The 60,948-nt window shown below is 36.7% G+C and overlaps 1 long non-coding RNA gene across 1 annotated transcript; it reads left to right on the top strand.

Annotated features, from left to right (window-relative positions):
* The first annotated feature begins 6,784 nt into the window (after positions 1 to 6,784).
* LOC126355969 (uncharacterized) lies at positions 6,785 to 28,037 on the top strand. Its single transcript, XR_007565559.1, has 3 exons — positions 6,785 to 6,977; positions 27,723 to 27,782; positions 27,898 to 28,037. It is a non-coding gene; the product is annotated as an uncharacterized LOC126355969 (long non-coding RNA).
* Positions 28,038 to 60,948: the final 32,911 nt, after the last annotated feature.

Raw genomic sequence — 60,948 nt, 5'->3', positions numbered from 1 at the left:
TCAAAAAATTAAATTTGTTAAAAGAGTTCTTGAAGGCGAAGAAGCTCTGTCATTTAAATTTAAGTCAGTGGGAAACATATCAGAGTTCTGATAAAAGTTTTTAAAATAAATTTTGGTCGGAAGCAGAAGAGGAGAGAATCAAAATTGAATTTTTGAATGGTCTTAATTATAGGAATACGGACAGCACTTTGAAACAGTTTTATAAGAACCAAGTTAAAAAATTAGCACATCTTGACAAAACATTGGACAAAATGACTTTGATTGATACACTTAAAACGAGATTACTAGAAATATTGCTGTGGGATTTGGTAAACAGACCTGACGATTGACTTGAACAGTTTTTACTATATGTCGACAGGATGGATACTGCAGTAAAAAGAAGTATGTACCATAATAAAAGGAATGATAGAAATCACAATCAGAGTAATCATAGAAACAGAGATAATGGTAACTTCCATCAGGATCAAAGTGTCAATAGAGAGAGAAGTTCTAAATATCAGCAGGATAGAAATAATGGGAATAACCATGGGCATTTTAACAGAAGAAACAATCATGGACGTAACTATTTGGACAATGGCAGTGTGCCTCAATGAAGGTCCACAGTTTTGGGGTGAAGAAACGTAATAAGCAAGGATCCCTAAGTTACACTTGCAATAAGGCAATAATAACAGTGTTGATGCTATGGAATTTGTATCTGAAACCAAACAGAAGGAATATCAGATTTCTCATTTATGTTTTGATAAAAAGTTTTGAGATACTATGTTTAATTATGGTGATGTAAGTGCTAATCCAAAATCAGAATGTGAGCTTAGTGGGAATTTTGATGTAGTATGCACTAATTATTTCTTCTGTTGGGCGGAAAACAATGTTGTTGATGTATGTAAATCAAGTGATGACTGTATCGGATCTGAACTAGGTGGTATTTTTGATGTAGATGAGAATGAGAGCTGTGTAATAACTGACATTGGCAAGTCTGAGACTGGTGGCTTGTTGCAAATGAATGCAGGTGAGGTAAGTGACTTTGATGGAGATGAGATTTTTATTGTCAGTGATGTAGATAAAATAATTTTGGAGGAATAAGATGATGATAAGCATCAGGTGTTTGCGGAGTTTAAGAATAATGAAGTTTCAGAGTTATTTTTCAATGATGTTGACAATACAGGTAAGGTAAATGATATATGTGATGTTGTAAGTGAGGGTCATGGAATACCAATCCAGTTAAAACAGTTTTTCATTTATGTCATGCAGAGTAATGGTCCAAACAGTAAAGGTGAGGTATCTGTGAGCCTCTAGAATAAAGGTGAAAACTTTTTGAAGTTTATTTGGGACCAGATTGATGATAACTTGGATAAAGGTGCATTCTGGAATTTGTTAGCTGTGGTTAGTCAGAATTTGTATCCCAATTGGTGGAATGAAGTGAAAGAGGATCTAAGCAGGAAGTGTAATTTTGAAAGCTTTGAATGCTTCATGCCTGTGTGAACATTTGAAGAAGAATACTGCTTGGGATTGGAATCAGGAATGTCAGAATGTTTTCGATGAGATCAAAGGATAATTGTGTCAAAGTCAGACATTGTTCAGACTGAATTTGTCTCTTTCTTTTTGTATCATGCCAGGCAGTAGTGATGTTTGTTTGGGTGCTCGTTTATTTCAGGAGGTTGAAGTTGAAGGTGTTACTGAACATAGATCTCTTGCATTTGCTAGTAGAGTGTTGCACAAGTATGAAAATACATACACTGTAACTGAGAAAAAACTTTTGGTTTTAAATAGGGTGTTCAACAAGTTTAAAACTTATTTACTAGGTAACAGACAATGTTGTTGCTGATGCTTTTTCTAGGCTGCCTTTAGGGAGTGAATAATCTCATAACTTTGGAGCGAATGAGTTTAAAATTATGTACTTGAGAGGTGTGAAAGATGAAAAAGAGATCTTGAAAATTTGCAAAGACACCCAAAGGTATCAAAATTATGATCAAAATAGAAAATTTGTGAAGGACATGTTGGGTAAGAAAGGAAGAGAAAAGACTGAACAATATTATAAGGTACACAAGGGTATTTTATTCAGGAGACATAAGACTGACTCAAATGATTGGGAACTATGATGGCTGGAACATGCATTGACACTTCAATTACTTATACACATGAGAATTTTGGTCATTGTGGATGAACCAACAAAAGATCCAGGAAAACATCTATTTTTATAACATAGGAAGGAAAGTCAAGAAAAAGAATGCCAGCTGTGACAGATGTCAAAGAGTGAAGGTAAGTAACCAAACAAGTAGAGGACAAATACAAAACATACTGCCCAATTCTAACCTAGGCCTTGTGTCTGAGGACATCTGTGGACTTTTACCTAAGGCTAAGAATGGATTTTGTTATGTTTTTGTGGTAGTTAATATATTTTTGAAGTTCATAAAGCTGTTTTCTTTTAAGAAAGCTACCAGTAAATAAATCTTTTCTAAGTTTGAAAACACACATTTTCATCAGGTGAGTATGCCTAAAACAATTTTATCTTACATTGATTCTCAGTTTACATCACAAACATGGAAAGATTTTGTTGATTGTGCAAAAATTAAGCATATTATAACCTCTCTGTACCATCTGTCAATGCATGCAGAAAGATATATTAGAGAAATTGGAAGACTGTTTAGAACTTGTAGTAAGAATCATACCAGTTGGATAAATTATTTGAGTGGTATTGAAGATGTTTTGAAAAGCTTACAACATTCTTCAATAGGTTTTCACCATTTGAAATCTTGTTTACTCACAGACCAGCTAATTTTATTTCTTATTTCTGAGAATGTTGTGTTTCTACCTTGTAAAATTCTGTCACCACATCTACTTCTACATCTACATCTACATGTATACTCTGCAAATCACATTTAAGTGCCTGGCAGAGGGTTCATCGTACCACCTTCACAATTCTCTATTATTCCAATCTCGTATAGTGCGCGGAAAGAATGAACATCTATATCTTTCCATACAAGCTCAGATTTTCCTTATTTTACTGTTTTGATCATTTCTGCCTATGTAGGTTGGTGACAACAAAATATTTTTGCATTTCATGAGAAGATTCGGTCGCAATGAAAAATGCCTTTCTCTTAACGATGTCCAGCCCAAATCCTGTATCATTTCTGTGACACTCTCTCTCATATTTCGTGATAATACAAAACATGCTACTTTTCTTTGAACTTTTTTGATGTTCTCCATCAGTCCTATCTGGTAAGGATCCCCACACTGCACAACACTATTCTAAAAGAGGATGGACAAGTGTAATGTTGTCAGTCTCCTTAGTAGATCTGTTACATTTTCTAAGTGTCCTCCCAATAAAATGCAGTCTTTGATTAGCCTTCCTCACAACATTTTCTATTTGTTCCATCTAATTTAAGTTGTTCTTAATTGTAATACCTAGGTATTTAGTTGAATTTATGGCTTTTAGATTAGACTGATTTATTGTGAAACCAAAGTTTAATGAATTCCCTTTAGCACTCATGTGGATGACCTCACACTTTTCGATATTTAGGGTCAACTAGAGTCTCTTGCTACTAGTGGTGTAACAGAAGTAACAAAATACTTCAATGATCAGGGACTCAAGGTGAATGTCATCAAATCTCAACTACTGAGATTAAAACAGGCAGGTCTCACTACAACAATATGAATAGTGTGTGTAATATCTCTGCAACAGAAAATGGTAACTGTAAATTAATTATGATGACATTAATGATGTATGTGGAAAAGTCAGTAGTGCCATATATCTCCTCAGCCAGCTCGCAAAGATAGTTTCTAGCCAAGCACTGAAATTAGAGTATTATAGAACACTTTACCCCTTTCTCAATTACAGAATTGAACTATGGGGCTGTGTGGCTGATGTACATTTAAAAAGAATACTACTACTACCACTACTACAGAAACGAGCAATAAGACATATACATGGGACGGGACATAGAGATTCATGTCATGAAGTGTTTGTGCAGCACAAATACCTGACAATATATTCTCTGTACATCTTCAAAATAGTTGTATTTTTTATAAGTCAACCAACAGAAACTATCAAGGGCAGTGATGTACATGATCACAACACTAGAACAAAGTGTAACTATTTCCGTAAGAGAACAATATTAAAAATAACTGATAAAAGTCCATATGTCAGTGGTTTGATTTGGTAAAACAAGCTACCAAAAGCTCTAAGAACGTACACGAGAAATTTTTTTAAAACAAAATTAAAATCTCTTCTAATAGAAAAATGTTTATATTCTTTCAATGAATTTTAAGATAGTGATTGTAACATGAGGCATTAGCATATCAGTTGTAACGCAATAAATGTAAAAAATAGACATAAGAAGCTGTAACTACAGAATATAGTGTATTTTGTAAGTGTAAATATAACCATAGTATTAAGTCTGACATTTGAAAAAGCCATAATTATGATGGCTCCACACAAAGAAAATGTAAAGAAATAAATGAAGGTTTGTATATAATTTAGTAAGTATAAATATGTTTCGCTTTATACACTTCCTTTTGCAACAGTGTAAAAAGTTATCAGAATTCATTTCCTCCCACAAACAGCCAGAGGTTCCTGTTATTTGCCACAAAAAGGACAGATGGAGTGTCAACAGATGATTGTGCTTATTAGAATGCCATATAGCAATCACTGAAAATGGACAGATGCAGACAGTTACAAGCTAATACCATACTTGAGTAGAATCAGTAAGAGGAAACAGGTTGTGGCTCTGCAAGGTCTAACAAAATGGTACCAAAAAATTTCAGGGGATTGCAGAGGGAATTATGAGGAACAAAATTAAGGACAGGAATCCATGTCTGGAAACATCATCCAACAATTCTGCAAATGTCAAAGCTGTAAGGGCAACATCTACTGCTAAGCTAACTCTTTGATAGAAAAAAATGAGTTTATCTGCTCTACAGTGTTGATAAGCACTGACATGTGTGACACCATTTAAAGCCACAAATGGTGTTAAGCCTATTGTGAGATCTTCTTGTGGTCCAGATACCAAAGGAGTAGCCTCCTGGCAGGCACCTTTAACTTCAATTTCAACACTCTTTATTGTTGTAGGATGATTTTTCTGGACTGGGTTTCCCATCCTCAATTTGTTTCTCAAGACACTCTCTGCAACCTCTGGGAGTTAGTATCATTTTGTTACACTCTATTTACATAAAACTTTGAGTCATGTCCCAGGTCATGTGACTATTGTGATGAACAGCTCTTTCAATGCAGTGCCGCAACAGTGAAGCATGAAACACTAAGCTAGTAGCACTCACAATTTACAGGCTGCCAACAGGAAATATCCCAAACTTCAGAAAGAAATTAGAACCAGTTGTAATAAAGTTATATGAACTTAACAAGAGAATAACTGAGGCAATGAGAAGTGTAAGGGCTTAAAGCACAGACTCATCAATTTTGAGATTTTAGCATGTGAACATGCTTCTGACGTCTATTGATCTTATGGTGAACCAACTTAATCTATATCTGTTGGCATACACTGTATATATGAACATACATGAAAAGCTGCCTGGGATATTGATTTCCTTTTGGGCCGCTCAATCATTATCTGGGGTTTGAAATGTAATTTAGTGTCTACATAATGTACACAATAGTAGTACTTTGTGATCGGTGATATATTGGCAGTTTTATTTGAACCTCTAGTCACAGACTCTGCTTGACGAAAATCATGTTAACAAGGACCCCGAGGTGTCAGAATAGATCATAACTGTGTGTGTCATGCTGTTAGTGTTTGTTCTTTGTGTTCTGATTCTAGTTTCACATTAATTACAGTCTTAACAGCTGTCAAAAGTCATTATATCACTAGCCTATATAGTGAAATTTTGTAAAAAAAATTAATAATAAAATATAAACCTAAATATTAATTAATATTTCATAATATAAAGTGGGTACATTATTTTTTTGTAGGAAATATAGGATATTGAAACTTGGTTAAAAATTAAGACAGACCTAAGAGACTGGTGGTCTTTCTACAAATTTGTTTTTCACAAACAATTATTTTTTAAAAACTTTGTATCTGTGTTTTGAGAGCTTATAGTTCTCAATCTGTCAGTTATCTGTAAAGATTTTCTGTCAGATAGCACTGACCAAGGACAACATGAGCTTTTGTATTATTTGCTATGATAAAGTTGCCGATAAGGATTGAAGGATGTTATGCAAAAACCATCAAAAATTTGTTTTTAGAACCAGCAAGCTTACTTGGTAAGTGGTCTATCTCATGATGACCATGAGTTAATAATAAAATATGCTTATCAGTTAGGTTAACATTGTAGAAGAAAGGTATTTTTCAGAGCCTCAAAAATTAAAACTCAGTACTGGCGTTCAGAGACAAATTACAGGAAGAAATATATGAAGTGTACAGTGTACATGGAAAATACAACCTTTTCTTAATTGTTTTCCTAAGGCACTTTGAGTCTTGTTTTCCCCTACAAACAAGGCTAAAATAAAATAAATGCTGTAAATGAGTGAGTGAATTGTCTTATAAAGAATTTTTCTCTGACCGTTATCAAACACACATAATATTAGCTTCTTTCACTAATATTCAGCAATAACTATTCTTTAGTGTCATATTTAAGTGCTTATTGTACTGAGTAATTACACCGAGCCTCATTTTGTGTTTATAATTTGTATTAAAGATACAATAACATAGAAACTTCTATATTATTGTTACACAAACAATGTTTATTTTCCTGCAGCTTAGCAGTTAATTAATATATGAAGCAGAGTTCAGAGACTATGTGTAACTTAAAAGTAATATAATGCAATATTTAGGAAGCAGAGGAGAAACAAAAACAGCAGAAGCTACGACGAGTTCTACTACAAGATCTCAGCGCAAGACTAGCAGTGCGTCATCATAAGCCAATCATAGCCCAGGAGGCAAAGCAACACTTGAAAGCACTGTCACTGAAAATTCTACAAGAATTTCAAAGGAAAATGCTTGCAGAGTGTGAAGACCGATACAAGGGTGAGTAGTAAATATAGGCCATTTGCATTTCATTGTCTCTCATTATTCAGCAAGATTCAATGTGTGTTGTTCACCAGCAACAGTTAGCTGAAAGACATTGGACAGTCACAGATACTGGTGATCTGATGCTGATTTTTTTAAATGATTCTACATAACATTATTTCAGTCTCTCCACTGCTTTTGTTGCAGACAAAATTATGACATGATTAATTGTTGGCTCATTCATGCTCTGTAGCTCTACATGTTCCACACTTCTTATCAAGAAGAACCTCCAAATCTCTGGAACAAGTCAAAGCAATTCATAGAAACTTAATATGTACTCTGCGTAACCAATGAACTGTCATTGTACTGCTTGACACTATTTCTGCTTATGTCAGCTATATGTGACTTGGTAAACCAATAGGGAAGCCACTGGTTTCTCAGTTGTACCAAGATTTGATGCGGCAAGAAGTCTGAGAATATTTTATTCAACAGTGGCGTCGTGAAAGACTTCGTTCTCATATGGATGGCTACTATTAGCTTAATATTTACATGTACATTCTGGTATTTTTCAAAGAAAACAGTTACTTACACTTGTAACAACAGAGGCCTGTTTATAACATAATAGTAATTATCAAGCAGTATTCCAATGAACATTGCTACTTGCAATGCAGATACCAAGGACTTTCAATCTATGAATGTAGATAATCAGATAATTCATAGAAGGAGTGGTTCTTTTCAATTGGGAGTAATTCTCAATTTCGTTCTTTATGTTGGGTGGGAGTTTCTTGAAGAGCTCTTCACCAGGGTATGCAGACCCATGCTTAGCCCTAGAAAAGGAAGTAAAGTCTATATGAAAATTATTTTTGTGTCATGTTTTATGATTAGAAAAATCACTATTCAGCTGAAACTGTAGCCTAATGGGATCCCTTATGTTATATTCCCTCATTCTAGAGTTAGATTTATTTTTATGGCTGTGAATGTGATCTTCTGCTTTCAGTTGTAAATTGAAAACTATATGCATGCTAAAGGGATATTATGAATTCCATAACATTTTATTTTACCAGGGAGAATTTAGGAGTCCATACAATAACAGGTTATCTCAGAGTCAAAGAATATACAAAGAGAATCGTTTTTTTTGTTTAGTTCTCCCAACACTTTTAGGGGAGAATGCAATATGAGAGCCAAACTGAAAGGCAGTTAAAAAATTCTGCTCATATAAATGAGTCAGTAATCTTACATAGGCTACTTTCTCAAAAACTTTTGAAAAGACTGGATGGAGTGAAAGTCTGTAAACTGAAATGGCTTCCTTGTCTCCAGTTTCAAAGATGGATATTATTAGAGCTTATTTAAATCTGTCAGGAATTATGCCCTGGGCTGTTGACAGTTTGTAAAGATACTTCAAAGTTAGTCCTATCACATCTGCATAAGATTTTAATTCTGTGGTAGAAACACCATCACAGTGAAAAGTTTTTGGCTCAAGCCCATCAGTCCTTAGCTGTGGGAAGCAGTCCAAAGCTGCATTCTCAATTAGCACATCTGATGAAAACCTGACATTAAAGTCTCAACAAAAAATGATTTTCTAGTTATGTACACAAAAATTTGTTTCACTCCCTCTAAATGCTGCAATAAGTTTAAGATACCTCTTATTGGTAGACTGTAAACTGTCAGTACTACTATCTTGTGTATTTTTGATCCACTTCTGTATCTACATGTACAACCACACTCTGCAAATATGGGTTTTAAAATACCGAAACAGACTGATATAACTGATATAAGCCCATAGTTTTGTATTTTTCTTTGATGACCCTTCTTCAGTGTGGGAATGATGCACATTTTCTCTGATAGCTAAGAACACTTAATTCCTCCAGCAAGTGAGTTCTTCTGTACACTTGATGTAGAATTGTATAAGTACCACTCAAAGCCCTGTCACCTATCCTCTACCGAGCGAGGTGGCACAGTGGTTAGCACACTGGACTCGCATTCGGGAGGACGACGGTTCAATCCCGTCTCCGGCCATCCTGATTTAGGTTTTCCGTGATTTCCCTAAATTGTTTCAGGCAAATGCCAGGATGGTTCCTTTGAAAGGGCACGGCCGATTTCCTTCCCAATCCATTCCTAACCCGAGCTTGCGCTCCGTCTCTAATGACCTCGTTGTCGACGGGACGTTAAACACTAACCACCACCACCTATCCTCTGTTGAATGATTTCAGTTGATTTTCTATCCCACAGTCAATTATTTTTATCATTTTGATGTTCATGGAATGACAGGCATGGTTTCCTCCGTGAAACAATTCTAGAAAAAGTATTTTAGTATTTCACCTTTCTCACTGTCATTTTTTGTTTCAGTGCCATTATGGTCACTGAGAGTCTGAACAAATGGCTTTAATCTGTTGCCAGAGTGGTAAATGCACTTTCAGATTCACTGAATGCTTCAAACATAGCTCCTCTTACATTATTTGTGGCTTGATTCCACTTTTGTTTGACTGTGAGGTTTTGACTGAGTATTAAACCTATGGTGAAGCTCTCTTTATTTTTGGAGCAACATTTAACATAGCTGTTGAATCATGGTGAATCATTCCCATATCTAAAAACTTTGATCAGCATATACCTGTCAAAGGTGCACAGTATACTACTCTTGATTTTTGTCTATTGATTCTCAACATTTTCGGTTTCAGAGATGATGAATGTTTAATGTTGATTGCTCAGGTAGTCTGAAATATGTTCCTTGTTGCACTTACTAAGCAGATTTCTGCTTACCCTTCTTTACATACCTGTTTACACCTGTACTAACTGATGCTATAATAGCTTATGATCACAGATGCCCTTCTCTAAATTAATTGAGTCAAAAAGTTTGGGTCTGTTTATAACCAGGAACTCTAAGGTGTTACCCTCACAAGTCAGTTTTCTGATTAACTGTTCAAGGTAATTTTTTTTTTTAAAAAGCACTTAGAACAATTTTAGATAATTCCCTGTTCCTACTACCTGCTTTAATAACTTGAGTCTTTCAGTCTTGGTAATAAGTTGCAATGTTCATCTAATACTATAATATGATTGGTAAATTTACAGCCAACATCCTCAAATTTTTCTGTGAAATGTTCTCACTACTACCACTCCTGAAGCAAACAGTCTCTAAAAGCATCTAATTACCATATTTGACCCCAACACATATCTTCACCTTAGTTATTTTACGTTTGGGTTCTGTGCTAACCTCACTAAATATTATAGTATTTTTTACAGCTGTAAACATAACCTCATTACTGACATCCAGTTTGCATTTGTGATATGAATTCCACTTGTAATTTAATTGCTCTTAATATGTGATATCAACCAGCTTTCTGTCCGTAGAACTACGTGGACATTGTTACCGTTTACAAGTGAGATTAGTTCCATTTCCATGGATTCTCCTGGAGTTCTATATTGTCATTTCTTTCTCTCATATACCATGGTGGCACAACATAAATTAGTGGGCATGTGGAGTGAGTCCTCTATCCTAAGAAACTAACATGTGCATACATACTCTGTTACTCTTGTTGTTGCTTTCTGTGTACTGCAAGCCTGATCTATTAAGTGGGGTTTTAAAAGTTTTCATCTAGTAGCATAGCTCAGGAAATTTGTGTACAGGAGCTCATAAAATTATGTGAACCTCTCATTTAAGCCTTACACTTGGCTCCAAATCAGAGGACTTCTTTCAGTTTTGAGAATGTTGCTGTAAAATGCTTGTTTGTCTTCCACCTCAGGTACAAGATTAGCTGTCTTCAATGCAATCAGCCACCTGTGTGACAATATGAGCCACAGTTTACAGCTGGCTGCATACAGTGTGCTCTGTTGTCATTGGCAGAGTCTCCTCCACACCTCAGATGAGACCCTCTGGCAAGCATAGGTGTGGACACTGGTCTCCCTTCCCTACCTGCCTGCTGTTCTCCTTAGGATCTCAGTGTGAGTCAGCTTGAAGCAGCACAAGGAAAAACCCAATGTTGTCTGATGAGGCAGCTGGGTGGCAACACTGAACAGAGTGGATGGGCACCACCTGCCTAACCAGATAAGAACTAAACATTTTTTGCCCACTTTGGCACAGCAAGTGGCCAATGTGCTACACTGTGGGAGTGGAACTGCATGCATGCCAGCTACTTCTAAAATTATTTTATTTCATAAAAAAGTCTTATTCTCTCACATCTCATAATCTCATTTGTCAGCTTCATAGTGAATTGCCTGTCGTTCTGTTAATGGTCATAATTATTGAGACATTTCAAAATTAAATAGCCCACTAAACAAAATTCAAATAGTTTTCAATGGAAAATAGAAATCACTATGAGTTTACATTTAGTACATGTTAGATTATAATGTGAATGTGGACTGACAAGAATGAATATGATTTTATTCTTAGCTGTTATTTTCTCAGCAACTGTGATATAAATTTCAAAATAAAATTCATTTCTCAGCTGCAGAAATAGAAAATTTATTTTATTTTACTGGTTTCTGAAGAATAATCTGTTATCTTCAAAAGCCAACAAAATTTGGGATGAATTATAAGGCTTGGAAATATATGACTTATTTAGTTGCAGAAAGAAAAAAAGTTTTCACATACATACATTGATTAATACATAGTCTTGTGTTTGTAACCTCATTATGAAAATGTGTACACTCTTACCAAGGAAAGGAACATAGAACTCCTGAACAGTTTTAATATAAAAGATTTTGTCACTCAAGTGGGAATTACATTGCATATCAGTCTGTTTCATCTGCACATGACAGGGGTCCTCTACACTGAAACAACACAGTATCAAAAACAGCTCAAAAAAGATTGGCACTGCCCTTAAAACATTTAGAAAACTATTCTTTCAAGGCATTACAAAAACTTTCTTAATATTAGTTTAGTGGAGGTCAGTATCTTCTTCACTGAAGCATAATGGCATGACATGTCAAGAAATGTACATACCAGTATTGTATGTGATAATTATAGACACAGATCAATAATTTGCATTAAATGAATCGCCTTTATTTACTCGTACATAGTCAAGTTGTTGTGTTAGCAGCAAGGAACGTACATAAAGGCAGATAAAAAGTGTAACTAATATAGAAAGGATAGATTGCTACTAACCATATACAGTAGACTTTCAGTCAACTCAGTGCCTCCTCTATATGGTGAGTAACAATCTCTCCCTTCCGTACTGTTGTTATTCCATCCTGGACTTTACACTGCTTGAAAAATGGAACTAACGTATATGAAGGAAGTTGTATATAATGCATATGAAGAAGATACTGACATCTGCTAAACCAATATTACGTAATACACTTTTTATACATTGCATGCCGGGGCAGTCAAATTCTAATAACTTATAATATCCCAAATGTTTTAGGCTTCTGAAAGTGACAGATCAATAAATCGAAATACATTTTATTACTCAAAAATGCCATGGACAGTCACAATCAAAGAAACTTCTCTATTTTTTATGAGGTTACTGATTTCGGTCTGTTTTAGACCACCTTCAGTTCTACCACCATGATGGGAGATGGTGGCAGTAAACAAACCAGGCACTATGGCTCCAGAAACCCTAACTGCTTGGGCAATTAGCATTTGTGGAGATGTAGCGCCAGCTCTGTTTACTGCCACCATCTACCATCATGGTGGTAGAGCTGGAAATGGTTTAAAATAGACTGAAACCAGTAACCTCGTAAAAATAAGAAGTCTCTTGTGGTTGTTACTGTTCATGTGCAATTTTTTTTTTTTTTTCAAAAATGACCCTCTGTTCTCAAAAGAGAAATGTTCTCAAAAAATAATAAATTTTGTAGTGTGCAACTGATGACTGATTTGTATTCAAGATAGTTGAATGTATTGGAAGTTATCACAACATTGGGGTTCCAAGTGATGCTTTAGGCATTAGAGGTGCCACAACTTTCATCCATTGTGCCTAAACACCATCACGTCCCATGGCAGCAGCCTGAAGCCTGGTGACCGTGGCCAATGTAGCTTCCAATTTTTTTCTTAACTGTGTAAGATTCTCCTCACACTCTTACATGGCAGGAACAGTCCCTATCCATCTTTAACCCTTATCCATCTCTATAAAAAGGAGTTAATAGGAGTAAAAGCAGTGAACAGGTGTGATCTCATTTCAGCTGCTGTGCTGCTTCTCCCTATCACTATGCTATAAAGTCTCATCACATACTGAAAATTCTCCAAAAAAATGTAAACACTAAAAAGAAATAAACAGACAGTAATCAGTACAGATAAATACACAGATATTATGCTGTTCTTCATGGAAGCCCATGGGAAAAGACTAAACTAAATGTTGTGTGGAAACTACTATTGCTACTGGGGCTGGCATGTGCACTTGACTCCACATCTGGAACTTTACAGACTACAGTATTCAGCTACTGTTTGTAATGGTCATAAAATTCAGTCTGAAATAAGTAATAGTAGTGCTTACGTTAGTGTGAGGATGCACTATAAAATCATCTTATATAATGGAAACTCTGTAGAGTACAAAAACAGGTAGAAAATGTTAATAGACACTAGACAACACAGAAAAATACACACTTCTTCACTGAAACACTTAAAAACTACTAAACTAAATGTTGTATAGATACATACACCCGCAAACAGTGTGGGTTCCAAAAACATTGAGCATGTGAACTTAAAATGATTTCTTTTGGACAGCTCCTCCTATTCTGTTGACAAATTTCTGCTTAACAACTGGTAGCCAGAAAAGAGAGAGATAGACTTATTTTTAAGCATAGTTGCATGAGTAGGACTAAAATAATATTGTGTTATTAACATTAACATTAACACTAAACTAACTTATGCTAAGAACATCACACACACCCATGCCCAAGGGAGGACTCGAATCTCCGACGGGAGGGGCCGCACAGTCCGTGACATGAAGCCTCAAACTGCGCGACACTTGGTTTGCTTGTCAGGTACCAATAATTATTAACAGATTCATGTATAGGTTTAAGTTAAGTGGCCAGAATAAGAACTGAACCTAACTGATCTTCAAAAAGTGATTTTATGACTTACATGTTTTTGGTATCTGTATATATCATGGATAGCATTGTACACAAATCTTTTGAGGTGAGTAAATAATATTGTCTGGTACCAGAACTGTTGACATCATAATACCACTAGAATATTCTAAAAAAAGTAAATCTGCATCATAAACAATGAGTTGGTTACATCCATACAAATCAAAAGTGTATATAAAGTTCACAGTCAAATAGATATATGAACAGATAAGTCAGCAGGTATTCAAACTATGTGAGAAAAATATGTGACTACAGAGTTGAATATGTTTTCAGGATTGAATAAATGCTCCCATAATCTGATGGATAGACAGCTCTCTAAATTTATTGACCTATTTACTTAGTTTTCTTTTACAGTGCTTGTGATGTAATAATTTACCTTAGAGTGATGTAAATTTAATCCAGTATACATAAAAATCTAAAGATACAGCAGAGCGTTCTTCGGCTTTTTTGTTTGGTGAACTTTGTTTTGTTTATTATTGCATAGGTTGCTGTGTCCTTAAGTTATTTACATTGCATTAATAGGCACTGATTTTTGTTCCTGAATTTGTACTCTTGTAGTTACATCAGTTATTTCTTGTCACTTTGAGGAGCTGTAAGCTTTCTGGTGTTAATTTTTTTCTGTATGGGGTTTCTTGTGAAAAACTGTGATGTTATATTCATGTCATGTTAGAAGGCAAGTGTTTTTCTTTATTTGCTAGTTTTTGTTAGCTTATGAGTAATGATTGCATTTTCAAAGAAATAGAAGTTGTTGTTGTTGTTGTCTTCAGTCCAAATAATGGTTTGACGCAGCTCTCCATGCTACTGCATCCTGTGCGATCCTCTTCATCTCCGAATAACTACTGCAACCCACATCCTGCTGAATCTGCTTACTGTATTCATCTTTTGGTCTTCCTTACAATTTTCATCTCTGACACTTCTCTCTAAAACTAAATTGGTGAGCCCTTGTTATCATAGAATGTGTTCTGTCAATTCATACCATCTTTTGACCAAGTTGTGCTACAGCTTTCCTGTCTTCCCAATTCTATCCAGTACCTCCTCATTAGTTATGTATTCAACCCATCTAATCTTCAACATTCTTCTGTGGCACCACATTTTGAAAACTTCTATTCTCATTATGTTTAAATTGTTTATCATCCATGTTCCACTCCCACATTTGATAACACCCCAGATAAATACCTTCAGAAAAGACTTCCTAACACTTAAATCTATATTTGATGTTAACAAATGTCTCTTCTCCAGAAGTGCTTTTCTCCCCATTGCCAGTCTACATTTTATATCCTCTCTGCTTTGGCCATCATCAGTTATTTTGCTGCACGAATAGCAAAACTCCTCCATTACTTTAAGGGGAGCCGGAAAGATGAAAATGACAAAATTAACGTTTTTTGTTTTTTTGTTTGTTATAAAATTATTTGGAGTTTTCTGAATAAAACAAATCAAGTTTCACCCTTCTAAGTGAATTGTAAGTGTGTTTTTTATCACTGCAAAGTTGATGCACAGCATAAACGGTTGTAGCGACTTGGTGTGTCACCTCTGACGGTGCCGCTCGCTGGCTGAAAGCAGGGTATCTTTGCGGAATTAGACAGTGTTTTGTTTTTCCAACGTTGTATGGCTTTATCTCTGTGACAAGTGACTGTTCATATTGGTAAAAATAAACGCTATAATGTGTGTGTTGACTTGTGGAGTTGCCTTGTGTTGTTTAGCTGTTCAATTTTGTGTGTTTGATGAATTTTGCTCATACCCATTTTACGTATTTGGTTTTTGGATATCAATATGCCCCATTTCAGCAATCGATTGTTTAAGAAAAGGCACAATTAGTGGAAGAAGAAATCTTTTGTTGTTTTGAAGGGAGATGCTGCTCCGACTGATACACCGACTACTCCAAATGAATATGATAGAACTTCTCCCAGCAAGAAATTTTCTGACAGCAAAGAAAAATTTGAAAACTATGAAAGTGACAGTAATGATGTGAATGAAATAATTAACATTTCTTTGCTCTCTAATATTTTGAAACATAATGTATTATGCCAAGTTTGCAAAGAAACAGGACTGGAATTGAAAATAACTTCACACATTGGTTTGGCATGTAAAATGTTATTGAAGTGTAACAAATGTGCTGCAGAAGTTTTGTTTTCTAATTCTAACAGTATTCCTCATAGTGGTAATAGTGGAAAGAAGGTGTACAATATAAATGTTAGGCTAGTGTATGGCTTGCATTGCAGTGGCAAGGACAGTGCTGCAGGGACAATGTTACGTGGAAATATGAAGTTGCCAAAACCACCAACCAATTTTGGATTTTATAATTAATTGGTGGGATCTTCTGCTGAAGATATTTCCCAAGTAACAATGAAGAAAGCAGTTGAAGAAGCTGTGACAGATAATGGGAATTGTAGAGATTTAACTGTTGCTTTAGATGGATCATGGCAATGTAGAGGTCATAAATCTCTAAATGCGGTTGTGACAACTACCAGCAGAGACAGCTGCAAAGTAATTGATGTCACTATTTTCTAAAAACATTGCAGATGTAACAGCAATACCAAAGGCGGACATAGTGAAAGTTGTGAAGCAAATTTTCACAGCACGAGTGGAGCGATGGAAGTAGAGGGAATGAAAGCAATTTTTTCCAGATCACAGGAGTGGTACAATGTATGATACACTGACTATCTAGGAGATGGTGATTCTAAGGGATATAATGCTGGAGTGCATTGGACATATCCAGAAGTGCATGGTAACTCACTTGCGCAAACTAAAACAGACATTAGGATCCCAGAAACTTAGTGATGGTAAGACCCTTGGATGAAGAGGAAGATGACAGATGAAGCAATTGATAGATTTCAGAGGTATTATGGGTGTGCAATTAGGTAAAACACAAGAAGCATTGAGCATATGAGGAGAGCAGTACGGGCATTATTTTTTCATACTGCATCAACAAATGAGTGCTCACAACATGCACTGTGCCACACAGGTGATGACTAATAGTGTAAGTACCAATCAGGAAAGGAATATGCCCATGAAAACAGTTTGCCAAATGCTGTAATTGATGTAATTACGCCCATATTCAGAGATTTATCACAGCCAAGTTTATTGGAAAAGTGTTTACATGGGAAAACACAAAATCAAAATGAAAGTGTAAATAATTTAATTTGGATTAGGATTCCCAAAAGAGTGTTTGTACAGATAAAAACATTGCATTTTAAAGTGTACGATGCAGTGGCAACATACAATGAAGGAAACATTATCAAATGTGATGTGCTGAAACGTTTAGGTTTCCAACTGGGACACAACACCATTTCCACAATGCGAATAATTGATGAATGAAGACTAAGAAGAGACAGAAGCCTACAACATGCAGCAAAAGGGAAGAAAAGACCAGTGAAAAGGAAACTAACACTGGAAAAAGAAGAAGATGCTGATAATCCATCATATGGGGCAGGAATGGATTAAAAAAACTTTGGAAGCCATTTCCTGTAACTTTAAATTTTTCATCTTTGAGGAACATTTTCTCAAATACTGCTAACAATATATCAATGAAATTTATGCTCAATATTGTTTACTTCTTTTCCTTCATTTTTATAACAAATTGTAAAAAAATATTGTATAATTCAAGAGTCATAGAAGAAAAGTGCAAAATTTTAGAGAAAAAAATAAGCATCTGTTTAAAAAAATTTTAAAACAAAACCCAATAAATATTTCTTAAAATGGCATTATAACTTTGCAGAGAAATAAAATCACTGAACATGAATTCCAAATTTCAGAGCAATATGTTTAATGGTTTTAGAAAAAATGTTCCTTCTATTTGCTAAAATTAACATGGAGGAGACTGATTGTTCCGGCTCCCCTTAAGTATCTCGTTTCCTAATCTAATTCTCTTAGCATCACGGGATTTAATTTAACTGCATTCCATTATTCTTGTTTTGATTTTTCTGGAATTCATCTTATATCTTCCTTTCAAGACACCATTCATTCCATCCCATGTCCTTGGCTGTCTCTGACAGAATTACAATATCCTTGGCAGATCTCAAAGTTTCTATTTCTTCTCCCTGAACTTTTAATTCCTACTCCAGATTTTTCTTTGGTTCCTTTTTGCTTATTCAGTATATGGATTGAATAACATCTGGGACAGACTACAACCCTGCCTAACTCCCTTCTCAACCACTGCTTCCTTTTAATACCCCTTGACTCTTATAACTGTCATCTGGTTTCTGTACAAGTTGTAAGAAGCCTTTCTCTCCCTTCAGAATCTCAAAGAGAGTATTACAGTTAACACTGTCAATAGCTTTCTCTAAATCTGCAAATGTCATAAATATAGGTTTACCTTTCCTTAACCTAACGTGTAAGGTAAGTTACAGGGTCAGTATTGCCTTGTGTGTCCTTGCATTTCTCCAGAATCGAAAGTGATCTTCCCTGAGTTCAGTTTCTATCAGTTATTTCATTCTTCTGTAAAGAAGTCATGTTAGTAGCTTGCATCCATTACCTATTTTCACTCCTGTAAGCAACTGCTTTCTTTTGAGTAGGAATTGCTACATTCTTCTTGAAGTCTAAGGGAATTTCTTCTGTCTCATATATCTTGCACACCAGATGGAAGAGTTTTGTTGTGGCTGGCTCTCTCATGGCTATCAGTAGATCTGATGGAATAGTGTCTACTCCCGGGCCCTTGTTTCAACTTAGGTCTTTCAGTGTTCTGTCAAATTCTACTTTTAGTATCATATCTCTAATCTAATATTCCTCTATATCCTGTTTTATTTCTATAATAATGTAATGGATCATTTCAAGGCTGTAACAAATGCCTAATTTTGGCCACTTTTGTGGGTGATGCCATCTGTTCCCTGGCCTCAATGGGACAGGAACTGTTCTCACTCATGGAGTGAATTGGACAGTCTATCTGGCAAAGTTTTGCTCCAATATAAATTTGAAGTGTGCCATTTTCATGTATGTTCTTAATCTCTTTGACTCAAGACGGTGTTGCTGCATCATTTACAAAAGAGATGGGATAAATCTCTTGGTGGCAGTGTAGTGACAGACTGTGGTGTTTGTTGTTCAATCCAGTGGTCAGACTTGGAAGTTTTGAAGATTGTCAAATGGTTTCAACGCATTGAATAGTGGTCTTGAGGAAGTGACTGTTGTAATCCTGTCTCATGGGTTTAAGCAAGACACATGTTTTTGGGTTTATAGCCTAGGTGTAGCAGGGCCTAGATATTGTCCAACTCATCATCAAATGTTTGAGGGGAAGTCTATAGGACAAAACATCATGTGATTTGTCAATTAAATTTTCATCTCCTTTGACTATGTGAACAATTTCTTTTATCTCATCATACATTTCTTCATTATCTTCACAATCTGCAGTGCTGGTTGGCATATAAACATGTACTACTGTCATAGGTGTGCACTGTTGTGTCTTATCTTGGCACTGTGCAGTGCTGCACAGTGCTAAGAGTTCATGGGCTCTGGCTGCAGCCATCACAGGACTTATACCACCACTACCGAAGCTCCAAGATGACGAATGAGGAGTTATGTTTCAAAGTGTGTATGTCAGTGCTGCAGTTGCACCACTCAGCTGATGAACACCAAAGGAAGTTTTAAAAAAATTACGTAAACAGCTGTAAAGAGCTTCTTGTAACTCTTACATGTACTCTAAAAATAATACGCGGTATTGTGTTTTAAAATAATTGGATGTACCAGCACCACATTTGTCAAATCATACCACTCTTTGATTAGTAAATGCAAGTTTATCTATGTTGCTATGTTGGTTTTGCTTTTTGAGGGATCAGAAATTGCTTTTATGGTAATTACAAATCTCATACATCATGTCACCAACTTGAAAACTGGCAAAATTTTTGGCACTTGTGATTGTCCCCATCAGTAAATTTAGTAGAGCAAGCAATAAAGAAATGAAAAAATAACAAGGCTTTTGGTGAAGGCCGGATATACACTGATCTGTTAAAGAATGCAAGACCACAACTCGAATTGAAGCACAGTTTTTAATAGGAAAAATTTGGAAGATAGAAACCAGATCTGCAAAATAGAAAGACACAATTTTATGTCCCATGTTTAAGAAGAAGGATCCCCTTGTGTGCAATAACTACATAGGAATTGCTTTACTGGATGTCACTTACAAAATTCTATCTATCTATATGCCTATTAAACAGGCTAATCCCAGTAACTCACTAACTAACTTGGGCCTACCAGTTTGGCTTCCACAGAAATAGATCCACATTAAATCATTTATTTACTGTGAGACAAGTAATTGAGAAGGGGTGGGAATCCAGGGTAGGTGTCCTCATATTGTTTCTAGATTTTAAAAAGGCCTCTGATAGCAAATACTGACAGCCTTTGATAAATGTAAAGATGGAATTTGAAATATCCTTCAAGCTAATGAGATTAGTTAAAATGTGTACAGACAAAACTTCATGTTGTATGAAGATACACGTAGAAGAAACTGAAAATTTTGAAGTTTACACTGGACAGAGACAAGGAGACGCCATTTCACCTATTTTATTTAACCTTGTTTTACAGGAGATCAATGGAGAATTTAGTAAAACTAATCCACAAGATATCCAGCATTACTAGATTTGCCAGTGCAGACGATCTAGCATTAATAAATAGTTCCAAACAGAATTAATCAAAATGCTGAAAAATTATTACACAGTCATTGAGATAACACAGTATCAGATCACAAGTATGAAAGTCAAAATGATGCACCTCTTGCTGTAGATGGAGTCCCTTCTAAGAGAGTTGGCCACTTATAGTTCTTAGGTAGTCTCCTTAGTAACAACAATAACATGAATACAGAAATAGATGCCTGTCTAGCAACAGCAAACAAAATATATTTTAGTTTTATCTAAATCTTAAAGAAAAGATCACTCAGTACTAACTTCAAAATTCACTTGTATCAACTGGCTATTACACCAGTAACATTAAGCACATGTGAAGCATTAATATTTAGAAAGAAAGGTGAAGAAAAACTGTTACTTTAATATTTGGAAGAAAAATACTAAGAAAATTTTTTGGACTAGTATATCTTGAGAAAATAACATGGAATGGAAGATAAGATAAAAATAAAGAATGAAGAAAACTATACCAACACCATAATATTGTTGGAGTGATTGAGAAGAAAAAGTTTAACCAATGAAGCCACATTATGAGAATGATAGAGAATTAGACTACCTAAAAATAAAGAATGAAGAAAACTATACCAACACCATAATATAGTTGGAGTTTTTTTGAGAAAAGAAAGTTTAACCAATGAAGCCATATTCTGAGAATGATAGAGAGTTAGACTACCTAAATAACATTATGCACATCAATAGATGAAACGAGAGGAATGTGAAGGCCCAGAATTAGGTGCTGAGGTAACATGCATGAAGATACAGCCAGGATAAACATCAACATCAAATGGACAAATAGTGCATGTGATGGAAAGAAATGGAAAAGAATCATAGAGCAGGCATATGGTCGATATGGCCCTTGCAAAGTAACATAAAGTGATTGATCCTTTTCAAGAACTGTTCCATAGGTTGTTGTTGCTGCATTACAGGGCTATTCATAAGCACCTCAGGTGGTTCAGATGATGACTGTGCAAAAATTACAAGACAGAGAGAAAATGAAATGATCACATAAACTCAGTCATGGGTAAAGCATGTGGTAGAATTCAGTTTATTAGTAAAAGACTGAGGAAGTGTAATCAGTCTACAAAGGAGATTACTTTCAAACCACTCATGCGACAGGTTCTAGAATATTGCTCAAGTGTGTGGGACCAGTACCTGATAGGACTAACAGGATATATTGAATGAATACAGTGAAGGGCATAAGTTTGTTTGATCCATAGGAGAGTGTCACAGAGATACTGAAGGAAATGAACTGTAGGACATTTTTTCATTTTGTGAAGTGCAAAATTTTACATTTCAAACAAGTTGCCAATCTCTGCACCACTATGAAATCTTATCAAGATCTGACTGAATATTTGCAGCTTCTTTCAGATACTACTTCATCATAGATAACTGCATCATTTGTAACAAGCCTGGGGTTACTATTAATGTTATCTGCAAGGTCATTAACATACAACATGAACAACAACGATCCTGACACACTTCTCTTGGGCACACCTGAAGTTACTTCTCTATCTGACAATGACTCTGCATCCAAGATAACATGGTGTGTCTTCCCTATCAAGAAGTCATAAATCCAGTCCTAAATTCCACTTGATATGCCATATGATCTTACTTTTGACAATAAGTGTAGATATGACACCGAGTCAAGTGCTTTTTGGAAATCAAAAAGTACTACATGTACCTCACTGCCTTGGTCCGAAGCTTTCAGTATGTCATGTGAGAAAATTTTGAGTTGCATTTCACATGATCAGTATTTTCAGAATCCATGCTGGGTGGTATTGAGGAGGTCATTCTGTTCAAGATACCTCATTATGTGTGAGCTCAGAATATGTTCAAAGATTCTGCAACTAATTGATGTGTAGGATATTGGACGGTATTTTGTGAATCATTTCTACTACCCTTCTTGTAGACAGGTGTGACCTGCACTTTTTTCCAAGAACTGGGCATGGTTTTTATCGTTAGAAGAGGGGCTAACTCAGCCACAGATTCAGTATAGAATCTGACAGGGGTTCCCTCGGACCCTAGAGTTGTTCAATTTTAATGATTTCAGCTGTTTTTCAGTGGTATGAGGATCATGAACAAAAATTTACATCTACATACATTGTTCATTAGTGACATTTACATTTACAATGTTCAATAACAATGCAGCATAGACCACATATATATATTCTCAATTAGAGTCGTATCCCAGAATATTGTGCATAGTACCAGTTGTTCATAAAATGAGATGACTGACATTAATCCATCTACAAGTGCAAATGAAAATACTAATAAGCACACTCTGTTATTAATGACTGAAGGTTTAATAACTGTAATGACCCAATAAAGTCATGTTTCTTTTACAATAACCTAATGGCAATTAAATTAGATTTTACGTGTGCTTCCTTATAACTTTAGTGATTTTATTATGGGAAATTGAGAAAATAGCTTTCCAAACAGTTATTGGGAAGCAAGACTAAATACATATTATTATTATTATCTTTTCTTTCTACATTTAACAGTGGAAATTGAACTTCAAATATATCCTTTACATAAAGTGAAGATATCGTGACATTAGGAATTATTATTCTGAGATCATGGATATAGTATACTACTACAAAAAATTATCTCTGGTATGGACATTAAATTTCTAAAACAAAATAAATTGAAAATTCTTTTAATTCTGTCATATTACTTCACCAGGTTCAAGCCAAAGTTAATGCAAGTGTGGTTAATGCTAGTGTGGTTTTACATAAAGATAAATTTTCAACAGTCAAAGATAACCATGATGGGTTGATTGAAAATCAGACTTTGTAAATAACTTTAAAATGCAGGTTGTTCAGAATGTAGAGTGCAAGAAATAAAGGAAAACTAATTTTGAGCTACTTCTGGAATTAAATTAAAATATCATGCCATATTTACATAAATAGGAAGGAAAGAAAAAGGTTTCTGTTTCAAAGAAAGAACTTTTTTTTTAAATTCAACACTAATAATTATTATTTAATGGTAATTCAACTTACATGAATAGGCAGCAAGCCTCTATAAATTGAATGGCATACAGAGCCATGACGGGGTATATATGACCTGGGAGATCCGGGAAAAACCCAAGAATTTTTTCATCTGGTAGAAAACAGGGAAAAAACCGGGAATTTTTTAGAATTATGGGAATTTTTTGTTTTAGTTTTCTGTTAAATTTTTATAGTTTTGACTGGTAAGAAACAATACTCTAACAAAGGATGTTACTGTATCCTCCTACTGCAGCAATAAAACATGAATGAGAGGCAAAAAAATGAAAATAAAAACTTAAGTTGTAAAGGAAATGCGCCATATACAAGAAAACACAGAGCTCATACAAGTGTTTGCAAGCAGCAGAATGTTTCAAAGGCTTTAGGAAGACTATGCAATACTTCATAATAACAAATTGCCTCCGACGAGTGTGACGTCACAACCGTTTACATTAGATTCGTTTGAGCAGTTGCGAGTGGGCTCACGTGCATGTGTAGTTGAGTTGCGCATCTGTAGTACCTTCTCCTGCTTCTGGCTACAGAAGTGTGGCTGTTAGCCATGTAAGCAGTAGCAGCAAGTAGCAAGATGTTACCCAGAAAAATTTTACTGGCACGCGCAAGCTGCCATGTTCACATTGCGTAATTCAGGGTTTCTATTCCCAGGAGTGGGGTCACCAAATTCATATTCTTGAAGAAAAAAAACCTTATTTCACAAAGTGCCTAGTATCCATCTCATGTTGGTCTGTTGATTATTCATATGATTTTGAAACACATCCCTGTTGGTTTTTAAACAATTCTGAATCAATTCTAGGTTGATTTCTGAATGAATCATAAGTGATTTTTGAAAGCATGCATAGTGTATCTGATCTCTCTGCCAGAGGAGTCCCCGTCACATCTAGAAATAAAATTTTCCACAGACAAAAGGGGATGAGGATATACGCACTGATGGAGTAAAACTGAATGGATGAATGCCAATCACTGTCTGACTATGCGTCTGATTGGGTTTGTGAATGATCAGCATTGTTATAATAACTAGTGAAATGCATAGAGTCGGACTACCAGAGTGGAAATAAACGACTAGCAGGAATAACAGGCAAGAAAGATTACATATTATTTTCTTGGTGTATTCAAGAAAATGAATTGAAATAAGTTTTGACATGGCAGGAATAGTTACAGAATTAGTGATGACAAGATTTTTTGTTAGAATGAGGGAGGAGGAGAAGGAGGACATCACACAAATTATAGAAGAATATGATGATTCCAAATTTATACAAACATTTCTTACTACTATTCTTCGATCTCATACTTGAGAAACTGGAGTGTATGGATGAAATGTGAAACTATATCCTAACAAAAAGCTTTTTGCCTGTAGTAGGCCTCATAGGCATTTGATATTGGCACTTCATGAATTATACTCTGTTGTGTTATAAAAATGATCATTTGTGTCAAAAGAGTTTCATTTATTTGGTGTGTGTTACAATTGCTGCAATATTAGAAAGGCCTATTTTGTTTTATCTAGTGGACAGTGACAAAAGGACATAATCATATCAAGAAACTACACCAGTCTTGAGTACTATTTGTATTAACAGATTTTCGAGTGTTAGACAACGACATTTCGATTTTTCATGAAGAAAAATATTTGACAAAAGTTGATGAGGTAATAGATTGTTTCACAGAAAGTAAAGAATGCCATGTAAAGCTGTAGCAAGATTAGAGAGACAAAAATGCTAGGAGCTAAGTATTGAAAAGATGTGTACTGTATTGTTGCAAATAATCCGATCCAGTATTAATTGTGAGTATTTTTAAGAAAGACAGGATGTCAAACAAGCCGACTGGGAGCAAGAGAGGCACCACAGGACATTTTAATTTCCACTGCTCTGAATATAGTTTGATGGCAACCATTACAAAATATACATGCTTCAATTCCACAGAGCGAAATACAGTGACATGCGGTAGAAGAATGCTGTGTGAGGCATGGCACTGCACTTTGACACACTTAAGACCAAATAACATGTCTTACATTCCCTCAAACAGATCTGTTTTATGTGTCAGACTCTTCAGAAAGATGTCCCCTACAAAATGAACATATTTTTGAAAACTTGTTTTTTTTTTTTTTTTTTTTGTAAGTTTTTGATGTCCTATCTCAAATGCTTAAGGAAGGGGGAGGGGGCATGTCACTATCTACTATTTCCCCAGTTTGGGCAGTCAGAGTTGTAGTGGGGAGGTGGGTAGTCCCCACGTGACCCGTGTTCATGTTTAGTGATTTTGCTGTTTCCTCTTTGTTTAGTGCTGTCATGTCAAATGAAAACAAAACAGATATTTGCTGGGAATTACTATCAAGTGAATTAAAATACATTCACATAATTATGGAAGGCTAAAATATGTTATTAGTGTCATATTTTATTTTATTTCCACCTTTCTGACAGTCCAGTATTAATCGTCTTGCAGAACAATAAAAAGTTATTTATGTTGATTTTGCGAAAGAAATTGGACTTTTATTCATCTTTTCCACTGAGGCAGTCAACCTATCTGACACAAAGTATTCAATTCCACACTATCAGCTAGTTTCAGCTGTTTGCTGCATTTCAAGTTCACGTTTTCATCTTGTAGCACATGTGCTATTATCCATAATAAAGAACCAAACGTGAGATAATAGATAATACAGTACTAGTACTCCAAGAAAATGTACATCCTGAAAACCACACTGAAAAGCTTAATATCAGGTCGAGGCCTACTTCATTGGGAATCTGGACATACAAATGTGCACTTTTAAGTATGCACTTTAAATGTGCACATTTTAGTATGGTTCTTGAAATTGCAATGGTCTTGGAGTATCCTCTGATGTTTTGTTTCTTTTATGACATAGTGTAAGATCTTTTAATGTTTTACATGCGCGAACATACGGGCATCCTACGTCGTCATAGCTTGCACAAGCACTATAGCGCCTGATATCTGGTGCTTTCTGGCAACTGCTAAAACGTATATATTTCTAACAGGATGTGGGAAAATATTACGAATGGTGGTTTGAAAAGCGTTACTTTCAAAGTAAATTTCCTTTTACAGAAGTTGAACTATGTGTGAGAATGTACAATGAATTTCTTAAATCATAGAGCTCTTGACTCTCATTTAAAAATCAACTCTTTGATGACGAGCCATTTAGAAGATTTTCAAGCCCAGAAGATCAGACATTTATGTCATTATTTAAACTGCTACTGGCACGTTTGTGTGATATATGTTGAAGTGTAACATGTGCAAAGAAGATCAACATTATATGTAAAAGGTTGGATTCTCTTGCAGCTTATTAACCTTAGAGACCAACAATATATGTGAAAGCTTTTCTTTTCTTGCAGCAACACTATGTATATTAATTTAAACCATTAACTTTTCCTGTTTGTGTACTCACGCTGTTGGTTGACTACATCACGTGTCCTATGCTCTGAATATCCACTGTCATCGGCTTGCAGGATCACGTGACAGAGCTATGACTGGCTTACAAAAGCACATCGCAAACTCGATTACGATGCTTCCAAAAGTAACATGCAGTGTTTGGTGGAATTCGAATTTATACTTTCATAGTATGAAAATATGCAGCATACATGTTGCTGCATATCAGAGATCTTTCCAAAACGTGTTCCTTTTCCCTGAGTTTTATTTCCTAAAGTGATGGGCAATTCTACACCCGTGTATAAAACCACAACCATGCAAAGGATTGATAAGTTTTACAGTTCCGAGGGCAAATATACTGTCACTTAAGATGGGAAAAGTGTGTTTTCACTCAGGAGAAAATGTATTTTTTACTGGGAAATCCAGGAAAAATCCAGAATTTTTTTTCCTTGTCCACATATACACCCTGCATGAGTGCAAGACGAGACAAGAACTAAGCAGCAACCTCAAAAAAACAAGCAATAAGAGAGATAACTTGCCATCTTTCCTTTACATAGTAGTTCACGGAATCTTTATCTGTCATCAAGAAATCTACAGTTTCAATACTCTACTTGTGATAAATATTCTTTGTTAAGCATATATCATTGTAACTACTTTTATGACTAATGAGAGGCATCACACATTAAATGGCCCCAGTAGATAATTCTGCTCAAGAAACCCATTAAATTGAAAGTAATCTAGTTTTGTGGCAATTCTCTCTTTTGTTGCAGAGATAAGGATCAGAAATCAGAGAAAGATTGGGAAACCATTTCCTGCTATAAATTTTACAGGTAACAGAAGACTTAATGTTATAATTGTTCATATGATTACTGCTATACATGGATGCCTTATTATAAATTGATTCTGTTTTAAATTTTTTTCACTGTGAATTGTATGGTTTTTCAGACTCCCAAGCAAGTGTTCAAAAGTGGAGAGATCAAAATGTGAAACAGGAAAGTGTAATCCAAAACTGCAAGTGATAATTTGATTGATGCCATTCCAGCACATTGTAAATTAAATGTTTGTATGATTAAATGTTTTTGGCATTGAACTTTTTTGTATTAATTTACAATGTTTTGATATCATTTCAAATTAAATGATTATTTTATACAATTTGCCAGAGGATATCATATAAAGAAACTGGTGTGCCATTCCAGCACATTTGAAATTAAATGTATATCTGATTAAAATCTTTTGACATTGACCTTTTTTTGAATTAATTTACAATGTTTTGATATCATTTCAAATTAAATTCTTGTTTTATACAATATGCCAGAGGATATTGTATTAAGAAATTGGTGTAGCTGTTTCATACATAATTTATGTGAATTATCAAAAAATATTCTTGAAACATGTTTAAATAGGAAGAATGTACCACTGACTGGAAAATAGGCTATATTTCAAAAACGCATAAAAAGTTAGAAAAGATGATTGTAAAAATTATAGAATCTCACAGTTAACAGCATTATAAGCAGACTGTATGGAAAAAAATCTCCAACCAACCTGTGGAAAGCTTCAAAATAAGTAGAATAAATCTAAAAATAATAATTGCAATTCAACACTATATAAGAATTCCATACCAAAAATTAAACAATGGAAACTCCACTTCACATGACTGCCAACTCGGGCAGCTCTTGAGTTGGTCATCAATGTGTGCGTGAGTGTGCATGCTTGTGTGTATGAATGGTGTGTTTCTCTTATCCTCTTTCGCTGATAAAGGCTGTGGCTGAAAGCATTGTGCGTCTTTTAATTGTACCTGACTACAACCTAACATGTCTTCTTTATGGTAAATAGTAAATCTGTCTTTTACTATGCTCTTCATATCAACAATTAAGACTGGCAGATTCACTGCTGGTCAAATTGCAATGTCAAGAAGGATAAGATAGCAAGTAACAAAATTTTACTTCTTGTGCACGTACAGTATACAGTGAAACACCTATTTTATGTTTTCGTGTGGTCCAGACTTTTAAAAAAAAACGCAAAACTGAGGAAAATGCAGAATTGAGGAAAGTGTTAAAACTCCCAAAATACAAGCAAAAACACATTTAATTGGCATATATGTTTAAAAATCACTATTCTCTCCAATACTTTGTATAAAATCTGTGAATGTGAAGGAAATTAAATGTACAATACAATGTGTATACATTAATTTGTGGTAATGAATTTCATAATTTCTTAAAAATCACGGATGTGTAACAACAAAAAAACTCATCAAATTATTGAGACTGGTATATGGGTACAAGGTAATTGAGCTACTTTCTGACATGCTATGACTACAAATTATATGAAACTTCCTGGCAGATTAAAACTGTGTGCCGGACCGAGACTCGAGCTCGGGACCTTTGCCTTTCGCGGGGGAGTGCTCTACCGACTGAGCTACCCAAGCACGACTCATGCCCCATCCTCACAGCTATAATTCCGCCAGTACCTGGGTAGCTCAGTGGTAGAGCACTTGCCCGCGAAAGGCAAAGGTCCCGAGTTCGAGTCTCGGTCCAGCACACAGTATTAATCTGCCAGGAAGTTTCATATCAGCGCACACTCCACTGTAGAGTGAAAATTTCACTCCACTAATTACATGTTCGAAACACATGTTTTTTGAGTGATCATACATTGTGCTCATCCAGAAAAAAGCAAAAATTGATGAACCTGTTGAATTAAACCAAAACATCACAGCAGCTAAGTGGTTAAATCATACATCAGACATCTGCTTAATGACAAACTTTCTCACCATTGCTGTTATTGTTTAATGCTTTTCTTACAAGGCACATTTCATATGCTCACCACCGTTAAAGTGTTATTTTAGGCTTGATGAGGTGTGAAAAACTGAGTTTACTTTCCCAGCTGATGTTACAAGCTTATTAGAAATCAGCTAAGTGAATTTCTGTACTCTGTGTAAAATGTAAATTTGCAAGAAAACTCAGGTGCTACAGTTAAGCTTCATGTCCTCTATCACTGCTGCCAGTCTTTATGATCTACAGTGTGTGGTGCGAAGTATATATGTGAAAATTGTATCTAATTTTTGCAACTGAATAATGTTAGATTTGAATACAAAAATCTTTGAAATGTGTCACTCTCCCTCTCCACACATCCAGTAGGTTTTGCTTTAGAGCCCAAAAAACAACTGAGGTCATACACACCCAAGTCAAAACAATACAACACAAACTCAGAGAGCAGTTAAATAACTATACATCAGTCCCAATTGATAGAATTGAAGACTGCTAAAAACAGGCATGTGGAAAAAGGGTTAAAGAAGGACACGATACAGAAATGGAGGTCCAAATATAAAAATTAAATGGCCTTCACCATATTGCTTAGGTGGATAAAAAGTAAAACACGGTTGACAGCCCATGTGTCATTTGCTAAAACGGCTGATAAATCAGACAGAAAACCCAAGCTGGACGTAAAAGGTTAAAAAAAAGGGCATTTGGTCAGGAAGCAGTGGCCAGTTAAAATTTGGGTGGAATGTGTACAAAGTGGTGGGGTAGTGTCACTTAACAAAAGACGATGGCTAAAAAGGCAGTGCCCAATATGCAGCAGAGTTAAAATAATCTCCTTCTGGTGGAAGGGCTGAGAGGAGGTCATGTGTTAATGTGGTGAGGTGACTGCATGGGATATTGGGTGACTTAACAAGCCTCCAGCCAATAAGAGTTCACTAGCCAGAAATGAGCATCTTTCATTGATTATGACTGAACATATTCTTCGAGATTCAGTGTTTGGATTTGAAAGGCTGGTGATTCATATTGTTGCTGAATACAGTACATTGGAATTACATGCAAAAAGATGAGACTGAGTTATATGTGGCACAAGGAAAGGTGATGGCTGGGCCCCTTTGTCTCACATTGGCTCAGTCCAGAACACTTTGCGTCAACTGTCTTGTTTTCCATTAACGCAGTAGTTGTATCATAATTGTGTGGTGAAGCTAAATGTTGCAAGTTGTGTTGGCAACACCAATCATGGATTTTGTCATCATTTCCTCTCTCATGTCTCCCCTCTCTCTAATGGCCTAAAATGTCCCCTTAACTCTGCCACCACCTGTGGTGAGAACCATCTTCCTTTTGTGCCACTTATAACTTGTTCAGTCACATCAAATGTCAATAGGAAAAAACGAAACAAAGCAAAGCAAGATGCTGGGTAAGAACTCAGAATCAAGGTAAAACTTACTAGGAAGAAATTGGGGAATATTTAGCATTGATCTTATGGGATTTTCTCAGGGGCTACAAATTTATGGTGTAGAATTGCAAAAAACGTAAAATCGGAGAATTTGACATCGAAGTTCCACTGTAGTAAGAAGAATGCGTGGTTGAATTTGCAAGTGATTTTGGGATGCATTTGGTGCAAATTTTAGTATACAGAACTGCCATTTGTGGCAGCAACAAAGCAACAATGACTCTAAAATAGGTAGGCGTAGTGTAACTGATATTGGATGACTGGTATGGGTACATGTACTTTGTTCCATGGTGCTTCAAGCCTCTGCCACAGTTCAACAGTGGTAGTGGCTGGCCAATGGAACAAGCCAGTCTCTCAGATGTTTTTAATGCATGAGAGATATGGAGAACATGTTGGCCAGGACAACAGTCAGCATCCCCTGCACTGTGGTATGTTGTATGTCAGGACACAGCTACCTGTCTTAATACATTATAAATATACAAGTTGGAGTCCAAATAATTGGCTATGAGAACCAGGCATCCCATACCATCATGTCACATGCTGGATATGGATGACTAAAAAATGTGATGTCTAGATCTATATCTATACTCTGTAGACCACTGTGAAGTTCATGGTGGAGGATATGTCCCATTGTACCAGATATTAGGGTTTCTTCCTTTTCCCTTCACATACAGAGCACAGGAAGAATGATTGATTGAATGTCTCTTGTGTATACTGTAATTATTCTAATCTTATCCTCATGGATAAGATTCTCATTTCGTGAAGTGTGCAGTTTTTCATTTTTTAACATTTCAAGCAAGTTGCCAATCTTTGCACCACTTTGAAATCTTATCAAGACCTGACTGAATATTTATGCAGGTTCTTTCAGATAGTATGTCATTATAGATAACAGTATCATCTGCAAAAAGCCTGAAGTTGTTGTTAATATTGTCTGCAAGGTCATTAACATAAAACATGAACAGCAAGAGTCCCAACACATTTTCCTGGGGTACTCCCAACATTGTTTCTACATCTGACAATGACTATTCATCCAAGATAATATGCTGCCTCCTCCCAACCACAAAGTCCTCAATCTAGTCACAAATTTCACTTGATATCCCATATGATCATTGTTTCGATAATAGGCATAGGTGAGATACTGAGTCAAAACATCTTTTGGAAGTGAATAACTCCTGCATCTATCTGACTGCCTTGATCCAAAGCTTTCAGTATGTCATGTGAGAAAAGTGCGAGTTGAGATTCACAGCAGCAATATTTTTGGAATCCATGCTGGATGGTGTAAAGGGGATCACTCTGTTTGAGATATATCATTATGTTTGAGCCCAGAATATTTTCTAAAATTCTACAACAAATTGATATTGGGCAGTAGGTTTGTGGGTCACTTCCTACTACTCTTCTTGTAGATGTATGTGACCTGTGCTTTTTTCCAAGAACTCAGCATATTTTTTTGTTTGAGAGATCTGTGTGGTAGGTTAGAGTTAGAAGAACTCTGTTGAAAATTCAGCATAGAATCTGATAGGGGTCAGCGGCGATGGCTGAGCAGTTCTAGGCGCTTCAGCCCGGAACAGCACGACTGCTACGGTCACAGGTTTGAATCCTGCCTTGGGCATGGATGTGTGTGATGTCCTTAGGTTAGTTAGGTTTAAGTAGTTCTAAGTTATAGGGGACTGATGACCTCAGATGTTAAGTCCCATAGTGCTCAGAGCCAATCCTATAGGGATTCCACTGGGCCTTTGGGTATTTCTCAAAATCACTGACACTGGTACTTACTGCAGTCATCTTTTCAGTGGTACAAGGATTAGATTGGGGCATTTATCCTGGATTTTCCTATGTAAAGGAACATTTGAAAAGAGAGTTTAGCAATTCAGGTTTTGCTCTGCTATCCTCAATTTCAGTTCCTGACTCATTTGCTAGGGATTGGGCACTAACTTTGGTGCTACTAATAGCCTTTACATATGACCAGAATTTCTTTGGGTTCTGTGAAAGATCACTGGACAATATTCTGCTCTCTACAGTCCTATGCTTTGTTTTACACCTATTATGCAGAAATCTCTGTTTCTTTAGAAGTTTCTCTAAAATGACTGTATACCATGGAGGTTCCCTCCCATTACAAACTGTTCTACAGGGTACGTACCTGCCTAGTGCATGGTCAACTATTTTTTTCACCTGGAGGCAGAGTTCCTCTACACACCCCTGCCCTGTGCCAAAAACTTCAAGTTCATCATTGAGATATGACAATACTGATTTTTTATTAGTTTATTGAAGATATATATCTTTCTGCTTGTTTTAGTTGTCCTTTGTACTTTGGTAATCAATGTTGCCGCAACCACATCATGGTCACTGATACCAGTTATAATGTGGACATCCCCAAAGATGTCAGATCTATTTTTTGTCATTAGATCCAATATATTTCCATCATGAGTGGGGTTCAAACTACCTGTTGTAGGTAGTTTTCAGAAAAAGCATTTAGTAATGTTTCCTTGGATGTCTTATCACTCTCATAACTAATAAAACTGTAGTTTTTCCAGTTCATTTTTGAATTATTAAAGTCTCCACCAGTGATTGCAGTATGATTGGGAAACTTATCTACACGTGAACTGAGGTTTTCTCTAAAGTTTTTGGTTAAATCAGGAGATGAGTCTGGTAGGCAACAGAAGAATCCAATTATTTTATGCCCCCCTGATACTGAGTCTTGTCCAAACAATCTCACAAGCAGCTTCAATTTCTATTATGGTGGATTTAAATTTCTTGTCTACTGCGACAAATACACTACTTACATTTCTCATTTGCCTATGTTTTCAATAAACACTTAAATTTTCCCCATAAATCTCACTGTTATCAAATTCAGGTTTCAACTATCTTTCTGTACCTCGTATTATGTGAACTTCACAACTTTTCAGAAGCACTTCAGACTCTGGCACTTTGTTATAAATTCTTCGGCAGTTAACGATTAGGATTTTAACACTCTCATTTGTGGAAAGCATTTCTTTCAATCTTACTCTTATACCTTAGGGTTTCCTACAGCTATCTTTGTCTGGACTGGATGGAGAGTCACCCAGCCTAAAAAATCCTTGTTTGCACATTGCACACCGTTAGCTTCCTGAGTAGCAGCCTCTGATGTGTAGTGCACACCTAACTCATTTAGAAGGACCTTACAGTTCTCAATCCTATTGCACAAGTCCAGGGAGTCACACTTTAGATGGTCACAGAACATTCGAAGTCTCCATTTCAGTCCTTTCACTTGACTCAGAACCAGAGGGACACAATCAGTTCTGGGGATAATGCTGTAAATTATGACTTTCCAAGAGCAAGGCTAGTGTTTTCAACCTTCTCTGCCAGATGCTGGAATGCCTCAATTATGACCTTGGATCCTAGATGAGAGGCATCACCCTGTTTCCTCAATAGCTGCTCTTCAACATGTTGAATGAGGCCCCCAGGCATACACACTGAGTGCACCTGCTGTCCTTTCCTGTCCCTTGCTGCCGTTTCCCTAAGGGGTAAGGTGATGAATATGTCCTTCATGATGCTGCATGAAGAACTGTAACTCATCTGAAAGGACAGTATGGTGCAACTTTCATGGCCAGTATTGTTGCCGAATGCACCATTGTTGAAATGCCTCTCTGTGCTTCAACATCAAGGAAGCCCTCACAATGGATTCCATGCTGACAGTTGTGAGAGTACATCCCTATACAAGAGAACAAAAACTTCAAAAGGCAGATGTGGCTACAAGCACACATCTTGCTGTGTCAGAGAAAGAGGTGCATCTGGGGACTAGCATGCACATTTTAACAGCTAAGAAGGCATGTCAACCTCTCTGGGCTGAGCTCAGTGTCAGTGACACAGCAATGTCAATAGGTGACTGCAGCTTTGAGTCTAAGTTATTGGAAGACACAGAGTATGAGAGATACAACATCTGCAAGAGAGAGAGAGAGAGAGAGAGAGAGAGAGAGAGAGAGAGAGAGAGAGAGAGAGAGAGAGAGAGAGAGAGGGGGGGGGGGGGGGGGGGAATACATGCTTGGACATGAGAGTTGGGAAAACCCAAGATGCTCAGCTAGTAGCAGAAGATGTGGAAATAGCATGCACTGTGGCTGAACTGAATGACCAACTTCTAGATTAAATAAACTGATCTGGACAAGTTACAGAAAAACCAGTAACACTGCCTTAGGAAAAGATCAAGAACAGCAACACAAAATGGAGGAAATTTAGATGAAAATTGATGTGTAATACAATGGGGGGTAGAAAAGTTTCTGGTCTAATGAATACAGAAATTTCATAATACCAATTTATTTTTCAATATATGTGGGTAATCCCAAAAGTAAGTTCTCCTATTTTTTTCTATAAGCACATGGACCTGTGTATTTCTGCAATGGCTTACATCAGTTTACAGCTTGAACATTTAGCTATTTTTTGACATAATCACTATTTCTGTCGATTCATTTTTGTAGACTCTGTGGCAGTTTTTGTATGCCCATGTCATCATACCAGATCACCCCCATGTTGTTCAGTAAGTTATGAACCTCTTCTTTCACCTCATCGTCGGAGCTGAATAGCTTTCTGGCCAAATGTTCTTTTAACCTAGGGAACAGGTGACAGTCACTGGGTGCCTAGTCAGGACTATAGAGTGGGTGGGTGATTATGTTCCACTGAACCTGTTGCAGGAAAGCCACAGTTTGCCGAGTGATGTGTGGGCAAGTGTTGTCATGGAGAATGTGTACACCCTTGTTCAGCATTCCTCTTCTCTGGTTCTGAATTGCCCATTTGAAATTTTTCAGAGTCTCACAGTACCTGTCAGCATTAATTGTGGTCCCAGCAATTCAACTCCAATGATGAGGTGAAAGAAGAGGTTCGTAACTTTCTAAACAGCATGGCAGCAAGCTGGTATGACATGGGCATACAAAAACTGCCATAGCATCTACAAAAATGGTGATTATGTCAAAAAATAGCTAAATGATCAAGTTGTAAACTGACGTAACCCATTGTAGAAATAAACAGGTCTATGTACTTATAAAAAAAATAGGAAACCTTACTTTTGGGATTACTCTCGTAATATTCACGTACACTAATACACTTACAGGCACATTCAGATAACTTCTGAAAATCATTCAAATAAAAGGTCTTTGATTTTGAGCTCAACCAAACATTCACTCCATCATCTTTGTCAAATCGTTGTCCTTTGGTGAGGTTTGGTAACAGAAAAAAATCTGATAGAGCCAAATATGGAGAATATGGCTGACGAAAAAACAATTCAAACTCTCAGTCAACCAGAGTTTCCAGTATTGTGATGGCGTTTTGCACCACTGTGTTGTCCTGGTTCGAAAGAACTCCGTGCACCCATTTTCCGTGCCTTGTTTTCTTTATTACTGTTTAATATTTTTTGTGGAATCTAAAATTTAAAAACCTCTCTCACACCGGCCTGATTTAGCTTCACTGATCAGGATAGTAAAAACATGCATATGTTAAGGGAATTTTCATTCACAAAGCAGATTTATCACATTCACACAGTTCAGTACTGTTCTATCCTGATTAAATTGAGCTTAACTTAAATTCCATAAGCAATTTCGAAGTCTTGGTGTGACAAAAATTGGCAGTCGATCTCCTGGAAACATTTGTAATAATTATTAACTTTCAGTGATCACATAGACCGGAGATCTGCTGGTAAGACCATGATGTTGCAACAGTATGATGCACTGATAGTTATGCCCTTTTGCAAGTAATCCACGATAATTATCCCCTCTGCATCCCAGAAGACCGATGCCATCACCTTACCAGTTGATTTTTGCACCCAACATTTTTTTGGGGTAGGGGATGAAGGATATTTCCATTGTTGTGACTTGTTTTGTCTCAGGATCAAAGTAGTGATCCCATGCTTTGTCCATTGTCATGTATCTTGCAAGAAAGCCGTCTTTGTCCACTTCAAGTTGGTGGACAATTTCTTCACAGCACTGTACACACTCCCATCTCTGATCTGCATTCAAGTCTTTCGAGACACACTGATGAAATTTCCCACATTCCCAAACTATCCACAACGATGTCATGAGCACATCTTTGGGAGATTCCAAATTTGGTTCCAATGTGCTGCAACATTGTCTGACAATCCTGCAAAATAGAATAGTGAATTGCAGTCACTGTTTCGTCAGTGGCAATAATAACAGGCCTTCTGCTCCTTGTGTGTCTTCCACACTCGTTCCTCCACGTTTGAAGTTGGACACACAGTTTTTCATTATCGCAAAAAATGGAGCACTGTCCTTAAGTGTATCCCACATCTTTCACAATTTCTGTGGGTGTCATTCCCATCAAATGAAGATATTCGATCAAAGTACAGACAGTTCTTGGCTCTCTCAATATTTGCCATTTTGCTTACACTAAGGTATACAACACATTTAGTGTCAAAACTAACAAAGCTGGAGCTGCAAAATTTGACTAGCATTCCTAAAAAGGGTCACCATAAAAGTAGGTGGTTTTGTTTGTGTGAGACATTACGGTATCTATCTCAGGCTAGAAGCTTTCCGACTGCCCCTTGTATGTAGCTATAGCATAGAATTAATAGTTTTTAAGTATGTAATGGAAGATGGAAGTGTGTGAATTTGACTCCTGACTGTGTGTGGGCTTAAATAATGAGTAGCCACCTCATCCAACAGTAGTCAGCTTTGAGGACTGGAGCAGGTTACAAGTTCATGTGAGCAAATGTTAGATTGTGTCTCAGTAGTGTCCAGACATTTACAAGTGTTAACACAGGGACTTGGATCTTTTTGTGCTTGCTGACATGGATACTTTGAAACAATTTACATTAGATGAACTAGACAGTACTCTGAAACTTTTCTGTGACTTTTTGTGAGTGATTTGAACTAGTTATTTTAACTGAATCACTAATATGGAAATTTAATTTAAGACTTGTGCTGACTGAACTTTGATCTATTTCCAAGATTTTTACTGGAATTTTGCACAATTATTAACATGAAATACTACTCTGATTATTTCTAAGCGCTCATACAGTCATACTTTAATTCAGTGACAAAACAATTATTAAGTTGATACAGTATTGAGGAGACAGTGGGTAAACTCAGTTTTATTTAAATCACAATTTACAGTGAGTTGAGAGCATTATTTCACACCACATATGCTGCCTGCATATATTTTTTGAACTTTTGTGACTAGACCTTGAGGGTAAATGTGAAGTACACCTATAGTGTATACATATCATAAAAAAACAAACCACACATTCTGGTACCCTAAGTACAGTGGCTTGGGACTAAGCAGTGCCATATAGGCCATGTGGCTTCAGACATTGTCACACTGTCTGTGTGGGTACTTATCTTGCTGAAAACAAATTCATTTTCAGACTCAATGTATGTGACATGACTATGATTTTGTGTAGCAAGGCGAACAGTGTCAGTCCTCTTGCTTGCTGTTCATATGAAGCCACCAATATCCTCCATAGTGCTGAGTATGGCCCTCCTAAAGCAATAAATTCTATTTTCCCATGACAGTCATGGGATCAATGTGAGCAGCAATATAATGGAACAATAAACAGCAGTCACAATAGGCCCTCACGCCTGTCACTCTTGAATTTTCATCTACATCTAAATCTACATGATTACTTTGTTATTCACAATAAAGTGCCTGGCAGAGGGTTCAATGAACCACCTTCATGCTATCTCTCTACCATTCCACTCTCAAACGGTCCATGGGGGAAAAAGAGCACTTAAATTTTTGTGTGCATGCCCTGGTTTCTCTTATTTTTTCGTGATGATCGTTTATCCCTATGTAGGTGGGTGCCAACAGAATGTTTTTGCAATTGGAGGAGAAAACTGGTGATTGAAATTTCATGAGAAGATCCTGCCACAACGAAAAATGCCTTTGTTTTTAATGATTGCCTCTCCAGTTCAGGTATCATGTCTGTGGCACTATCTCCCCTATTTCATGACAATACAAAAGAAGCTGCCCTTTTTTGAACTTTTTTGATGTCATCCATCAGTCCCACCTGAAGTGAATCCCACAATGCACAGCAATACTCCAGGCTAAGGCAAACAAGCATGTTGTAAGATGTCTCTGTTGTAGATCTGTTGCACCTTCAAAGTTTTTCTGCAAATGAATGGCTCTCTTTGGTTTGCTCTACCCACAACATTATGTGATCATTCCAATTTAGGGTATTTGTGATTGTAATCCCTAAGTATTTAGTGTAATCAAAATTCAATGGATTTCTTTTAGTACACATATGAATAACTTCACACTTTTCTTTGTTCAGAGTCAGTTGCCACTTTTTGCACCAAACAGATATCTTATATAAATGTCATTTTGCAATTTGTTTTGGTCATCTGATGACTTAACAAGGTGGTAAATGACAGCATCATCTGCAAACAATCTAAGAGGGCTATTCAGATTGTCTCCTATGTCGTTAATGTAGACCAAGAACAATAGAGGGCTTTATAACACTTCCTTGGGGAATGCTGGATATTATTTGTTTTAATCAGTGACTTTCTGTCTATTACTATGAACTGTGACCTTTCTGACAGGAATTTATGAATCCAGTCACACAACTGAGATGATATTTCATAGGCACGCAGTTTGGTTTGAACACACTTGTGAGGAACAGTGTTGAAAGCCTTCTGGAAATCTAAAAGTATGGAATCAATTTGACATCCCCTATTGATAGCACTCATTACTTCATGAGTATAAAGAGCTAGTTGTTTTTCACAAGAACTATATTTTCTGAATCCATGCTGATTATGTGTCAATAAATCATTTTCTTTGAGGTAGTTCATAATGTTTGAACACAGTATATGTTCCAAAACCCTACTGCAAATCAATGTTTTGACATCTGATGTGAGATGCTTACACTTCTTATATAAGGTAGAAGATAATCTTCTGAAAAGCAACTGTCATTTAAATGAGATTTCAGAATGACAAATCCCCTGTGTAACCTTCCCTTATATACAGAACATTCAAAGCCAGTAATCCTGTCTATGAGGCAAATTTGAGAAGTTCTCTATATGGAATAGAAAGAAATGACTTACCACTGTGCTCTAATCCACTCGGTCCAATGATGTTCCACTGCCTTGATCTTACCTAAGAAATGAGATCCCTTCAGGCCTGCGAAATACACACCAAATTCAGATGTCACTTCGTTTGAAGAGAATCTCCATTCACCAAGGTAAATTCTGAGTTGGCAAAGATATGGAAGTCTGATGGAACCAAATCAGGTGAATAAGGTAGTGTATGTTTGTTCATGTATTTTGTATAGTACTGGACCCAAGCATCATCTGTGGTCACAAACTGGAGTGAAATATCTTGTTAACTGCTCTGAAAATGGATCAAACATAATTCAGACATTTCCATTCTGTTGCGTTTCTGATCTGTGTTAAGAGTTATGTCACCCATATAGCACATAATATTTTCATAACCAATTCTACTGTGAAAACCTGATTTTTCCCATACAGATGACATTCCTCCAGCTTCAGCAATTTCTCACAGTTTCAGTTGGTTGTCCTTCATGGCCATTTTATGCACTTTTGTTGTAATTTCTGTGGTAGTGGCACATCTTGGCCAACCACTATGTAGGTCATCATCTGAACTGTCCTGGCCAAATTTAAACTCATTTGTCCATTTGGAAACAGCTGATCATGAAGGAGCAGAGCCCCTTAGTGTGTTCTGAAAATCGTCAAAAATTTCCTTTGCTTTCATGCCTTTCTTTACAAAGTACTTAATCACAACTCGAGTCTCGAAATTCTCCATCTTCATATACCACTAAACAGGAACAACAACTACAGAGACACATTCACACCACTGATCTCTACCCAGAGCACTGATGCACCATGTGTTTACTCATAAAGGATGACCTGTTATTACATGGGAACCTTTTTGCACCACTGCTGACATCTGGTGGTGATTGCAAAACTTTTCAAACTACCATCGTATGATGTGAGGTTTGAATATCCAAGCACGTAGTACATGTCCTACCATTTTGATGTTCGTTGCACAGTGAATGCATGGAGCTGCAGTTTTAAAGGCCAGCAGCATGTTTATTATCTTGACTTCAGGGTGAAATTGTTATGTCAGAACTGATCCATTTCACCTACATTTATAACATACACAAAGAAATAACAGTGAAATAAAAAATAAAAAATGTACATATCCCAACAACTGATAATATGGTGTATTCACATTGCAATCCGCAAGAATCTAGAAATAACATATTAAGGAAACTAACTGGTGCTTGCTGGGGGACATAATGAGTACACCTTAACAATTGTAACATAAGCAATTTTGTACCCTCTTGCTGAATACTGTTCTCCTGTTTGGTGTAGAAATAGTCATGTCAACAAAATAGATATCCATCTAAATGGCATTATGAGGATCATGACAGGACTACTTAAATTGACACCAATACCACGGCTGTCAGTACTTGTCATTATTGCCCCTTCAAATTTCTGATGACAACAAGCAGTAACACATGAATAGATGGAACTCAGAAGATCTAGTGACTTGCCAATCCATGAGACACTGAACAACTTACCACATACCCAACTGAAATCTAGAGAACCAATCTGAATAAACAATGGACAACTAACCCCAAAAAGCTGTAATCTAAGTTATAAATGAAAAGTTGATGGACATCATTCCATGGTGGAATCAACAAAGAAAAATATGAAACACCCTCAACCTTATCAGAAATGGCCCCATGTCATGACCAAAGCAGAGCTACACAAGTGGAGAATTACAGGAGATGACCAATGTGACTGTGGAATGTTGAAATAAACTCTGAAGCAAATTTTGCATGACTGCCCAAAAAGATAATTCATGGGCACCTGGAAAGACATTGTAGATGCAACACCTGCAGCAAATAATTGGCTGGAACATTGGATGTCCAACTATGATGAAAAATGGATATCTCAACTTCTTGTAGCTAATGCCGGTTCTCCAGCTTTCATTATTTTGTATACAAGCCTATATACAGGGTCAAGAAAAATGCCACACTTAAGAGGTCAGCATGTGATTCCTCATCCAGATTCAAGACAAAAGATTATGCAGCAAAATCAGATCGGGTGAATTTTGAAAACACATGTATGAAAATGAGGAGCTGGCAACACTGTCACATGGCGCAATGCATGAATGTAAAGAGGAACATGTATCACCTTATTTCACTGTACCAGCTGCCGTAGTTCACTGAGTGGGTTGCTGGGCACAAAACCCACGTCCACCATGCAGCTATGGTTTGCATCCTTGTCACGTTGCTTTTTTATTTTTTAGAAGTCTGTTCCCTAGTTCTTGTTGTTAATAAGCAGGGCATCATTTTATCACATGATAGCAGGATTCATTAAACTGCACACATGTGTCTACTTACCATGCAGTGCACACCCATAACTGGTCCTGTTAAATTCAAGTAGGGCAGCTTCCCGATGGAGTACACAAACGATGAATGTATCAATATGCTTTTGGTGTTGGGCGCATCCGATAACCAAGCTGCTGCTACTGCTGGTTAGGACAGGCACCCAGTAGAGAATGGAACAGGAACAGAATACAACATACAATATTCAGTTAGTTGAGGAGGTCCTTCCCACTGATAGTTCAGTACCTGTAATGACCACAGCTAGGGCTGAGTAGTTTAACATTAAAGATCTTTTACTTAGTTATCCAAAGTGGTGCAGACGTTAACTGCAAATCAACAACTGATGTCTGCTACAGTGCAATCCGTAACAACTGAACAGTCTAGGATAGCTTCCACACAAAAATCAATGGCAGTGGAAGAAAACAAAATTTCCGCTATAGTTCATACTGTAGCAGTTGAACAGGCAAGTCTCCCTGCTAAACAAGATGGTCTCATTAAACAGGCACTAGTAACTGAACAAGCAAATATCAGGCTAACTATGCAAGATATTATTGCTGTGGTTGAGTCATTGCCAACCAAACAGGATTTTGAGAATTTGAAATGCGAATTGGATCATTTAAGCATTCAGCAAAGTGATCTTGCTATGGAAATGGCAAATCTTAAGCTGTCCCAGGAGAAAGTTTCTGAGGAAATTTCTAAAATCCAAACCAAAGTAAAAGATGTTAATGAATCTGTAGATTCTCTTGTGTCCAAGTTGGAACTTGTTAAATCAGATTGTGTCACAGTTATAGAAGAGAGGGTGACACACTGTGTTAATGAACAACTGCAACAAGCTGTGCAAAACATTCAACTGGCTAATGTGTTGGATTCTACAAGGATCCAGATTGATAGTGATGTGATAAGCCAACAATTTGGTGAAGAGTTCTTGAAGTGGAAAGAAAGAGCAAGTTGTTCTGACACACACATCACATTTTCCATGGAACCAAATTAAAATGTAGTGAATTTGATGTCAGTGACGAATAGCCCAAGGCCTACAGCAAAATGTGCACATGTGGTGTATGTGGTGTCTGACCCTGTTTATGGCAATATACGACCCACAATGTATACACCAGAATGTCAAAGGAGGAGAAGCTCCTAAAACACTGGCAGTTCCAAGCCTTCTGTCCAGAGAAGAAAACTGTTAACCCCGTTGTTTTCATTCGTGCGTTCAGAGGTGTTTTTCCCCATGCAACGGCTGATGTGCGAAAGATTTCTTTTGCCGCTTGCTACATACAAGGGGAAGGTAGTTTATGGTGCACAGATGTTATGGAAACCTGTGGTATTTACAAGGCTCTTGAGCTAGCATTCTTGAGTAGGTATTGGTCTAAGGGAATTCAAGAATGGCTGAAAAAAGAGGTTTATAATACAGAACCATTCTCAGTCAAGAGTGGGAACTTGTGTTGGTACTTTGAGAAGTACCTGAATAAAAGTAGATGCTGGGAGACTCCAGTCCCACATGTAGATATTTTGAAGAATATTAAGGCAAGGTGAAAAACTCATGTATACTGCCAAAGACATGTATACTCCCAAAGACTTCCAAGCTCAGCATAACAAACAACAGCTGAATAGTGGCCAAAGATTGAATGCCAATGCAGTGCAGGTCCAACCTTGCTGTTTGAAAAATAAACCTAACAAGTGAAGATTCAACCCAATGCAAACCACGAATCAAAATAACCACAACCAACATAGTCAGAATAATCAGAACTGGCAACCACAAAATATTAACCAGCAATCTCCAAATGTAAATGACTGGAGAGAGCAACCACCAGTGATTACAGACGTCACTGACGAATCCAGAACCCATCCGTTAAACTAAAGACGACTGGATCATGCCCCGGAGAACTGGTTGGGAGTTATGTAAGGGGCTGTGGCAAGATAGTTGTCATGTTCCAATGCAATGACAAACAGGGACTAGTAGAAGAACTTACACATGACGTCCAGCATTGTACAACCAAGCGTATGACTGTTCCTATACCAGTGATATATGCAGAAGTCTACGGTCATACCATTAAAAGTAATTCTTGATACAAGTACAAATGTGAATGCAATCTCTACAGCACTGTTTGAGAGGTTGTCATGACACCAGAAACTACTAGTCTTTCCCATGAGTAATCGTGAAGTTAAGGGTGCAATCGGTACCAGGGCACAGTAGGTAAAGATACAGACACTTATTGAATTAAAAATAGGAAATGTAGCGACAATATGCACATTCCTAGTAATAAATAAATTAATAGAGGACTGCATTTTGGGTATTGAAAGTATCCGGGAGACGGACATAAAATTTGACTTCTCTGTTGGCTGTGCCTCTTTTAAGATTCGTGATGAGAATGTGTGTGTGTGGAACTGATCAGAGAAGATTGTAGCTGTGGAAGATATTGTTGGGGTTCAACACTTAAGCTTGTAAGGTGTTTCAAGAAGAGTTGGAGATCAAATGCAGAAGAGGTTTATCAAGTATGCACATTAACTGATGATGTATCTCAAAAGACATCTGAATGTAACTGTTTGGATGATCTGCAGCGAAAACAATTGGCAGACTAATCACAGCAGAATATCAATGTCTTTAGTGGAAAACTGTGTAGAGTAAAAGCCTGTGTGTGTAATTTAGAAGTGTACCCACATAGTACACATTGCCAAAGTTTTTATCATGTACCTTGGTGATTTAGATGATCTGCCAATGAATAATTGCAACAAATGTTGGACTGGAAATTAATTGAGCCATCCCCAAGCCTGTACTGTAGTCTTTTATTGGTTGTCCCTAAACCAGAAGGGCAAAGTTCAACTAGTTTTGTATGCAAGACAGATAACTAAGATTACAGTTTCTGTCTGCACTCATCCAGAAAATATAAATGAGCTTATACAGAAGTATCATAGCAAGAAATTCTTTTCAACTTGTGAACTTAGATCCTCTTACTAGCAGATAATGCTAAGTCCTGAATCGAGGAAGTACAAAGCAGAGTAGCTGTCATTTTAAGGTTCTCCCATTTGGCCTGAATGTTAGCTCTGGTGTGTTTAACCAGGCACTGGATCCTATTTTAGGATCTGAGCTGCGTAGTCAACTTATACTTTTTGTCGATGATATTCTCATTGCTACATCATCTTGGGAAGAATGCATTAACCTCTTGGCCAGAATCATAAATGCATTTAGTACAGCAGGCATGAAAGCTAACCTGCAAAAATCTAATTTTTCATTTGAATGGATCTGTTTCCTCAGGCATAAAATAGACAATAAGGGAATAATGCCAGATTCAATGAAGGTGTGTGCCATCAAGAATTTTCCCACACCATCAAACAAGATGCAGTTAAAATCTTACATAGGAATGACAACTTTTTATAGGAGATTTTTAAACAGACAGGTGATGAAGGCAGAGCCCTTACACCAGCTTCTATTAAAAAATGTACAATGTAGGTGGAAAATGACTGTGAAGTTGCATTCCGACTCATCAAAGACACTCTTGCAGATGCAAAATTGTTACACCATCCGGATATGACTTTGGAGTTTGGTTTAGTGACTGATTTATTGAGCACTGGTTTAGGTTGCTGTTTGTTTCAAATCAAGGACATTAGTAATCAGTCAGTGTTCTGTTCCATAGCTTATGCAAGTCGTGTGTTATGATGTTGCGAGCACACCTACACAACCAAAGAATTGGAAGCTTTGGCGGATGTGTGGGTGTTTAGAAAATTCCACTATTACTTGTTTGGAGCATGCACTACCGTGTACTGCGATCATCAAGCTCTCACATTCATTCAACAATGCAAACTACTTCAAGCTCGTCTATCATGCAGGACCTCAGCTTAACAAGAATGTAATTTCAGAGTTGTGTACATAAAGGGACAACATAACCAGATCGCAGATGCTTTATCTAAACTACCTGAAGGTAGTGGTGTCGAAGATGAGGAGAAGCATAATAGGATCTTGCTGATGAAAGATATGGAATCCAGGAGATGATATTTATACATGCCTTAGTAACCTATATGTCCTCTAACAACAAGATTATCATTGTTTTATAATTTTGAATACACTGAGTCAGCCAGACCAAGGGTAGCTCTGAAGATTTTTCAAAGTAGTTGATAATGTTTTGTTCTGCAAAAGGTCTGATACTTCAGCTACATGGTGTGTAGGGGGTGTATACAAAAAGATTATGCGGAAAAGCTCATACTGCACACTCACTATGTTTGGAGACATTTTGGCATACTTAAATGAGCAAGCAAGATAGGTAGCTATTGTTACTTTGCGGATATCAAGAAAAGAGTACAGCAGGTTTTGAAGAAACGCAAAGTTTGTCAGCTGACTAAGCCTTGTAACAAGGTACACAAGATGAGCTGCACTTCATCATTCCACATAAGCCCTTAGATCTAATCTCTGTGAACACCTGTGGGACAGTTCCAAGGGCAAGAGGTGGTAGTAAATACACAGTTGGATTTTGGGATATGTTTTCAAAGTATGTAATGCTGTACTCAATTCGATCAGCCACCAGCAAATCTGTTATCAAGAAATTGTTTTCCGATTTTATTCCATCTGTTGGGAAGCCAAGAATGATTCTAATAGACAATGCAATGATTTTCCGTGTTACACTTGGAACCATGGACCTTGCCGTATGTGGGGACGCTTGCATGCCTCAGCGATACAGATGGCCGTACCGTAGATGCAACCACAACGGAGGGGTATCTGTTGAGAGGCCAGACAAATGTGTTGTTCCTGAAGAGGGGCAGCAGCCTTTTCAGTAGTTGCAGGGGCAACAGTCTGGATGACTGACTGATCTGGCCTTGTAACACTAACCAAAACAGCCTTGCTGTGCTGGTACTGCGATGCCAACTAGCTCTGCAGATGATGAAGAAATTGAAGAAATGTATGACGAGATAAAAGAAATTATCAGGTAGTGAAGGGAGATGAAAATTTGATAGTCATGGGTAACTGGAATTCGAGAGCAGGAAAAGGGAGAGAAGGAAACATAGTAGGTGATTATGGATTGGGGCTAAGAAATGAAAGAGGAAACCGTCTGGTAGAATTTTGCACAGAGCATAACTTAATCATAGCTAATACTTGGTTAAAGAATCATGAATGAAGGTTGTATACATGGAAGAATTCTGGAGATACCGGAACGTATCAGATAGATTATATAATGATAAGACATAGATTTAGGAACCAGGTTTTAAATTGTAAGATATTTCCAGGGGCAGATGTGGAATCTGACCACAATCTATTAGTTATGAACTGTAGATTAAAATTGAAGAAACTGCAAAATGTTGGGAATTTAAGGAGATGGGACATGGATAAATTGAAAAAACCAGAGGCTGTAAAGAGTTTCAGGGACGGCATAAGGGAACAATTGACAGGAATTGAGGAAAGAAGTATAGTAGAAGTAGAATTGGTAGCTCTGAGGGATGAAGTAGTGAAGGGAGCAGAGGATCAAGTAGGTAAAAAGATGAGGGCTAGTAGAAATCCTTGGGTAACAGAAGAAATATTGAACTTAATTGATGAAAGGAGAAAATATAAAAATGCAGTAAATGAAGCAAGCAAAAAGGAATACAAACGTCTCAAGAATGAGATAGACAGGAAGTGCAAAATGGCTAAGCAGAAATGGCTAGAGGACAAATGTAAGGGTGTATAGGCTTATATCACGAGGGGTAAGATAGATACTGCCTACAGGAAAATTAAAGACACCTTTGGAGAAAACAGAACCACTTGTATGAATATCAAGAGCTCAGACGGAAACCCAGTTCTAAGCAAAGAAGGGAAAGCAGAAAGGTGGAAGGAGTATATAGAGGGTCTATACAAGGGCGATGTACTTGAGGACAATATTATGGAAATGGAAGAGGATGTAGATGAAGATGAAATGGGAGATACGATTCTGCGTGAAGAGTTTGACAGAGCACTGAAAGACCTGAGTCAAAACAATGCCCCGGGAGTAGACAACATTCCATTGGAACTACTGATGGCCCTGGGAGAGCCACCCTGACAAAACACTACCATCTGTTGAGCAAGATGTATGAGACAGGCGAAATACCCTCAGACTTCAAGAAGAATATAATAATTCCAATCCCAAAGAAAGCAAGTGTTGACAGATGTGAAAATTACCGAACTATCAGTTTAATAAGTCACAGCTGCAAAATACTAACGTGAATTCTTTACAGACGAATGGAAAAACTGGTAGAAGCCAACCTCGGGGAAGATCAGTTTGGATTCCGTAGAAATATTGGAACATGTGAGGCAATACTGACCTTACGACTTATCTTAGAAGAAAGATTAAGGAAAGGCAAACCTACGTTTCTAGCATTTGTAGACTTAGAGAAAGCTTTTGACAATGTTGACTGGAACACTCTCTTTCAAATTCTAAAGGTGGTAGGGGTAAAATACAGGGAGCGAAAGGCTATCTACAATTTTTACAGAAACCAGAAGCCCAGACGAGGGGCATGAAAGTGAAGCAGTGGTTGAGAAGTGAGTGAGACAGGGTTGCAGCCTCTCCCCAATGTTATTCAATCTGTATATTGAGCAAGCAGTAAAGGAAAGGAAAGAAAAGAAAAATTTGGAGTAGGTATTAAAATCCATTGAGAAGAAATAAAAACTTTGAGGTTCGCCGATGACATTGTAATTCTGTCAGAGACAGCAAAGGACTTGGAAGAGCAGTTGAATGGAATGGACAGTGTCTTGAAAGGAGGATATAAGATGAACATCAACAAAAGCAAAACGAGGATAATGGAATGTAGTCGAATTAAGTCGGGTGATGCTGAGGGAATTCGATTAGGAAATGAGACACTTAACGTGGTATAGGAGTTTAGCTATTTGGGGAGCAAAATAACTGATGATAGTCGAAGTAGAAAAAATATAAAATGTAGACTGGCAATGGCAAGGAAAGCCTTTCTGAAGAAGAGAAATTTGTTAACATCGAGTATAGATTTAAGTGTCAGGAAGTCATTTTGGAAAGTATTTGTATGGAGTGTAGCCATCTATGGAAGTGAAACATGGACAAGAAATAGTTTGGACAAGAAGATAATAGAAGCTTTTGAAATGTGGTGCTACAGAAGAATGCTGAAGATTAGATGGGTAGATCACATAACTAATGATGAAGTATTGAATAGAATTGGGGAGAAGAGGAGTATGTGGCACAACTTGACAAAAAGAAGGGACCGGTTAATAGGACATGTTCCGAGTCATCAAGGGATCACAAATTTAGCATTGGAGGGCAGCGTGGAGGGTAAAAATCGTAAAGGGAGACCAAGAGATGAATACACTAAGCCGATTCAGAAGGATGTGGGTTGCTGTAAGTACTGGGAGATGAAGCAGGATAGGGTAGCATGGAGAGCTACATCAAACCAATCTCGGGACTGAAGACCACAACAATAACAACAACTTGGAAGAATGCTTTACAGGAAGCAAATATTACATATCATGTAATAATCCCAGAGCGAGTCCCACTGAACATGTATTTAGAGTGTTAAATTGTTTTAAGATAACATACTGTTCAACCAAGTAAACCATGTGGATTGATCTCTTGGAAGACTTCACTACAATTGTAAATAACCTACTGCATGCAATTGCTAGTTATACTCCAGAAGAATTATTGCTAAATACTGAACAAAATAATGAGTGGGTGCAAGCATTACCGAAGATACCCCAAAATAGAACCTCGCGGGAAGAAAAAATCTGTGATGCTTACCTCAACATGAAAGAGAAAGCTCTTATGAGAAAGAAGAGACATGAGGAGAGATTAAAGAGAAGACAATATTATAATGTTGGAGATTTGGTACTGTTGAGATCTTATTCAAGTTCTTCACCTGTGGAGAAGAGGACCAGGAAGTAGTAAAGAGTATACCATGGACCATATGTTATCATAAAACTGCCACATCCAGTTGCATTTCTGTTGGCATATCCAAAGACATTGAAAATAAAGGGTCTGTCCCCTCACAAGGATTTAAAAATGTTATATAAATACTTCTGGTATTTTTTATGTGTATGTCCTGATTTGTGTAACTATATGACCTGTAAAGAATAGTTATTTAAGTTATGTAATTTATTTTCTATGATATGTGTTGATAAAATGTCACCATTATGTGCCATGAACTGGTGTTCTAAAATGTGTGAACTTTCAGTCCTGATGTAGGGACATAACTATGTGATTTATTTATGGTTACTTTCACCATGCTTGATTTCTTGTCAGTTTTCAGTGCTTGTAGGATAATCTACAGATTGTTGTTATTTTTTATTCTATAGGTTATTCCATTTTTTACAAGTTTCTGATTTTGTGTCTTAGCAATTAGTGAGTTTCATGGACTCTTTCATCTGAATAGGGTATCCTATCTCTTTTCCTGTTCTTTTGCCTATTAGTCTAGTGTTCTAGTTTTATATGATCACAGATGGGAGCATTGTTGCTGTTCGACTGAAAAGGTAAAACTTGAAAATATTATTATATACATGTAAATGTTCTGTAACATTGTGTGTTATGTTTAGTCATGATTACTGTGTCTCATGCTAACTAGTGACTTTTGTACAGTATTCTTTGAAATTAAATAGTGTGAAATCACCTTCAGTGATATGAAGACAGTGGAGTTTGTTCCTGTGAGTTGTTACAGGCATATGTCCTGTCTGACAATGAAACTTCAAAGGAAGTGTTGTAAATTGACAGTGATAATGTTTTTGTTGTGTTAGGCAGAATAGAGTTAGCATGCAAAGACTGATCCATTCTGCTCAATCGCTAGTATACATGTGACTGTTTGCAATGCTTTTGTGTCAGAATTCATGAGTGTTTTCAATGAATGCTTCCCCTTCATAACAGCACATGACAAAAACTGTAAAAATAACTCATGGATAACTGAAGGCATCAGGATATCTAGTATTAAAAAGAGGAAACTGCACATGCAAGCAAAGAACAGCCATGATGCAGAGTTTGTCAGCTATGTAAACAAATACAAAAGAATATTTGGTAGAGTAGTTAAACAGGCAAAACAAATGGCAAACAGTAAGTACATATCAGATGCCACAAATAAATCAAAAGCTGTATGGCAAATTGTCAGGAGTGAAATAGATGCAGAAAAAACAAGAAGTTTTAGTCATAAATTAGAAATAGATGGTTACAAACTCCAGACATATTTGTGAAGAATTCAACAGGTATTTCAAAAATTCTAACAAAATTGACAAACTCCCTCCTCCACATGTAAGTCCCAATATAATGCAGCACAGATCAGAAGAATTTAAATTCACTAAGGTATCCTGCTACGAGGTGGCTAACATTATAAAATCCCTAAAAAATCTCAAATCTGTGGGCTGGGATGAAGTCCCAACAAAAATAATAAAGGTGGGATGTGATAATATTGCACCCCAACTCTGTCACATAATAAATCAATCGTTTGATGAGGGCTGCTTTCCGGATAGGCTGAAGTATGCGGAAGTTCGACCTATTCACAAAAAGGGCAGACAAGAGGAGATAGGAAATTTTCGCCCAGTATCAATATTACCAATTATTTCTAAAATATTTGAGCGAGTAGTTTGTAACCAACTAGAGAAATATAACAAAAAACATAACATTATTCTTAATAATCAGTATGGATTCAGGAAGGGCCGAAGCACTGTGCATGCTATTAATGAACTAATCACTAAAATAAGCAAATGCCTCAATAACAAGGAGAGTGTATCCGGTATCTTCTGTGACCTGAGTAAGGCATTTGATATGGTAAACCATAAGCAGCTGCTCCTCAAATTAGCTTCTTATGGCTTCCATAAAAAATCTTTAAATTGGTTCAAGTCGTATCTCAAAAATAGGAAACAGAGAGTAGTTATACAAGATAAGGGTAAGAAAGCTTGCTCTAGTTGGAAGGAAATACAAGCAGGAGTCCGCCAGGGGTCCATACTAGGCCCGTTACTATTTCTATATTATATAAATGACATGCCAGGTAAGGTAACTTCAGATACGATTCTGTATGCAGATGACTCAACAGCAGTAGTCTGCTGCAAAAACACTGAAGAATTAGCACAGAAAACAAAACAGACTCTTCAAGAACTAGAAAGTTGGATAAATAATAATGCTATGAAACTAAACTTAGCAAAAACACAAATTGTTCAATTCAGGACCAAAAAAACTGTTGAATATGTAACAAAGTTAAGTTATGAAGGCAGAGAACTGATAACTGCAGATTCTGTCAAATTTCTGGGAGTGACCATAAATAAAAATTTGACATGGACTAATCATGTGGATTGCTTACTAAAACGGTTAAATAGTTTTGTTTACGCAATGAGGGTTCTGAACAAAGTAACTGACTTAAGTGTTAGGAAAATTGTGTATCATGCATATTTTATATCAGTTGTAAGATATGGGATAATTTTTTGGGGAGTTGAAAAAGGAAGCCTCCTCAGAGTGTTCAAGCTACAGAAAAAAATCATCATAGCTATGACTGGAACAAACAATAGACAATCATGCAAATCCTTATTTGCAAGCCTTGACTTACTGACAGTTCCTTCCATGTTTATATACGAAACACTTCTCTTTGGTTTAAAAAACCCACATCTTTTTGAGGGAAACTCATTTTCACATTCTTATGAAACAAGGCACAAACAAGATTACATGTTACCTTGCCACAGGTTAACATTATTTGAAAATACGCCATATTATATGGCTTTGAAGCTTGGCAATAAAATCCGTTCAAAGTTGAAGGACTGCAAGCTAGAATCCACTTGTGCAAACATTGAAAAATATTTAAAAAGCAAATGCTACTACAGTGTGGATGATTTTATAAACGAGGAAGGCAAGTAGGAGATATTCATGTGCTTGATTTTCCTGTTTGTTCTACATTATGTTCGATGTGTATGCTTATGTTCCCTTTTAATGGAGGTATAGGTTCTTTTTATATGTGTCCATACTTATAAACTATGTATCTAAATATCTAGATGTAAACATATATACTACTATTAAGAAAGTATTTGGTCTTTGGAGTATGTCTATATTTATAAACTCCAGAAACAAACATGATAAATACTTTAAAAGAATGATTTCAAACCACTGTGGAAATGTTAAGAAAAAGGAAGAACTCTAACATGTAATTATCTTTTTATGTTGTTATGTGCTTGTGGGAGCATCCACAATGCATTATTTTAATGTATCTTGTTGTAGTTGTTGTAGGTATACTTAGGTAGGCATAGAATTATTCATTGATGAGTCACCAATGTTTCAATCGAATGATTGTATATAACATGTCATGTGACAATAAAGATTCTATTCTATTCACCAATCTTCTCTGAAGAGTTCTAGTGCCATTTTTGAATGCAATTGCGGGTACTCTGGACAAAGTATCTGGTGTTGGAAAGATATCTCAGTGTACATTGTTTTCACCATGTTGTGACTTTTTTGTTTGTTTGCTGGACACTCTTGAGTGCAAGTACAAACACAAACCAAAGTGGTCTGTTTATACACAGGAGCGAGTTTGGTATAGTTGAGCACTAACCCCATTTATTTCAGATAGGTACTGTAGTTAGCGATTTTGTTCTTGCTCATTCTTTTGTACCTTTTTCTATATCGTGAGAACTTCTTCCTTGGCGCTGTGAGGCCTTAGTAGTTCCATTCCAGTCTCCAGTCCTTCACTAATAGCTTTGCATCTAACCACCTGACCAGCCATCACCACCATTCCATACCGATGTCTTGCAGCTTCTCACCATCCTGCTCTACCATCGGTATCACACAGTTGACTTTGTACCATTATCACTGCGTTGTTGACATAATATCCAGATTGTGATTGTCTGTTAAATGATTTTTGTATTGTGTGAATAACTCTGTTTTCAAAGATTCTAAACAGTTCTGCAAGCATTTCAATGATTTTTGTGTAATTTTTTTCATACAAACTGAGTAACATTTTTCTTTCAATATTCATGCTGAAAACCAATATGTTTGATTCAGAGTTCTGGTGTTTTTGCTAAATATGATAGTTACAACTGGTCTGACGAGGTCCATTGGGGAGTTTTCATATTGAGTTTCCTCTGCCAACCGTGCCTGAATGGGTGGGCCTCATTTCCATTGTAAAATCCATTCCCAAGAAAATTAGTATGATTATTTATGCCAGCTAGTAATGAGAGTTGCTAAGAAAGCACAGACAATTCAATAATTTAATTTGTAATCATAATATTCATGAACAAACCATTTAGAAACTTCATTACTTTGAAAATTATGTTACGCCAATTTATCTGTTTGAATAGATGTTGTGGCCACATAAAAGTTTTGAAAAAAAGAAAAATTGTGACGAAGAGGGGGGTCATGTAATGCCCCTATACAACATAATATTATTGTAATATTCTGACTGAAAGTACCAGCAATAAAGATGTGCTACCATAATTGAGATGACAACACTCTTTGCTGTGAAAAAGTAGCATCTATGCTTTTTGTAATTTTTGGAGATATGGAATAATGGCTGGGCATCGTGGTTTTTTTTTTTTTTTTTTTTTTTTTTTTTTTTTTTTTTTTTTTTTTTTTGGGGGGGGGGGGGGAGGTGTCAGATATGTTTGCGTATAGACATAATATGAAGTGCAGAGGAGATATAACTTGTAATCACAATTATCAAGAATAAAAAATTTAATATGTGAAAAAGAAGGTAAATATCGTCTACGAACTTTTATTTGATGTTGGATCCCGGGACCTTCATAAAATGATTAGTATGTTTAGCAATCCAGTGCAAAGTGATTTCTCAGCAAATTAACAGTACTAAGCAAATCTGCTATCATCATGGTCCAAAGAACACAAAATATTTTGCCATCACTTGTGTTAAAGACATTCCCTAAGTGACCAGTTTATTGTAAGAAGAAATCATTGTGCCACTGTTATTCAACTTTTCTCTTGAAAGTGTTTCCAGAAAACCTTACAGTGACTGTAAGTCCTTTAGCAGCCACAAGAGACAGAGTTTTCATCATGAGTTGTGGCAGTTTTCACCGACTATGCCTGTCATTCTCTGAGAACCAGAGAAATGGAAACCTCCAATGCCAATTCATCCTGTACCTAACTGATTATGTCCTTACAGCAGTCACAAAGAAAACATCTTATCTGTGTCAAAGTCCAAAGTCAAGTTAATTAATTTTTACTTATGACATGGCAGTTCATTATGAAGAATATTTAAAGTGGAGTGTAAATACAAACACCAGTAAAATGGTAACTGGTGGAATAAATGAAAATTTAGTATTTCACGAAGGGATGGGAACAAAAGCTGCTACTGATTAATAAAAATATCTAGAGGTGAAAATTACAAATGATGTGGAACAAGGCAAAGAATCTAGATTAAGAATATATTCGGGAAAGGTGAGACCTTCTGTATTAAAAGGGCTCTTTTGGAATACAATGAAACAAGAATATTTAAAACAATATTTAGGAGAATTTAATACATATGTTTCAGAAATTTGGACAATCAAATAGCAACTGTATTTAAAATTAACAACTGCGGTGATAAATTTCTGGAGATGTTTGGTACTGCTATTGAGAAAAGAAAAATAAGAAATGGAGTAATCAGAGAAGCAGTTTGTGTAAAAAATTCAGTCACTGATTTTGTTCAACAAATACAACTACAATGATATGGGCATGTAAAAGGTATGCACAAAGGCTTCCAAAATGTATAGTGGATTGGATAACAAACAGAACAAAAAAAAGGGGGGGGATGGCCAACTAATACTTGGATTCATGAGATTTAATTACTAATGCAGAGAGGAAGATTTCTGAAAAATTGTGGAGATATAGGGAAGTGTGTCAGTTTAGTAGTGTACAAATTAACAATAACATCATTCAGTAACCATTCAAATTATCAAAACAATTACAACAACTAAAAAGTGAAGAAAGATGAGAATCAGAATAGTTGGATAAAGGTGCTTTATTCATAACTACCAATTTCCTGTCAGTATAGACTCAGCTTCAGGTTTGTCAAAAATACAAATCACTGTGTGAAATTTTTGAAATGGTGTAAGTACAGAACCATAGTGTTGACATTCAACAAGAAACAATAATGAGTACTCACAATGGCTGTATTTCACAATGGAGATGGACAGTTACAGAATCCCAACTTTCAGGAAGTTTTGCATGTTAAAAGTCAAACGACAACATTCGGTTGTCATAATATAATTGAGTAAACCCAAAAGACACTTGTAACACTGTACAAAGTGTGGCTGCTAAATGAGCCAGTCCTAGAAAAAAGTGGGGAGAAAACTAATAGTGACTGGAACATTACTGTGAACAGGGATAAAATACCTAAAAATAACTAACATCTAGAGAAAGTATATAGGAAATATTATCCCAGAAATAATACTCCACTATGGAACCAAAATGTTGAGAATGGAAGAAAGCTGAAAAATAGTTTACTGGACAACATCATGTAGGATAAGGTCCAGTGAACATCTATATAAAACCAATTAAGTAAAATTTAAAATCCCATGTAATGTGCATACTTTAGCTGTATTTATAACTGGCCAATGTGTTATAAGCAGCCCGAGGAGGATAGCAATACACTGGAAGGTGGAAGGCCACACTGACTTACAGGCAACCAAAGTAAATGCACTAACAAAGGAGAAAAACAAACACAAATAGGAGAACAACTGAGGGAAGGGAACTGTATTACATAACTTTAAAATATGTAGTTTATTGTAGGTGTGAATGAAAAATAAAAGATAATCAGTGCCTCAGTATTGTAAAATTACAAAAGTAGTAGTATTTGAATATTACATAGTGGCTAAATTAATGTGAAAATTATCCTAATACCTACCTGAATGGACACAGCGAGCAGATCTTTTCTTACTGAAGACTTCTTTATCGACCTCCTTCACAAAATCACTATACCAAAAATTTGATGCTGCTATATGCTGAATAATGTGGTATACTCATTGAAAGGCTTCCATTTTAAGTGTTATGCTATGTATCCATTGTAATAGTGCCCTACAAGCTACGTTTTTGTACTTCATGGGATGATCTGATGACTGATTGATAGTCGTGCTGGTAGCAGTAGGCTTCCACAAAAGATCAAAAGAGGAAGTAGTGCTTTCCATAGTTACACAGTCCAAATACAGTGGGGAGTTGTCCATGTTATGTTCGGTTGAAAATTGAATTTCATCTTACAGAGTTCAGACAATTTAAAAACTGGTTACAGTCATTATCTGAACCTTTGTATAGCATAGATAAATCATCTGAATATTTACTCCTTTGGTAATTTTATAATATTGAGGTACTGTTTTCATTTGTACCTATAATAAATTACAGATTTTTAAAGTTATGTAATACGGTTTCCAGCCTTCGATTGTTTTCCTGGTTATGACTTCCTTCTTGCAGCTGCTCATGTGTTTACTTTGGTTACCTCTTAGTCAATGTGAAAGATCTCTTGCACACCCCGTTTGGTGACGATCGTGTGCTCAGCTGCCACTTTAGTCATGCTTGGCCTCCCAGGTCCCCAGACCTCAGTCTGTGTGATAATTGGCTTTGGGTTTACCTGAAGTCACAAGTGTATCGTGATCGACCGACATCTCTAGGGATGCTGAAAGACAACACCAGATGCCAATGACTCACCATAACTCCGGACATGCTTTACAGTGCTGTTCACAACATTACAGCTATTGTTGAGGAATGATGGTGGATATATTGAGCATTACCTGTAAAGAACATCATCTTTGCTTTATTTTACTTTGTTATGCTAATTATTGCTAATCTGATCAGATGAAGTGGCATCTGTCGGACATTTTTTGAACGTTTGTATTTTTTTGGTTCTAACAAAACCCCATGTCATTCCAAGCATGTGTGTCAATTTGTACCTCTCTATCTATATTATTATGTGATTTATTCAGTTTCCAAATTTATACTGACTTTTTGATCACCTGCTATATCCTACATAGTGTTATCCAGTATGCTACTTTTCAGATTCCTTTCATTCTCATTGTTTTGGTTCTACACTGGAGTATTATTTTTGCGATAATATTTCCCATGTACTTATAGTACTTTCCCTTGACTGTTATTATTTTTAGGCATTTTATCCATGTACACAGTGATGTTCAGTTCATTGTTAGTTTTCCCCTGGTCTTTTCTAGGTCTGGCTCAGTCAGCAGTCGTGCTTTGTACATGTATGTTTTGCGTGTACTCAATTTTATTATGAAAACCTGCCATTGTGGTTTGATTTTTACATGGGTAACTTCCCAAAAGCTCAGTAATTATCCATTTACATGATGGAAGTATAACCATTGTGACCTCCCATCATGAACCATGGACCATGCCGTTGGTGGGGAGGCTTGTGTGCCTCAACGATACAGACAGCCGTACCGTAGGTGCAACCACAACAGAGGAGTATCTGTTGAGAGGCCAGACAAACATGTGGTTCCTGAAGAAGGGCAGCAGCCTTTTCAGTAGTTGCAGGGGCAACAGTCTGGATGATTGACTGATCTGGCCTTGCAACACTAAACAAAATGGACTTGCTGTGCTGGTACTGTGAACGGCTGAAAACAAGGGGAAACTACAGCCTTAATTTTTCCCAAGGCCATGCAGCTTTACTGTGTGGTTAAATGATGATGGCATCCTCTTGGGTAAAATATTCCGGAGGTAAAATAGTCCCCCATTCGTATCTCCGGGCGGGGACTACTCAAGAGGACGTCGTTATCAGGAGAAAGAAAACTGGCATTCTACGGATCGGAGTGTGGAATGTCAGATCCCTTAATCAGGCCGGTAGGTTAGAAAATTTAAAAAGGGAAATGGATAGGTTAAAGTTAGATATAGTGGAAATTAGTGAAGTTTGGTGGCAGGAGGAACAAGACTACTGGTCAGGTCAATACAGGGTTATAAATACAAAATCAAATAGAGATAATGCAGGAGTATGTTTAATAATGAATAAAAAATTGGAGTGTGGGTAAGCTACTACAAACAGCATACAAGTTTATATGCCAACTAGCTCTGCAGATGATGATGAATGTATGAAGAGATAAAAGAAATTATTCAGGTAGTGAAGGGAGATGAAAATTTGGTAGTCATGGGTAACTGGAATTCGAGAGCAGGAAAAGGGAGAGAAGGAGACATAGTAGGAGAATATGGAATGGGCTAAAAAATTAAAGAGGAAGCCGTCTGGTAGAATTTTGCACAGAGCATAACTTAATCATAGCTAACATTGGTTCAAGATTCATAAAAGAAGGCTGTGTACATGGAAGAATCCTGGAGATACTTAAAAAGGTATCAGATAGATTATATGATGGTAAGACATAGATTTAGGAACCAGGTTTTAAATTGTAGGACACTTCCAGGGCAGATGTGGACTCTGACCACAATCTATTGGTTATGAACTGTAGATTAAAATTGAAGAAACTGCAAAATGTTGGGAATTTAAGGAGATGGGACATGGATAAATTGAAAAAAACCAGAGGCTGTAAAGAGTTTCAGGGACGGCATAAGGGAACAATTGACAGGAATTGAGGAAAGAAGTATAGTAGAAGTAGAATTGGTAGCTCTGAGGGATGAAGTAGTGAAGGGAGCAGAGGATCAAGTAGGTAAAAAGATGAGGGCTAGTAGAAATCCTTGGGTAACAGAAGAAATATTGAACTTAATTGATGAAAGGAGAAAATATAAAAATGCAGTAAATGAAGCAAGCAAAAAGGAATACAAACGTCTCAAGAATGAGATAGACAGGAAGTGCAAAATGGCTAAGCAGAAATGGCTAGAGGACAAATGTAAGGGTGTATAGGCTTATATCACGAGGGGTAAGATAGATACTGCCTACAGGAAAATTAAAGAGACCTTTGGAGAAAATAGAACCACTTGTATGAATATCAAGAGCTCAGACGGAAACCCAGTTCTAAGCAAAGAAGGGAAAGCAGAAAGGTGGAAGGAGTATATAGAGGGTCTATACAAGGGCGATGTACTTGAGGACAATATTATGGAAATGGAAGAGGATGTAGATGAAGATGAAATGGGAGATACGATTCTGCGTGAAGAGTTTGACAGAGCGCTGAAAGACCTGAGTCAAAACAATGCCCCGGGAGTAGACAACATTCCATTGGAACTACTGATGGCCCTGGGAGAGCCACCCTGACAAAACGCTACCATCTGTTGAGCAAGATGTATGAGACAGGCGAAATACCCTCAGACTTCAAGAAGAATATAATAATTCCAATCCCAAAGAAAGCAAGTGTTGACAGATGTGAAAATTACCGAACTATCAGTTTAATAAGTCACAGCTGCAAAATACTAACGTGAATTCTTTACAGACGAATGGAAAAACTGGTAGAAGCCAACCTCGGGGAAGATCAGTTTGGATTCCGTAGAAATATTGGAACATGTGAGGCAATACTGACCTTACGACTTATCTTAGAAGAAAGATTAAGGAAAGGCAAACCTACGTTTCTAGCATTTGTAGACTTAGAGAAAGATTTTGACAATGTTGACTGGAACACTCTCTTTCAAATTCTAAAGGTGGCAGGGGTAAAATACAGGGAGCGAAAGGCTATCTACAAT

This window comes from Schistocerca gregaria, chromosome 3 (assembly GCF_023897955.1).
Source record: "Schistocerca gregaria isolate iqSchGreg1 chromosome 3, iqSchGreg1.2, whole genome shotgun sequence".
NCBI lineage: Eukaryota > Metazoa > Arthropoda > Insecta > Orthoptera > Acrididae > Schistocerca > Schistocerca gregaria.
Note: the sequence above shows the minus strand (reverse complement) of the source record. Positions and strands in the feature narration are given on the sequence as shown.